Source organism: Symphodus melops (assembly GCF_947650265.1).
Source record: "Symphodus melops genome assembly, chromosome: 12".
In the NCBI taxonomy this organism is placed as follows: domain Eukaryota; kingdom Metazoa; phylum Chordata; class Actinopteri; order Labriformes; family Labridae; genus Symphodus; species Symphodus melops.
In genome coordinates this window covers 3895278-3958300 of record NC_136702.1, presented here as the reverse complement: position 1 = coordinate 3958300, position 63023 = coordinate 3895278, and the positions used below count along the sequence as shown (strand labels likewise).

At 41.4% G+C, this 63023-nt stretch overlaps 2 protein-coding genes across 2 annotated transcripts; both read right to left on the bottom strand.

Annotated features, from left to right (window-relative positions):
• Positions 1-22310: 22310 nt before the first annotated feature.
• Positions 22311-25923, bottom strand: olig1 (oligodendrocyte transcription factor 1). Its single transcript, XM_079357902.1, has one exon. The coding sequence runs from the start codon at positions 25723-25725 to the stop codon at positions 24961-24963; it is 765 nt and encodes a 254-aa protein (XP_079214028.1). The 5' UTR covers positions 25726-25923; the 3' UTR covers positions 22311-24960.
• A 14323-nt stretch (positions 25924-40246) lies between these two features.
• Positions 40247-42278, bottom strand: olig2 (oligodendrocyte lineage transcription factor 2). Its single transcript, XM_079357422.1, has 2 exons — positions 42159-42278; positions 40247-41781 (listed from the first exon to the last, which is right to left on the bottom strand). Exon 2 carries the CDS (start codon positions 41764-41766, stop codon positions 40921-40923), a length of 846 nt encoding a protein of 281 aa, XP_079213548.1. The 5' UTR covers positions 41767-41781; positions 42159-42278; the 3' UTR covers positions 40247-40920.
• Positions 42279-63023: the final 20745 nt, after the last annotated feature.

The window sequence follows — 63023 nt, the reverse complement described above, 5'->3', positions numbered from 1 at the left end:
AAGTCTCCGGTAAAACAGCACGCTTCATCGGATCACACAATCCCTGACTTCACCCCGCTGCCTGCTGGGATGACAAAAGAGGCAGAAACACTGAGGCCCTTCAGCAGAGCTGATATGATGCCACAGTCCCCTACAGAGGCTGCCAGCCCCACAACACACACATCAAAGCTGGGTAATGTTGCTAATGAGACCAACATGTCTCCAGACACAAAGTGTATCCGAAGAACTTTTATTTCTAATCCTTCAGTCTGCATCTGGATTATTTTTTCTAATCATAAACGGGTGCCACTTTAATTTTCATAAAAAACACCAGAGGAGGTAAAAATGTGCTTCACTGGGTCTAAAAGTTTGAACCATTGCAGCCGGGACCGAATTATAAAAAGATGTCTGAATGACATCAGAGATGAAAATACAAACAGCTGCCACGTTCTTCAGGTCCATAAAGCTAAAAGGAACGTGTGTTTGTTTATTCAAATACAGTTCAACAACATCATCCTCTAAACCAAGCTGTGGAATTTTTTGAAATGTCATGAATAACACACAATCCAGAATTTATCACACTGAATGAGAAAAACAAGCAAAACTTTATCACTCAGCATTGTGTACATGCGACCTTATTAAATGGACTCCTGAGTGTTAAAGTCATATTTTATTTTATCACATTAATCGGTGCCAATTCAGTGTAAAAAGAAAGGTTTTGGGGAATTTATTTAGATTGAGGAGTGACATGTGGCAAACACAGGTATAGTATTTTTTATTGTATTTTTTTTTCTTCTATTAGGCCTTTAAATAGAGTTGGTACAGTACCGATTTTTTAAAATCTTTTATGAAGGTAGAAATCACTGCACGACAGTTTTATTATATTTTATTTAATCTCAAGGTGGAAACTGATGAACAGGAAATTAAACAATATTTTAAGTATATTTCTATAACACATGATATCATGAACATTTACATCAATATTAGAATATATAATATTAATAAAAATCCTGTTCATTTCAAACGAATAGTGTTTCATATTTTTTACATTTCATTGATGTTTTTGATGGACCTATTTTATCCAGCTGTTATCTTTACATCTGTTTATTCCATATTTTGGAATAACCAGATGAACCGTAACGTTTGATAAAAGACAGACAGAAGCCAATTATAAAAATAAAGTAGTATAAAGTACAACCTTGTTGAAGTTTGAATGTTAGATCAGAACACTTCTGGGGTGCCGGTGGAGTAGTGCTTAGTGTGTCCGCGCCCCGTGAACGGACGCTGTAGTCCTCCAGGAGCAGATTTGAATCCGACCCGTCGTGGCTTCTTTCCCGCGTGTCATTGCCCGCTCTCTCCTTCCCTGGTTTCTGACTCTATCCACTCTCCTGTCTTTCTAATAAAGGTATAAAAATCCTCCAAATAAAAAACCTTACAAAACATAAGAAATGAACATGTCTGAATTAGAGCTGTCAGAGTATTCAGAGCAGCTGTCTGGTATAAAGCAACAACTTGATATAAGACAGGCCTCCAATAATAACATCAAGTTATACTCAGTTATATTCTTATTCAGTTTCAATTTAGGAAAAATGTGTACAGTACAGTTTGCTTACGAGTGTCAGCGAGTGTGTGTGTGTGTGTGTGTGTGTGTGTGTGTGTGTGTGTGTTGTCTCTGTGCTGTTTGTTATGCTGCTTAATTAACTGGACTGGGAGGGTTGACGGACATCTGCTCTCAGCCTGTCGTTTAGGGTAGCTTGACCCCCAGAAAGTATGTGTGTGTGTGTGTGTTGGTGTGTACTGTGTGTGCCTGTGTGGAACAAGCAGGTATGGACATTGGCCAAGACTGTGCCAGATAAACGTTGGATCTCATGACCAGATGGTGCCAGCGAGCGTCCCCTCTGTAGACTGGTGACCGCTAAAAACACTCCCTCAGATGTAACCCTGGTGCCCTGCATCAAACTGTCAGGGAGAGCAGAGACGCAGGCTGGTGAAGAAAGACACTCAGAGGACCAAAATACACACACACACACACACACACACACACACACACACACACACACACACTCACACAAACATGCCTGCACAACAAAATCATACAGATGACGCTCAGGGGAAAGACTTCAGGTTAGTGTTCTTAAGTTTGTTTGTGGTTCAGACGTGGCATGTTAATCAAAAACATGCGTTATTGAGATCTTTAGTTTGTAGAATAAAATAAAAAACAAGAAGAAAAGTGATCTAAGGTAATGTCTACTTTAACTGAGATTAAAGTTTTACGCAACAAGCATGATTCTGTTCAGACTTTAATTCAAACCTAAAGTCAGAAACTGTGGTGCAAAAGATACTTTATGTCCAGAAAGAGGCGGATGTTTTACCTGCTTTAGGGTTTATACACCAACAGTTTTTTAAAACAGCTCACAGTCATTCATGAGCCTGCATGCCATGCAAGCAATGTGCAACTACATTGTTCAATGAAATAACAAGTTGGAATAAATCAGCAAATTTTAAAGAGTGCATATGAGCTCCAACATGTTTTTTACACTTGAGTCATTCTCAATCGAAACTGAATTTTCTTTCTTTTTTGTAAACACTAAATTAGCACCACTGAATCTTGGCTAGCTGTTAGCATTAAACTTTAACTCCATCCATTGGGTTAAAATGTAAATAGAAAGCATGCTTACTTACATAAAAACAATTATATTTTAATCAAATGCCAAAAAAATGTGACTTCTACAATGTGTCTGTTGTGAATACTCAGCGATGATGTTGTTATTGACTGTGTATAGTCTAAGTTTCCACCTGTCTTCTAACATCAAGTAATGCTTTGTAAGAGAGCACTTTGATATGTTTAATACACACAGACAGAAGTATCAAGGAGCTCTGCATTAAAACATTAAAAATAAGTAACGGAGCAAAGTCACACTTTGTGCCAACATCCCTCAGACTCATCATAAATACCTGATTGATTTACTTATACTGTATATCTTGAACACCACATTTTCATGGCTTACAGTATTATTCCTTTAAGGTGTTTCACAAGTTTGCTTATGAATATTTTTTCATTTTTAACACATTTTTAGCACGATTTATTGTTTATGAGTTATGAATGATGTGATGTGTGTGGTTTGTTCTTGTGCTGTTCTTTGTCTCTTATATATGCATGAGGATGCTGTAGGAAAATCAAAGTTAGTTAAAGTTGAAGTAAACACCAGTTAGAATCAATTAGTTTACTCATTTACCTCTCATGACAAAAAGCCATTTTTCTCTTTTCTTATTGGTGTCTCCTCTCCTCTTCCCTCTCTCTCTCCATTGCTCGTGTTGTTGTCTCTAAATACCTCATTCACTCCCTTTTCCTCTTTACCTTCCTTTCACTCTCTTCTCACTCCTTCATCAGGCCAAGTTCAAACTTTTCTCTGCCTCTCTGTCTCTTAATCTGCTTCTCTCTGCAGTTGGCAGTGTGCCTGGACTTTTGCTCTGCTGCCGTTTAGCTGCCTTGCTGTGAGCAGTCTCTCTCCATCCCTCCCTCCTTAAAGTTGCTATCACCTCCACTTCCTCTCCCACCTCTTCCTCCTCCACCTCCTCTACCTCTCCCACCTCCTCCTCCTCCACCTCCACCTCCTCAGCAGCAGTGTCTTGTGGGTTGGGTTGTGTGGAGCTGTCATCCCCGGCTGGTCCTGCCAAGCTGCCCATCCTGGTCAGAGGGGAGACTGGGGCAAACGGTCGGGCCGTCGTTGAGGGTCCGGTCGACCTCCCACCACTGAGCGGTGGACCCCCTCAACAGATTGAGCCTCCAGCTGGCCGGCACGGGGCCCACCATGGCCCCATGCTGAGGGCACACATGCCACAAAGCATGAATTCCCACTTGCACACAAACACACGGACACACTTAACATGTTCATGTATGGATGCACACGACTGCCCGCGTATAGACAAAAACACCAACTACAGTGCGCTCACTCATTCACCGAACTTTAAGGAAACCTCAAATGTTCAACTGTCAACAAAACCAAAATAATATTTCAGCTCTATTAACATTTGAGTCAGCCTCTTCAAGGACCCACAAAAATGTTTTATGATCTTCGTACTTCAGTCAAAAGTGACTGAAATGGATCTTTTCTTTAAAAAGAAAAATTAGACTTGTGTTATCTTACTGATGATGCTGGTACTTTTTTTTAAATCCTGTGTTTGGTAAAGAAGACGTTTTTTAACTCTAATGTATCATATGGGTGCATGCTTACAGAGTTACCATACAAAGAGAAGTGTGAGGGTATTGACAGTAAGCGTGAACTGTATCTGACCATGCCGCAACTTCTTTCTTTTTCTTTGCGCTTAAATTGTTCAAAAGGATCTTACCACAAAGTCATGAGGTATTTTCAGCTCAGATTTTCCTACACTAAGTTTTGGAAATGATAATTATCCTGTCAATTTGTTCGAAGCACATCTTACAACTCAGTGATTTAATAAAACTCTTTATTACTCGAAAACAACCACGTTGGGCTTATCTACAACATGTAGTTATTGATTTTGCTGCTCTTAATCTGCATGATTTAAGTTCACAAATGTGCAGAGAAACAGTTGAAAATAAGAACGACTGAAAGACAATGATGTAGAGTCAACAGTCTGAGTGATGAAATCCTCTGCAGTGAGAGTTATTATGTGTATATTCACTCGTTACTGTGCCACTCTGTTGTTATACATTTAAGTGAGGAGCCTGTCGTACCAACCCCTCCACCCGTTCACGCTTGATTCCCAGTTTGCTTGTGTGGAGCCAGGTAAAATCTTCATTAGCTACAGTTGCACAGCGAGGTTTCCTGCCTGCCAAGGTCCCCGGGCCCCCAGGCACCGGAGCAGAGGCCTCCAGGGGCCACAGGAGCCAGGCTGCACACTGTCGGTCTGCAGTCTGTTCTCCAGTTGTGACAGCGAACGCATCCTTATGATGACAATTAGTGGCTGTTAGAGAGCACAGATGAGCAGGGGAGTCAGGAGAGAGAGAGGGAGAGGGTGAGAGAGAGAGAGGGGAGCAGGAAGCAAAGGAAAAGAAAACCTGGGGGGGGGGGGGGGGGGGGGGGGGAGCGGGGGGGGGGGGGGCAGATGGTACAAAAAGCAGGACACAATTAACAAACATGGGAAAAATACCCGCTAATGAGGACAGGCGAAGCTCAGGGGACAAGGTGAGACGGAGGGGAGGAGGGATTATGACTTTAACTCTACAACAGGGGAGCAGGAGGGAGGAAGAGGAGGAGGCAGAGCAGGAGATACTTTGTGACAACAAATGTGTGAGGCGTTCATTCTGCTCACTGTCAGGTAACTGAGACCTGATCCAGGACCTGAGCTGGGAGTAATGATTATTTGTTTGTGTTTTTGACCAGACTTTGTGAGTGTGACTTCATCACCAGAAAATAATATGTTGCCTTTTTGTCAAATTCATGAAGGACAGTTGAGATTGTCCTCCCCCCAAAAAATGTCCGTTGAGACTGAGAGCTGTAAGAAGAATAACAAAGAGCTTCAAATATGCGTGCTGTGTTTACTTTCTACTCGTCTGTTTTAGTTCAGGTCCAAAGTTTTGCATTTGAAGATTTGATTCCAAGACTTTTTTATCGGCTTTCACTTTCTTGCTTCTTATTGCAAAAATAAAATGAAGCCTCATTCACCTTCACCAGCCTTTAAAAACGATGATAACAGAGAGAGGGAGATAAGCATCATGTGCACAAGTGGTACAGAGGAGACAGATAAAACCCTCAGCTGATCGTCAGATCCACGTTATGAAACATCAGCTTCCTGACCGCTCTGCAGTAAAATAACTCAGATCATTGTGGATGTAATAGAGCAGCTGCACAGTCCTTTCTGCTCGCCACAATGTTTGCTTGATATTACTGTCAATACGTCCAATTACACAGGCCAAAAAACTGGCATTATAGTCGCCCCTGTCTGTCAATTTGACGTCAAGTTGTAGACGTCTGAACATTATAAGTTATTCTTATTTTTGAATGATAATGAGACATGACCTATTTAATATCATTTAATTCAAGAACATCTCCTATTACAAATCATATTTCATATGAAGAAAGATGTTCAAATAGATTATGTATTTGTAGAGACAGTGAGAAAAGTTGTTGTCACTTTCATGTCAATATCACATGAAAGACTTGATTTCTTTTCTTGTGGTGACAAAAGGAAACAAACACATATTAAAAATGCCTTTTTACAGAATTATTCCAATTATATATTAACAAACTTTTTACTCGACATTATTTCAATCAAACTGAATCCCCCGCTCTGCTGACACTTTTGTAATCAGGAAACTATTTTTGAGAGTAAAATGCTCATAAGTCAGCAAAACTCTGAAAGTGGGATCTCTGGACCCTGCAAGCACTGATTTCAGCGGGAGGAAATCCTGCAGCATGTCGTCCTGCTGCACCAGATGGGCGGCTTCAGCGTGCGACCAACCCATAGTGTTCACAGACGCGCCCCAAGACCTCCAGCCCACAGCTCATCAACGCACTGTCAGCACCTGGATAGCAAGAGGCAGTGAGTAACCTATGGTGTCGAAGTCAGTGATAAAGGCCACATGCTCAGAGGGGAATCTTTTCTTGATGGATTTAATCACCTCACTGTGTACTGTATGTGCCAAACGAAAAGAAGTTGGGTGCGTTTGTCTGAGAGAGTGTTATGAAACATAACTCCCCTCAGTTATCGCTCAAAATGACAGACGACCTTCAGGTGTTTTCGTCATTGTTACAAAAAAACTTTTGCCAGAGACAGAAATGTGGCTTAATATGCGACTCAGAAAAGTGTCTGGCAGGCTGTCCTGAAATTTCTAGAAATGTTCAGGAGTGTATGTGTGGAAACAGCTTTAGTTTCTCTTTACATTTGCTGACTTTACCTCCAATCACAGTGGGCGTCTGACCTGTAGGCTAAAGGACTTTTTACATCCTGGGGACTCATAATGTGAATTTCTGAGATCAACACTCTGGGTGAATTACAGAATGAGTGAAGATGCATCAACCTTGTCTCATGAAAGTGCAAGTAATGGAGCTGGTAGACCAGGTGTAATGGAGATGTTAGTCCCTACTGTGCGGAGTACTCAAGTCCAGCCAATTAAAGCCAGCACATAAGCTATCGTTGTAAACATCAAACTGTTCTGACACTGCGAGGAGGCAGCGCCCTGTGGTCAGAGTATAGACTCTGGAGCTGCTTAGAGCAGAACAAACACAAGACCAGGATTCAATCTAGGTTGTTTTATGTCTCAAATTACTCCACCTTTATTGACCCACTCTGTGGCTGGCAGGATCGGCAAATTCCCCTGACACTGCACCAAAAATAGCCGCATTTGGCTGGTCGCAGGTGGCTAATTTCTAACCCTCAACTGTCTACACAGAATGCAACATCCCTTATGCAAGTTAGCAATGTGTAACATTAGCCTATTATTGATTATGACAGCATAGCTAGAAAACAGACTGTTGTGTTGTAACTTGTAGTTTGCTATTAAGCAAAAAAAGAAAAAAACATGCAATAGCACTCAGTGCTCTAATGTCTTTCTAGTGTCCAGTAACACAGGGGTTCCTTATGCTAAGAAACCCCTGTGTTGCAATGAGCCCTCCACTTGGCCCCACCCCCGAAAAAATAACATAAAAGCTATCTAAATTTATAATTAAGTAAAATGTAGTTCTCAGTCTTTTCAAATGCTTACTGCTACCGGAATAGTCCCGAAAACTATATTGTGTTTGGAGACCAATTTCTGATTTTTCTTAAACTCCCTGAAGAGTTTAAATTCACTCTCCAGGGATCGTTTCCCTCAAGTTTTAATGACTCATTTAGGAGAAGAGACTGTAAACATTTTTGGCCTGAGGCGTCATTAAGAACCACTTGTTTATGTCGGAAAGAAGCTTGTTACTCAGCTTTTTAGAGGGACAATTAACACAACCCTCAATTACACAACAGGATAAAAGTGCAATTAACAATTGTATAAACCACAACCAATCACACATCCATGAAGAAGCACTTGCTGGTTGGGATGGGTATTGAGATTATTATGATTGTGTTGTTTCCTGTTTCAAAAGTTGTGTTGTCTTGCTGTAGGTCACTCTCACTCTGCTGACCTGGTTTGGCATACAAACCCTTAAACCTAGAAAGTGCAAATTCTCTTCAATCCCACGGCACCATCAAATCCTGTCTTCTTCCCATGACCCACATCCAGCCCGTATGAGCCGTGCACCATAACGCACCGCATCCATTGTCTCCTGAGCAACAATGCAAAGGGTTAATAACAGGCTAACCTAGCTAGACATGTAGCTAAAACAACACAACCAAAACAACAACTCACAAAGCCTCCCCTCCAAAAAAAAAGCGAAGAAAAAAAAACTGTGACAATGATGCCATCCAGGGAGCACAAGTCATCCATTGTTGGGGGCTGACACGCCGTATTGTGCCTGGCAGACTACATTGCCTCATAGCAGCTGGGATGTGCTGGCAGGGGAAACAGGCCTGACTGTCATCAGCTGGGGGAGATACAGTGTGATGCAAGCAGCATTACATCACATATGATCCTGCAGGCTGTAGCTTCTGCGCCGCTCAGAGTTGTTTGGAGGCCTTTGACGGGCTGTAAGAGACTCTATGGGTTCATCTGAGGACTGAAAATACAAACCACAGGCTATTTGAAATACTCAAAACTAAGACATTAAACTCACATTTTAGTAAAATAAACGTTTTTCAGATATACAGGAAGGTGAGGATGCATGGAAGAGTCACTTTGAGTAGAAAATACTTAAATTAGTATATTATCCTCAATTTACCTTCTAAAGATTTGATATTCACAGGACTTATATATATATGATATAATATATCCCTTTGTAGAACACTGAGGCCTTTCAATAGTTTTTTCCAAGCAATGTTTTTTATTTATTTATTTTTATGTTCACTGCAGTAACGTTTCAAGTTTATCCTACAGAAAGTTAACTGTAAGTCTTTACAGTGTGTTGTTGTCTGTTATTAAAGTGGAATCAGTCTATTGCAATGAAACATTCAAAATATTCTGCATCCCTGCACATATCTGATGGGTAACTATTCAGTAGCTGACATGTTGGTTTTAAAAAAACAAACAGAAACTTACAATTTAAAATCAGCATGTTGCATATTGTAATCCAAGTAATAAAACTCAAAAGGAAATAAAGACATAGCTTCCCCGTACACCTTTACAAACCCACTGTTTGACAAAGTGTTAAATCAGTGCATCTCTGTGTTAATTGAACTGGTAAAAGAAACTCGTAAAATATACAGATTTTAATGTCTACAAGTCACAGTGCAATTAAAATAATGTTTCCACATTATCTGTATGCAAACAAAATTAGCTGCAGGGCTGCTCTGTGAGATTTAAACAGATAGAAATGTTGACCTAATCACTTGGCCAACACACACACACACACACACACACACACATATGCGGACACAAACATGCACAGATGCACACAGACACACACTTTTCTCAGGCAGGTCCTAATTGCCTATAAATGTCAGTTTCAGTCAGTGTGCGATTGTCTAGTGCTAAATTAACTGGTGGGACTGGCACCTCCTCATTAGACGAGAGATACACGACACACAGTGGTCAACACTGCTGGCTCACACCCTGAACTCCCCCGAGATTTGATCAAAGACAATAAAAGGGATATGTGTGTGTGTGTGTGTGTGTGTGTGTGCGTATACATTCTGTATTCATGTGCCCGTGCTCGTGTGTGCATCTGAGTTCTCCTGAGGGAAATTAGTCGTCTCTACCCGGCTCTGTCTCCAGGTCCAACCCCGATGTTTCTGCCTCTGCCAGGACCCTCCCTCTCCCATTGGGACTCACTGTGGCTAATTGCTAAATACACTAGCTGTTGTTTCAGATGTTGGCAACAGTCTCGGTAGAAATGACTGCCGCTCTGCCTAATTGGGAAACAATATCAAGACATGGATTCTATAGTTTTTATGTGCTGTCTTTTACAGAACAAGAGCAGATCTGTCAGATACAATTTAAGATGATCATAGAAACTGATCCTTGTCTCCATTACAAAGCTCCAGGTCTCGGACAGTAGGTTATGTTTTCTCAGTCCCAGCTGTCAGACTGATGTCGTTTGGTATTTGATATAAAATATAACATAACATTTTTTCAAGATTATCTTGGTGGTATTTGGTAAGAAGTGAAGCCATGAAAAAGTGAGATGTTGTGTAACTAAGTTTGTTTTTAAAATGGACAATTTTGCAAAGTTAAAAAGTTCAGGCCACATCACAACTGAGACCACTAACACAGGGGCTGACAGTCGTCACAAAAGATAAACAGACCTAAAAAGACTGTCAAAATCCAGCACGGCTTTTAAACATGATATGTAATAAAGTTAGTCCTTCATTACGACTGTCGCATGAGTCTGAAAGTAAAGTTCTTTAGACCAATCAACGGACTGCAGTGTGTCTAGCTTCAACCTTTAGAGCCGTATTGGTACCCCAATAGAAGGGTGTAAAAATGTAGGACGCTAGGATCAGTTATTTTGGTACCCTTCTTAACTTTTGACAGTGGAAACGCAAATAAATGTGTGAATGATTAGCTAAAAAAAACTATTTTTGGAAGTAATGAAATGATTTAAAATCTTTAAAAATATATAGAATTTTTTTTCCCACCACTAATAATAAAAATACTTTCTTGTAGTTTTAAACAAGAACTGATTAGCTAACAAAAAATATTTTTGGAAGTAATGGAATTATTTAAAATGTTTAAAAATACAGGAATCTAAATATATACATTGAATGTTTTTTTTTTCTTTTCCCACCACTAATAATAAAAATAAGTTCTTGTAGTTTCAAACAACAATGTAATCTTTTATAAGGAAGCATTGTGTGTTCCAACATGAGGCCAGCAAAAATACAGTATGTCTTCTACATATTATCTGGAGCTGTTCACGGCTTCACGGCTGAAAATGTGTTTTCTGTCAGTGCTGTGTAAAAACAAACAGGCATTGAAACAGTTGCAGCTCCTCGAGGAGTCTGAGTGTGAGAATAGATGGTTTTCAGACTCCGCAGTGTGCACGAGCCATCTGTTAGACAGTGAATGTGCCTCTGCTTCCTTCACTGTGACAGCACTCTCTGTGAATTACACTGTGACCACCAACTGTCTCTCATACTGCAAACAGGGAGAGCTCTGTGTACAGTATGCTGATGGTACACAGATTATATAGAGGTCAGCCTGTCGCCCCTACACCAATAGAGAAAGAAGAAAAGAAAGAAAAGAAAGGGACAGAAAGAAAGCAGTGACACCATTCAGACGGTCACATGAGTGTCTCCTCTGTGAGTTTGGATGCAGGTGTGTGATTTGCTCTGCAGGCTGAGTTGTCTTTGACTTTGTATGACACGCTGAATAAAGACAAAACACATGCACACAGAAAGGGTTTGACTGTGTCACCAGCCTTTAGACAGTTTCTCAATCCTACCGAGAAAGACAAAATAATCTTATTTAAATACATTTAGAGGTTCAGTGAATGTCTGTCGGAGTCTCATGTTAACTTTAAATGTAAAGGATATTCTTGCAATATGCCTACAATATACTTTTAACTCTCTACACTATAGCAGGGGTCTCCAACCTTTGTTCACCTGAGAGCTATGTGACAAAAAGAAAGTGGCCAAGAGCTGCTTGAATCACATGACTTGCATTTATTTACATAGCACACAATAGCTGAATTAAGATACTGTTTGAACATGTGTGAAATTTGCAATAAGCCAGTGCTTATCAATAATCTGAAATTTACATCCAATTTACATTTAACGTCCAACAAAAAACGTGAATATTTTACACTTCTTATTGTGTCCAAGAAAGTATTCATTTTAACGTGTTTTTATAGGCCAAATATATGAATAGTGGGAAGAGGTGCATTTACTGTCATTGGTTTATATCTTTTTTTTTTAAGTTGGTCAACCTATAGGCGAGCTACTGAAAACCTGCCCGCGAGCTACCAGATTAGCCTTCATTTTGCATTAGATCCATTTCAACTCAAAGTCAAAGGGAGTCATTTTTACCTGAAGTCAAAGATGGCTTCAGATTTCTCTCTCGATGGTTGCTGCTCAGAAGATTTGAGATAAAGAGCTAATTTTACATTGTTTACATACAGATTATAGAAATGTGATATGAATGTGACACTTGCTGACACAGAAGTAAGAACATTGTGACATCAAGGAAAACAGCGTTCAGCAGACTTCACAAAAACATGAAGTAGTATGAAGCACACATGCACAATCTGACACACAAACACACACGGTCTCAGACAGAGAAGGAGGATGTGTCTGAAGCCTGCAGACTTTCTTTGTACATTTATCTGTTTGTATTTTCTCTTTCTCTCTCTCTCTCTACCCCTCCTCCAAACACACGCACACACAGGAATCTCTCTTCTGCAGGAGCCTTTCAATACTCATCTGTCACAGAGACTGTATGGTGACCCGATCCTATTCTGCTGAAACTCACGCGTCACAATACAAACACACACACACACCCCTTGTTCCTACTCTCTAAATAAAGTCTCTTTAGCCTTGAATCTGAATGTGTGTGTGTGTGTGTGTGTGTGTGTGTGTGTGTGTGTGTGTATGGGGGGGGGGTTAAATACGTGACGTCAAAAGAATGAAGCAACAGTGACCATACACCATGCTATAATAAAAATATTTGCCTCTACGTCAATGCCAAGTTCCATTCACAATGTCAAACGAGCGGAGAAGAACATGATGAGGAAGAGGAAACGTAACGCAGCAGTTCATTTTCCTGCATGAATATCATATCGGTCGCATGCATATAATCTATCGCTGTGGACCAATCACAGCTCGTGTTCACAAATCACACTCTCCGTCACTCGAGGTGAATGCTCCTAAATATATCCTGCTGCGTTTTCTCATCAGCTTATTCAGACTTCATGCAGTAAAAATATTTGGGCGCTGGCAGGAGAAACTCTGGATAAAGTCTGAGTGAAACAATCTGAGTTTGTGTTCACACATGACATGCAGCTCTCTCTGAAAACTTAGACCACAGACATGTTCACAGACATGCTTTTAGCTGATCCTCCATATGTCATTGCTGGCAGAGGAATCACTTTTACTTGGTCATCATCATATAATTGTAATGTGAGTTGAGTTGACCCAAAGTTACTTTATGTGCAGGCCCTATATACAACATGCAACATGTAAACACCAGCTTGTAAACAGTTCAAAGTGTTAAATCACTAAGTAGGATGATGTGAGTTTGCACATGTATGACAGTGGGGAGTGTGTGTGTTTTGGGGGGGGGCATCAGTGTGTGTGTGTGTAGCACAATGTTTGTACTGTGGGGGTATGCAGACAGATGGCCGGGACACTTGTACGTCTGTGGTTGAACAGTCCATCCATTGTCTGTGTCACAGAGAGAGAGGATTGTTGTGGCGGCCGTCTCACATTTTAGTGTCTGTAAATCTCACATGTTCAACACATTAAAACTCCCTCCGACTCCCACACTGATGCTGCAGAATCACCAACAATCATGTTGCCATATACGACGTAATATCCCGACAGAACTTATCTATCACGAAACATGTTTGTTGCAATTTATGTGCTCATTTTATGAAACCAAGCCTTTGTTTAACATTCGTTAATAACCCTCTTTTGACAAGTGAGAGAGCTGGTCAAGGCTCCATTCCACTGCATTAACACACTCCATCATAAATCATCCATATCATATTTACTTTATTCTCACAGCAGCCATTTTCTCTATTGACATGTTCAGTGTAGGAATCATAAAGACAATAGAGGGAAATCCCAAGGTACGCTACGCCATATTTAAATTCCAAACGACAACTAATTTGATACACGTGAGACCGGCCAATAAAAGTATCCAACCAAGTCTTATATGACTTTACTGTTAGCAGACTAATGTAACTGACAACTTAGCTAAACATATTGTTCTCTTATAAATCGTCCTTTCAAATTTTTACAGGCCATTTTTAGTGTCTTAGCGGACAACCAACAACCTGACAACCAACATTCGAGCTTCCCGGTCTGAGCATGACGTCATGACGCAGTGGAAATATGCAATTTTTTTATTTCATGTATGAAGTTAAAACGTACCAGAATACATGTATATGGTGCAGAGAAACAAGGAAATGTTAATATTTTGCCAAGCCATAAACATTGTACTAAAGCAGGTTTTTTTGTGCAATGTAAAGAAACAACTGACACCTCACTCTGAAAGCTACAGATGGGATCCAAAACAAAAAATAACTTTGAACCAATTATCATAATCTCTCTCTCCCTCACTTGTTCTTTCTCTCTCTTCGTCTCCCCTCATGATTAAACATGGGAGAGTTAAATCAGACGATTAGCATGCTGTCAGGGAGAAGTCTAACTGCTGTTGTGTTTCACAGTGTGAGAGACAAAGCGCCGGCCTGCACGCCGACAAGCCTCCCCGGCCAGCTACAGTAAACTAGTAAACACACGTCTGTTTGGCTCGGCGGGGGATGACAAACACCCGCCGAGGAGGCAGAGATGAGAGGGCAGGAGGAGCAGAAGTGAGAGAGACGGAGAGAGTCCGTTTTGACTCTTTGGCTTCTGTGTCTCTTGGCGCCCAGTGTCCGGAAATCTGGGGCCAAAAAAGTCATTGTGAACGCTCCCGGCATGACTGCCAAGAGCAGAATGGACGGAGGCAGAAGGAAGACGGGAGGTGGGGGGTAAAGGGCAGTTTATTTTAGAAAGAGAGATCAGGCTGTTCACTCACCTGTAATTTGATCTTTTATATTCTAAAGATTTCGGTGGGGAAGGGAGAGCAAAGGACGAAAAAGACCACGTTTTATGTCCCCTCCTCCAATACATGTCTAATTTTTTCAGTATTGTCTTGATATATAAGGAGGTAAAGATTTGATTAGATCCACATGCGAACAATACAACCAGGAACAATCTTGAGGAAAATTCTACGATCTAGCAAGCAAGAGGAGGTGATGATATTTATATCCTAAAAGGCTCAAGGAAAAAAGGGAAACGCAAAAAATAGTTTGCTTTTCATCTTTTCAATACAGTCACAAATCACACAGCTGTGGCAACAAATCTCTTTAAAATTTACAATAACTGAAAGATAAGGATACCCACCCACGATCCCACCCAAACCCACACACTTGATTGTGTTCATTTTTTAAGAGCGTATACTGCACACACACTGTAAGCACACCTATATGTTTTCTGTTTGTGTCCTTCTATACGCTCTTTTGTTGATAATGTGTCGAACTCCAAAGTAGGATGTAGGTCTGGGATGTATATAGAGGAAAAAGTGTCATCATAGCGACTGACTCTGTTCGCTTCATCCGTCACTTCTTCATTGAAGAAGATTTCGGGGGCAGTCTGTCTCAAATGGTCAAGGAAAATTAGTTCATGTCATCAGGTGAAAAATCAAATAGGGAAAGCTTTGTAGTTCTTGGTTAAGTTGTATTCAGGAGGAAGTGTATTAAGTGTATTTGCATGTGTGCCAACGTTCATGTACTCCTGTTTTCTGTTCCCTCACTTTGTGACATTTGGAGGTCATTGGTGTGAGTTGATATCTGTCCGCTGAAAGATGGCTCCCCAAAGCTCTGATGGTCCTGGCCGCGAGCCCGCAGCGCTGCGTTTCACCGTGCTGTGTAACCATGCCGACAGGATTGGGCCTGGGTCCAGGAAGACAGTCGGCTCTGGAAGCTGTCAGCAGCAGCTCCGTTTGACAGCATGCTAATGTATGCAAATGAAGAGGTCCAGCCATGACACCTGCACACAGGAGGACTGGACCATAACCTTCCCTGCAGAGGACTCGCGATGGTGTGTGCACTGCCCCACATACACGCACGCACACACACACAGCGGTTCTTCAGCACCAGTTCGTTGGGGTGTTCTTACTCCCCTTACTACACTTTAAAAAATCCTGCCATAACAGCTCAAATCTAACTTAAAACTTTCAGGAGTTAAACCTTTTTTTTTTTGTAACGGATGGAAACATGCTGTCAAAAGAATCCCATTATCCATGAACATACCTTCTTTTTTTTCAACTAGAAAAATAAGTTTAACAAGGCCCTACACTTTTAAAAGCATCCTGTTCAAAGTCTTCGAGCAATTGAGCTGAATTACTTTTCTGAGCTTCCACTCCACCTTTTTTTTCTCGCAGCATTACTTTAGACTGACGACCCAGTTAAAGGATTAAATCAGGGGCATCTGTTCCTTTACTTTGGGTAAATATCTACTCTGGTTATGCAGCCAAAACATTAAATTAACATGAAATGACCGCCTGTTTGGCCAAGATTTATTTGATCAGTATAATGAATGTGATCTGGCTCAGAAAAAGCGGTTTCTTTTTGCTATTTGAGTATTTGAATTTCCAAACAGAATTTCTAGAATAAATTGTCAAAGTGGTGACTGACTTGCATACAGGCTGACTGAAAACGCATCGATTAGAACTCACTCAGTTGTAATGTTTGCCAATGTGTAAGAGCGGCAGGGTGAGTTTACCCTCATCATCGACCTCTAAGGCAGCATAGCCAACACACGTTCTCCACCTTTAACTCACAGCGGAGCTTTTTTCAAGCCTTCAAAGTAAAAGTCATTCCAGTTTATTGTTCTTTGGGTCAGATTCTTGTACCTGTGTGATCAAAATGCACGACGCTGCTCGGCCTCGCCGCGTTCCTCTGAAGTGTTTTGACTCCCACACTGACCCTGCCGGCTGGTTTTGGCATTCCAGCAGGCTGGAGAAGAGGACTGTGGCCCCCAGCAACACAAACACACACACACACACTCTCTTAAACACACACACACACACACGCACACACACAGTCTGTCCTTGGGTTGAGGCGTTCAGGGTTTCTGCTGGTCAGCAGAAAGTGAACGGCTGTGTGATGGCACGAGTGTGTCTGTGTGTACGTGTTTAAGGGGATGTAGCTGTCAGAGATGCCCCGAGTGTGTGTTTGTGTGTATGTGTGTGTCTGTGTGTATGTATAATTTAAAGTAAAAAAAAAAAAGGTGGGGGCCACCTGAGGGAAGGGGGCTGAAGACTCGTGGCTTTGGTCCAGACCTTGTATCATGTAAACTGACTACACACCCTACCCATCAAAAAAACCTCATATTTATAGCACACGCACACACACACACACACACACACAAACAAAGACTCCCCTCTGCCCTTAGCTGTCTGTTTTGGCGTGTGTGTGAGCAGATGGACAGGTTCGTCGACCCTGAGGGGAGAGACAAGTTGGCTTCCGAAAAAGACGACAAAAAAATAACATATAAAACAAAACACACACCAAAAAAAACACGATAAAACAAGAGAGATAATCTTGTTACTTTGGCTCGGGGTGACACTTTTCAGAGAATCATTTCAGAGTCTTAGTCAAAGTCGTAATCTAAGACATGAATGAAATCTAGTTTACATCGTTGAGTTACATAAAAGTTGACAGCAATTTGTTGAAATAGAAATTTGTGTTATAGAAAAGAAAATGCAGCTTTATAGATGAGCAATCAACTGGATTTTATACTTCTCTTATTTAGAAATGAGTGTTGTTGCCAAGACCACACTAGACATACTCGAGACCAGAGTGATCCGAGGCAGAAGACCCAGACCTTTAGGGATCTAGACTGGGACAAGACCAGAAGTGTTGTTCTGCTCTCTGATGTGACTTCGTAACAGTGAAGTGTTTGCCATTGATCACAATCTATAATATTTTACAGAGAGGCACAGATTTACAGAAGTGATCCACAGTTGTTTAATTAATTTTGGAAACCCTTTCCTCTCAGAGAACATAAAAAAAAAGCTTCTTTTAACTCTCCATCTATGAGATGAAGTTCCATTTATTTGGGACAGGCGGTTTTTTGGGATATTGATCAACAAATTGAGTTAAACTTGTGTAAAACAGCTCATCTCTGCCAACCAGATGCACCATGGGAGAGAGAGAGAGAGAGAGAGAGAGAGAGAGAGAGCCGTGCTGGCCTGGAGCTTTGTAAATATATCAGAGTTGTTATTTAAATTTGATGTCTTAAAATGATTAAATATTTAGAAAGAAAAAAGAAAAAAGTTCCATAATTGTTCTTTGTGGATAAAATTTTGAAGGCTTTTGTTAATATTTGCCTCAAGCTAATACCGTTTTTTTTTAAATATACTAAAGACTTTTTGTTAGATCGAAGGTTACTACATTAAATTAATCACAGAAATAACACTTGTTTTCGCTGAAAACTTAAACAGTAACAGCTCAAAGAAAGGTATACAAAGTAAAATGTTTGATGTCATGAGGTGTTTAATACTTTGTTAAAAAATTAGCCTTAGCGCCTTTATGGGAAAAAACAGCTTAAAATTATTCGCTATTCCAAATTAACAATGCGCTAATTTCAGACCCTAATTAATTGTGATTATGTAGTTAATGTTGAACAAACTGACATATGTGTTTCTGAATTAAAAGCTGCAAGGATTGGTCACTTTGTCCCTCTTGTTTTTTTTTTACACATTTTCGGCATTTAAAACCTATGTTGGTCTTTTGGGCCCTCAGTAGGTTTATCACGACCAGTCAACTAAAATGATTGTCATCGTAAAGAGGAAAGAAAGAAAGAGGATCACTGCGTCTCTCTCTCTCTCTCATCTGTCCTGATGATTGATGAGTGCACACACAGTCACTGTTTGCCTTCTTCACACCACTTTACAAACTCCTACCGAGGAGATATTTATTGGTTTGCGCAGCACTTTAAACTGAGGAGACTCTCATGTCCAAACGTAATCATTTAGTCAGTCTTTTTATGTAGATCATTTTTAAATTAACGTCTTTTAAGCTCCAAATTAAATCAGATTATTAAGATTTTTTTTTTTACTAAGCATGACACTGGAAATCCTGTCCATAACAAGTTAGAGAATAGAATCATTTAAAATCTTCAGGGTCAAAAAGGTAACTTAAATTGTAACAAAATAGTTTTAACAATCCACAACAGAATGTGCAGCAACATGAGGTCAAACAGGATGTAGATATTCCTGCAAGTAATAAAATATGAGCAAAAAAAGCAGTTTGTGATATTACCTATATGTTACTGTGACTCCCCCCGTCTAAATCTGGGCCATGCCCACTCATGCAGCAGTAACGGTGAAAAACTAACCCGTCTCTCGGAGCACAATGGCATTGCCCCCCTGTCCCTCAGACTCCCCACATAGACGGGTCTGTCTGACAAGCCCGCCTGCCAAACAACTCAATTAAGCAGAAAAGGAGGCAAGAAAGAGGAGCCCAAACAGAGGAGCGAGAGAAAGGAAGAGAAGAAAGCGGACAGGAAAACAGAGGAGGGCGAGGGCTGGTGGCTGTCAGGCCGCGTCCACAGCCGGCACAAACGTTTGGTGAGAAGCGACAGAAGCACAAAACGAGAAGAAAAGAGGAGCGATCTGTGATGTGTTAACTGGAATTCCTGCGTCCAAGGCCACTGAGGGTTCAGAGGGCAAACTGAGGGCCAGGGGTTCATTACCACAGCGACACACACACACACACACACACACACACATTTAAAAGAAACAGCCTTGAGTTTGCAAATTTCAGTTTTAAAAGAGACGTTTGACTCTAGATAACTTTCACTTCACTCACAGAGAGCTAAGTTTCAGACTTGCACGTTGGTGTGGTGAAAGCTGACAAGTGATATGAAAACTGGTCAGATAACCTGTTCACTGTGTTTTAGGCTGTTTGGTCTGAAAAATGTCAAAAAAAAAAAAAAAAAAAAAACTAAGTTATTTGTTTCTTAATATTAAGCTAATATTTTGTCTCCAACAAAGGGACTTCAAGTGTGTGGCCAAAGAGAAGTAAAGAAACCAGAAACCAGAAACCATTCACGTTGGAAGCTCAATCTGTTAATAAATCTTTTTTCTCAAAAAATGAAATGGGAGCGTGGATAGCCGACCACTTGTGTCACACGCCACATGTACAGAGGCTATAGGTTGTGGGTTTGAGTCCCACTTCAGCCCTTTGCTGCGTGTCATGCCCCACTTGGTCCTCTAACCATATCCTCTCTCTCTTCAGCTGTCCTGTCTAATGAAAGCAAAAAGCCCCCCCAAAAAATTAACATAAAAAAAAAAACTCACACAGATAAATTTTTCATCAGTACAGTCGGCCATAATTTAATAACTGACAACAAATCAATCATTTCTGTCGCTTTACAAAAAAAAAGAGGAAACAAAACTCCCAAACTTTAAGTAAGGCACCTCGTTCTCTTCAGTGACACATATTGTAAATATTGTTAAATGGTTGTGTAAGTTCATCGTCCTCACTGGGCAAAGTTTTCTTTATCAGAAATTAAATCAGATTCAGTGTTTCATTCTCACCCCTGACACTCAGCATGGTATGTGTCCCTCTCCATGTGTACTATCACATTGTTGGATATATTTTGTTACGTGAGAAGCATCTGATTCATGTCGCAAAAATAGTCAAGCACTACCATGTGAACTGATCGTGATATGAACTGCATTATTGCCAAATCCTGGTTTAGAGAAAGTCTGGTGTGTATAGTACAGGAAAAGTTTCACAGTGGAAGCCTGGGTCAAAAAGGGGTGCATCTCATCGAGGCTTCTTTTTATTGGATCTCTTTCTTTATATTATTTGTTTAAACATGCGTGTTGGATCAAAAGTCTCTCCTGTAAATGATGCAGGAAATGTCTTTAATCCCTTGAACACAACTTTGATGGTGATGTAGTGCAAAGACTCTTGAGGGATCAAATGGACACCTTGAATTAGGAGAGACGATACCGCTGATGGTTCATGATAACCATGTCCCATGTCCCAACCTCAGACTTCTTTCGTTTTTTGAAGCATACTCTGTAGTGGTGAGGTTTATTTTGGATTTATTCTCCTGTCATCTGGTTGATCAATAACGCTCGATGCTGTAATGAAGGCCTTGTTGATATGATTGTTTAAACCATAGTGTCTAAGTGTTATTGCAATATCAGCACATTAAAAGTAGCCATTTAATCTAAAATCGACTTGATATCATCCCTAATCCAAATAAAGATGAAATCTTCAGGCATACCTTCAGGTTTTGTAAAGACAACACTTCTTCTTTGACCACACACCCTCTCGGCTGTCTTTTAGCCGGCACATTCGGGGTAATGAGGTTTGATGGTGGCCTGTAAACTTGTAATGAGGGCGGCGGCGTGAATAGGGCGGAGGGCTGGGATGGGTGGGAGAGAACACGATGCTTAATGAGCGGGCCGGCGGGCTCAGCGGTAACCCCGTTGTATTGGCTCGGTCTAAGAAAGCCGGGGTGACGGAGGGGATCGGGAGTTTCAGGGTGGGACAGCACAGGAGGGCACGATGTTATTTAGGGAGGGGAGGAATAAAAGCTGGGTTAGAAAGTAAATGGGGGTCCTGACCAGCCCCTGTGCTCGGCTCTTTGTGGAGATGAAATTTATGGCTCAGGACTTCCTCAGCCAAGGACTCCCCACGTTGACTGGTTAAGTGCCGTGAAACAGTCGACAAAGAACGGAGGCAAACAACACTCTGAGATGAGAGGCTGCAGAACAGTGGAAGACAATGTGGACAGTCAACATTGGAGACACATGAAGTACAAGCATGCTTCACTGATATCCAAATGGATAAAGATTATAGTGTTGGTCAGATTGAGTCAGTCCTTCTCATATGTTATTATAAAATGTCAGAATCCATAGCAACACCATTTTGGATGGCCACAGCAGGGAGACATATAGCTGAAAAAAACAAATTGAAAAATGATTCAGGAGTTATGCATGTCATTTCATAAATAACAAAGAGAGTAAAGAAGTTACCATTTCAGCCTTTAAACATATTTCAGAGGCACCAGGGGCCTATGGGTTAGTTTGTTCAGAGGCTACAGTCCTCAAAGCGGGCAGCGTGGGTTCAAATCCAACCTGTGTCATTTTTGCCACATAGAAATAAAAATAGAAAGCCTTTATTGTCATTATACAATTTTACAACGAAATTCGGAAACCTTCACTTTAAAGTGCACAAACATACAGGCATCCACTAACAACTCGCATTGAAGCAAAGGTACAATGTAAATGTTTTACAGCAGATATTGCACAGTTAAAAAATGAGCTTGCCACAAGGAAATAATTTTTAAAAAAAAGTCCTGATTTTTAAAAGAGAAAAATATATGTGTGTTCAGATAGAAGTGCATAATTAGTACAAGTAAGAAGAAGAAGGGAAATATATTTACATATTGCACATGGAGGTAAGGGACTGATTGTTATGTCATTCCCCACTCTCTCTCTCTCTCTCTCTCTCTCTCTCTCTCTCTCTCTCATTTACACTGCTGTCTCTTTAATAAAGGCTTTAAACCTGTTTTAAATCCATTCTTTACTCCGTCAATCGAACCTCTTTGTACTCCCCAGTCCCCTGTATAAAGATTCAGAAAGGTAATTTTTTAACATAAGTCCATCTGATTAGTACTTTAAGATAACTTGTGAAAAAAAATGTCCAATAATATTCAATTTAAGGATCTGGAGAGGAGTGTTCTTGTCCATTGTTCCTGTAATTACACTTTAAATCAACCATCAGCTAACACTCATAGCGTTTGCAATCCTTAAGTTGGTATCAACTGCTGTACACTTGTTTCTGCCCATTTTTGCAAGCTTGGATGTTTTGGTTGTAACAATAATCTTGTTCTGCACTGTTTGCCAACTCTCAAAGGTTTTATCTGGTAAAAGAGGAAACATTCCTGCAAGACAATGACACAGATTTTGTATATGCTGTCTTTAACGAGGAGCATTCAGAGTTAAGTCTTTGCGTGTGTGTGTGTGTGTGTGTGTGTGTGTGTGTGTGTGTGTCAGCGTGCGTGAGCATTGTCTTATGAGCTCTCCTCGGCCCATTGAACAACAGTGATGAAATGGAGATGAGTTAAAGTGCTAACACAAAGCCTGAGCAGACCCCTGCGTCGACACAACAATGAAACCACCAAACAGGAGAAAGTGAGAGCCTCTTGGAGGGGCCGAGAGAAAGAGCGGCGAACGAGAGGGGGGAGAAATTAAGGAGGGAGAAAAGAAAAGAAGAAGGGCTTCACCATCCTGAGAGCAGGAGGAAAAGGACAGTGGGCAAAAGGTGGCGGAATAGAGAGCAACCCTGGAGAAAATAGCAAGGTAGCTAATCCCTGCGAAGATAAAGCAGCTATATGTAAATGAAAGACGTGAAGTTTGGCCGTCTTACTTTGATCTGTGAATCAGGCCTCCCTCCTTTTCCTCCCCTACCTCCTTCACTCTCACCCTCTTCTCCTTCCCCCTTTTCCTTGTAAGAAAATCAAGCCTTATCTCGCTTAATCTCACTTAATGGCATCGAGCTCCTCTTTTGTGCTCCCTGATGCTAATAGATTCTCGGCCTTTCTTTTGCCACTATTCACATATCTGCCTACATAATCCTCTTATTCCAGGGTGGCAATTATTTGGAGTATTTTATCAGCATTATGATTATGACTATTTGCATTATTTTTATTCACGCAGACCGTGCTAAAGGTCCAGGTTTGCAGCGAAGAATAACCTCGCCCCCCCCCCCCCCCGCCAGCACCCTCTTATTCCTGCGGCCTGCTTTCTTCCAGCGGGGTGGCGAGTTTGCAGGAGTGAAGCTCCTTTCAGAGTGACACATTTTCAGGGCGTTTGAACATATTGTGGAAGAGTGTAATGAGTAGCACCAAATCACCCGTCCTGGCTCCTTAACACGGAAACATCAAGAATTGAGAGAGGGGGCTAATAATCAAAAGGCCTCCTTTCTGTGGGGATGTAATTACATGGGTGGGTTTTGATCTTTTGCTTGTTGGGGGGATGAATGGGGGAGGACTGTTTCAGTGTTTTGGGGTGGTGTGGCAGGCAGAGGAAACGTTTCAGCTCCGTGTCTCATCAGAGTCATCAGTAAAGACCTGATAAATGTAGAACAGCTCACTTCTCAATGTCATGAGAACTGACAAGTGACGTAAGAGGAACCAATAGTTCATGTTTTTAACTCTCTGCAACCTCCAAATAATCAAGTTATTTATTCCTTGCATGTTGGGAAACAGTATTTTCGGACTCTTTCTCCTTGAAATGACTTCTTTTATGCAACTAAAATCTAACCGCGGATACATTTCAGGGCTGTGCAATGTAGCCTGGTTCACCACTTTTATCAACAGAAATGTTTGTGACCAGCTGAAAGTGTTTTCATTATATATAAAAGAAAACCTTTTTACCTTGTCGCTGTTTTCTTCGTTTCTCCAACAAAGATTTATTTCACTGCAACAAAAACCTTTGAGCTACCTGTCTGCTCATCTAAACTCTAGACCCTCTTCAGTATCGACTTTTCTCCTGCACACACACGCACAGACACACACACACACACACACACACACACGCACTCACACGCGAACACGCCACTCATCATAAATACAGGTGCAGTGCCTTTAACATTCAAGCAAAGGTGTGGGTAAAAACGCTGCATTTCTAGATAATGGAAAAACTTCAATAAGCAAAAACCGAAGTGAAGAGAAAAGAAAACAAGCAAACAAATTGTCAGTGTTTGAAGTATATTGCTGAGTTGATTATAGTGCATGAAAATAACTTTTTTAGAGCATAAAAACAGAGAATAAAGCACAGGCAAAAGGACACCAAGAGAAACGACCAAGATTATATCGACAGCTTATATTAAGTTTCACAATCATAGAAAAAAAAACTGTAAATATGTTTTCAGAGCATCTAAATATTCAAATGTCTCTGAAGTTCTTGGCTTGGGCACTTTATAAATAATTCACTTACAGTATACTGTCACCATGATTCATTGAACTAAAAAAAAGTTGTTACTGAATTTACAACATTAAGAAACTGGCTAGCCAATACAGAAAAGATCCATCGGATTTAGAAAGAAAAAACAAAACAAAAAAAAGAGCTAATCAAAGTGGGTAATTGCAGTTATCGTGTAAAAATGTTATATGTTGTAGAAAATTGCATACATGTAACAGTCCTTAAGTCTTCAGAAATCCTCTTCATGCCCCTCTTTTATGTTACTTTGGGAATCTTGGAGCAGGGGTGGAGTGGCTGAATCTGGGCAGTCTGCACACTCCACAGGGGCACAGAGGCCCTCCTGAGGCCCCTGCAGAACTCCACTGCACGGGGGCCAGCGAGGCCTCCATATGGCCCGGAGACAGCAGGGAACATTTAGCAGCAGAAGTCGATGAAGCGGAGGAAGAGGAGGAGGAAGAGGCTGCGGAGGTGAGGAGCGACTCCTGGGTGAGGAGGAGCTGACTGGGGCCGGAGATGAGGGGCCAACCTCCAGTGAGGAGCAGGCGAGGTACAGGACCCGAGTTTACCCCCATTCCAACGCTGACCTCCCCTAGGAGCCTCCTCATCTCCTGCAGAGACGAGCCCAAGAGGAGGATGTAGTTCCGGGCGAGGACCAGGGTGGAGATCTTGGAGAGCCTTCGTCCTGGAGGAGCTCCAGGCTGATGGGACTGAGAGGAGGAGGAGGCAGACGGTGAGGAGGCATAAGGCACCATGACCTCCCTAAGAGCATCCATAGCAATGTTCAAGTCCTGCATCCTCTTCCTCTCCCTGCTATTGATCTTCCTCCGCAGCTCCTGCTGCTCCTCGGGGCTCAGCTCCCTCTGAGGTTTGGTGGATCTCTGGATGCTCTGGAGGCCGTGGATGGGAGAAGGATTCAAGCGGGAGCTCAGGTTGAACCCAGGAGGACAGTGGGGTAAATCCTGGATCAAGCCTGGGCCACAAAGAGGGTGAGGCTGCTCCTGGGCCCTCATCAACGGTACATTCATAGTGACCTATAGAGTTTTTTTTTTTTTTCTAAAGATAAAGTTGAAGAAAAAAAAAGCAGTCAAAGCAAAAGACCTTCTCTTCTGCTTTTAAAAAATCCACCAACTGCAGGAGTCAGATCTTCATTCCCTCCACCTGTTGATTTCCTCTGTGCCTGCAGAGAGCTTATCTCAGTTTCCACAACTGCGTGCAGTGAGAATGATAGCTCACACAGAGGATAAGTGAGCTAAATGCTCCCCTCAGATACCCCCACCTCAGCTCAACTCCTCCCAGACACATGATGCGCTCCTTAGAAACACATACACATGTCCCACTGCTGAATTCTAACAGTTAAATCACAAATGGGCAATTTAAAGAGGGGGGAAAAGTAACACTGGATTATTTTCTTAATCCTGTAAATTCTCTGCTTAAATTGTTGCATAAGAAGACTGTACAGGCTTGTAATAGAATATACAGAGAGATAATTACAGAGCCAATTGACAGTTGAAATGATTCATTGTTGAACTAAACTCTGATGAAATAAAAGGATCAGCAAAAAAGAACATCTGAGCATCCTACCTGTTGGTTTGTTTGTTGTTTGAGGGTTTGAGGGAGTAAAAGTGAGTTTTTGATGCAGGAAAAGTGGAAATGACAAATTCTCTCCTCGTTGAAAAAGTTTGATAAATGAAGGAGGGGTGTCAGAAGCAGCAGGTGGGATATGATTTGAAGAGTTAATAGAATAGTTTAAACAAGGACAGTATCACTTACTAATTGCTTGTGTGCATGATATTTTTCTACGGGGCCACACAGGGGCAACTAGTTGTGCACTAATTGGTAGGTCTGTGGTTTAAACCCTGACTCCTCTCTTGCAGAGGGTTTAGCATGTACTTATCAATGTGAATGAAGGAGTTAAGATTAGACCCTTACGGGAAGGTTGGCAACTTGCATTGCATCAAATTATCAATGTGTATAGGTTGAATGTGACACGTTAAGAGCAATTTGTGACTTTGTAAGCCTATAAGGCTAAATTAACATTCGGCCATTTAACGACTTTTTCTTTGATTGTTTTGGTCTAAAAAGTTTTGGTTTTGGTCAGAAAACTGTCTCCCAAAGTTTGCATGCTGAAACACAAACATCAAACGGCTATGTCGCTCAATCAGAAGGTTGAGGGTTCGCTCCCCAGCTCCTGCAGCAACACGTCCGATGTGTCCTTGGGCAAGACACTCAACCCCTAACTGCTCCCGCTGCGTAACATGTGGTGTAAAAGGACTTTGAGTAGTCAGAGGACTAGAAAAGCACAAGTCTATTTACCGTTCAACAATGTGATTAACGCTAGCTGCTTGACATTATAATTAGCAGTGTTGTTGTGGGTATGTTTGCAGGAAGGTGCTAGCGTTAGCTTAAAGCTCCAGGACCAGATGATTTGTGGGACTGTTTTTATTTACTTTTAAGATGCCTGAAGTGAATTAAAAATCACAAAAACACGTCAGCAGAGGCAATATAGTCACGATTAAACAAATCCCTATGAAAGTCATCAGTAGTTTTGTACTGTGACAGAGAGCAGGTATTAGCAGTATTAGTGCGGGAATTAATCGTGTCAGAGAACAGTTTTGGCACACAGTGAATGGATGCATCATTGTGTGGCAGGAGTTAATTGGTGGTTTTGAGGTGGATGTTATTGTTGCTCAGCTCTTAGTGGCTAAGCTAACCAAATTAGCTGGCAAAGAGCTGGGCACGCTTCCAGACAGGCACACAACAGACCAATTGACTCGGACCACAGGTGAAGCTGGCCAGGGGCACCCTGCAAGGCTGGAAACCTCAAATGTGCCATTCATGAGCCACAAAAAGAACCTCAGCATCACTCCATTGCACCGGGAGTCTGGCCGTCCTTTTTTGCACTCCTTCCCCTCCTCCTCCTCCTTTTTCTTGTAAAGCCCATCTGAACATCTGAAAAGGAAGGCAGGGGGAAGAGGGGAAGGACAGCACCGTCACACACAGAAAGCAAGTTGTTTACGATGAAAGCAGAAGGAGATGCAGAGGAGGAAGACCCTTTCTTTCTCCCCCAGCCGCTCCTCTCTTGTTGTTCAACAAGTGAAAGATGTGTGTGGAGGCGCTTCCCTTCCCCGCCAGCGGTCCGGTGGCGTCCGGCTGCTGCTGTGATTGAAGCTGAAAGGACGGCTGCAGACGGACAGGAAAGGGAGGGCTTCGTGAAAAGGGCCGCGAGGATGGCCCTCGCACCTGCAGGAGAACAGAGTGCAGGCAGCCAGGATGAATGTGGGCGTGTGTGTGTGTGTTTGTGTGTGTGTGTGTGTGTGTGTGTGCGTGCCTCTGTGCTCAGTTTGATTCTAGTGCCTGCTCAACAATGAGAGGTAATAAACGGAGCAGTGAAAGAAAACAAGCCGAGATGTTTTTGACTTTATTTATGGATCTAATTTCAGTGTCAGGAGAAAAAAAGGACACCTGCAAGGGGCCACGCATACAGAAGTCAGTTAATAGAAAGAAAGAAGCTGGTGTCTACTAGAAAACTGCACCTCCCCCACTTTCCTTTTTTTAATCCACACTTACAAGGGATAAAAAAGTGAGCTGTATTTGAGGCTGCAGGCCAGCATATCCGCCTCCTTTTGATGAGGCTGGAACAGGGCAGGAGCACCGGTGGCTTTAGGGCAGGGGGAAGACTAGTGTCTTTATGGTAGAAGGGGGACTATCCATCTGGGCAAGGCCGTCGAATGGTGGCTCTGCACCTGGGAACTAAATGACTCGTCTGTGTGGAGCTGTTTCCTGCGGCTGACAGACAGGAAGACACCTCAGCCAACCTCCTGGGTCAATTTGTCTCTCAATACAGGGTGAAAAACACACCAGGAGTGATACTGTTGAAAAAAATGGTAGCTATTTTAGTGTCCTTGAAAGCTCTGAAATACTCATTAATTTTGACGTTATGCTTCGAATTTTGTTGGGTTTGTTTCACAATTTTATACCCCAACAAAAATTCTCATTAAAAAGACCTTTTTGAAATTAGTATTTTTTACAGATAGATACATTTTGAAAGATTTCAAGCTTTCAGATATATGATGCCAGGATTACGTTAAATAAAGATTTAAGTGAGGAGATTAAGATGGCAAATATGTGATTCTGGTGATGGGACAAGAAGCAACAGATGGAGAAAATGAAAACGGGCTTTTAATATTCCACCAAATGCACTTCAAATAATCACGACAAAGATGAAGAAATACATTTTTCATCTACTTTTTGTTTTTCATTTGGCAATTTAAAAATCCTTAAAATACTATCCCTGATTTTGTGTGTGCTTGATTGGTTTATTGATGTTCTTCTGAAATGTATAAATAATCACGAAAACATTAAAATGTTGTTTGAGGTTGAAAAAAAAAGAAAAAAAAAGATTTCAGTGCTTAACTTGGACCACCATGGTAATGTATAGAGTGAATTGTTCTTTGTTGAAAAGCACACTTAATGAGTACAAATTGGTGTAATTATGAATCTATCTTTCTGCATACAGAGGCAGCTTCTCAGGCGCAGGGCTGCAGGCCTCGACTGAATCTTGACTTAATGCAGTCAATTTGCGTCAGGTGTCTGATTGAGCTCTTTTGTGTCACTTAATGATTGTGTCGCTGTGTTTTGCTGCGGTGAGAGAAGTTATCATGTTTGAAGTGTCTGAAGAAGCCTCTCTTAACTGGTGTGATTACATCGCTATTGTCTGTTCTCTTCTTATCTGGTCCTCTTTGACTGTCCTGCCTGTTTCTCAGAAACTCCTGAGTGAAAGAAAGTCTTTGATTGGTCCCTCACATGGCCATGTCGTCGTATTTACTCCTGTTCGGTAGAGGCGTTTCTGGTTTAGATGTTCAATGTTGAAATCATAAGACAGACTAGATTATTTTAGGATTTGTTTGTTCGAGGTTGAACAACATTTCAAAACACGAATGGCTGACAAACTTTTCATGTCAACAGTCTTGATTATATGATAGAAGGTACAGCCTAAATGTTCCATTTGGGTACACTTTTAAAGAATATGTTACCTTGACTAGTAAATATCAGAGATTTACATTTCTTCAATTTCCTTTTCAGCTGACAGCTTACACTCCAAAAGCTCCTCTCCAAATATATAGACACATATATACTGTAATAGTAATAAGAGCAAAAGAAGAGTTACCTTATGGTTGACTTTCCTATAGAAAGATATTTTGACAGATTATTGTCTTGCTATTGTGAAACATTGCAAAGAAGCTGGGCATCATAAAAAGTGTAAGAGAGACCTCAGGTTAACTCCAAACAGCCAATGGAAACAACATTGTAGTTATCTTTCTATATGCTATTGACTCAGTTTTTTGATACTGAGATTTTTTATTATTTCTAAAAAATTGACAAGCCAGATCTTCAGCCAGTGATGGCGTTCCTAAAGGACAAAACATCTTTGAAAAGCAGTACATTGACATTTCAGAATTAGCTGAAATTCTACAATTTTCTGGCATATTTGCACGCTATTGACAAGAGAAAATTATCAATTGGTAGTTACCAATTGCTCCATTTTTTTCATTTCAGAACAGTTCTCCACGCCCATTGTTATGTGGCCGAGTCCAACCATAAAATACAATCTAAATGTTTGCAATTTGCACAAAAAAGAAAGAAAAAAAACAGCCCCATTAGTTTTTGCTATTATCACCAAAACTGCAAAATCTTGTTTGGCTGCAGGATAAACAGGATTTCTGGCAGCATTTTGTCAGAGCTGCTAACAGGCGCACTACATGACGAGATGCACCTGCCAGAGTCTTTACGTGTCAAACTGTCGCCTGTTTACAATGTGCAGAGAGGGTCTAATGAGAAATTAACAGTTGCCAGTGACTGATTTCCACAATGTGTCCCTGCAGGCCAACAGGTGCAGCAACAGACACAATAGAAACATAACAGAACAGCACTTTTCAGAAGGAAAAGGCTGCTCTGCATCAAAGCGCTGACTCTTCTATGCGCACTAACTCTTGCTCTGTGAGCCACGGCCAAAGACATGAGAAGATTACAAGCTGTTAATAAGGTGGAACCAATCGGCTGAAGGTCTGCTTTTGTCCTTCTCAGCATGCTTTGTGGGCGCTTTCCTGGGATAGTCGGCATTTGGTGCTGATCATAGCGCGGCAGGGATAATGAAGGTGGGAGGGGTGTAAGGTTTCAGCCCTCCGGCCCTTTGTGAAAGAGAGCCTAAATGCTTGGCTTTCAATAGCTGCACACGCTCACTTGGTCACGGTTGTTTAAATACAGATGGGCATTTGCCACATTCATATTTCAGTGTGATAAGTGCTTCATTGACACCCACCGTCAATGAGTTTTTGCTTGTTTTGTTGTGTTTGATAGCTGTATTCTTTCCAGATCTAAACGTGACGTTTCCTTTAAATTAAAAGCCTGCAAAATGTTAAAAGTTTCTTAAATGTTTCCTCTTGTTTTATGCAGATTTTTTTTTAAACAAAATACTCCATTTATGTCATTTCTTTTTCCTCAAATTTACCCACACTCTGTGATTGTCTATTGTTAAAGCAGATGTTCTTTTGTGGAAAAACACCAGATCGGATATTTAGGATTTCTGCTAATAGGCAAGTGTCAGTTACCCCATGAAGTATCCCTAAACCCCCCCAATCCTATTTAAGAGTGACAATGATGGATTCACAGACACTAAACTTCCACAGGAATCCTCTTCCAATGGCAAACACAGAGCTCCTTCTTCTTCTCTCTAAATGACTGTGACCAGGAGTTAAAGTCGTGGGGGTGGGCTGAGATGTTTCTTCTGTGGGTTTTATTGGCAGTGCAAGGCCAATGGTGGGTTTTCAGAGGTTATTCCCAGCTGTATGGAGGGCGGTGCACCGGGGCTAAAGTCACTGTTAGAGTGAAAGCTGGTAGCAGTATGATGGATGAGGATACACATTTAAGACACGAGACTTCTAAAGGTGATGCTGTTCAGTGAGGCAAAAAGACATTGAATGTGTGCTCAGATAAAGAGATGACCAAAAAAACCTTCTGGGAGGAAATGTGGGATTGGTTTTCTAGAAATTGTCAGGAATGACTGGGAAAGTTACCCACGGATTGCATTGATGGTCATTTTGATTAACCTTCCTTTCTGAATGTTTAGGTTAACATAGTCCATTGTGTTTATTTGGATGGAGAAATAGGCTAAAAGAAGTGACACTGTTCAGAACAAACATGGCAGAAACCCAAGTAACAGAAAACATACAGGTTGTAAACATTCAGGACACCAAAACTTATTTAAGTACACAGAATTAGGTGTAGTTATATCTTGGAATATGTTATCAAGGAAAGCAAATATGATGCAGTTGGTGGTCCAGCAAAACTGCCTGAACTGATCTGTTATTTGGGTATGAAGAGAAATGAATCTTAACCAAGCTGCTGAATTTGGTCCTCCTAAGGAAACAGAATGAGTTAATACAATCCTCTTGTACTTTAGGCTTTTACTGCAGTGCAACAGGATTCAGTGAAGTATGAATTTTATTCCTCTAAACTGGACTGAAAAGTTCTCTAAAAACCCATCACATAACTTTATTTTTCAGCGTAATGATTTTTGCGGGGACACAGTCTGTTTGGCTTTGTCTGTGTTTGCAATTGGACACATTTCACGCACTGCCAACTATGTGGACACGCCAAGGCAGAAGCAGGATGCGCTGCAGGGATCACATCTCCCAGCTGACAGGGTGCAATGAGGGATCCACCAGGAAGAGATGAAAGGAACTGCTGGAGGAAAAGTGTTTGGAACTATAATTGCTTCTGTTTGCTACACCATGCATGAATAGAAGGTAGTTGAATGAGTGCATATGATCTTTGCTAGACTTGGTCCAGTTTTGGGGCTGTCCGAGGTTGTGTGAGGGGATTCTCGAGAGCCTCTGAAAATGCACTCTGCGGGATGTCCCATAATACAAAGCGAACTGACTGAAGAAGGAGGAACAACGACAGCGGCAAATACACTTTTACTAACCTCACTGTACTGTCGCATGCACAGCCTATCTTCACGGCATCTCAATGTCTTAATCCTTGTATCCTGAACTTTTTTCTTTGGGAATTTTCAGTTAAAGGTAGTCCAGAAAGTGTTGCAAATTCTTCCTACCCCTCTAAGGTAGTATCTGACCGAAAGAGATTTGGCAAGACTTCAAGTGTTTAAAATCAGGAATCTGGTTGGTGAAAGGAGTCTGTACGTGGGCGGTGCCCTCCACAAATTACAGGAACAAAAGTGTTAGATCTATGATTATTTATTGTAAGTATGGAGTCTTACACACTTTTAAAATCTACTAAGAATTTACAAATCTTTTAGTGTTGGTTTAATTTTGAAACTATGGCCTTATATTCTGTCTCATATTGTGATATTTTAATGCATCGTTTGAAACTTGCTATGTGATAATTATGAATGTAAGTATAATGCATTTCAAGGGAAATAATTTGGTGTGTTAAAACTCATGATGTCACATTTTCTTTTTGGGTCTTACTTAAAATTATACTTCTTTTCTATTATACTTGTGCTCACTTTCCCAACAAGACTGTGCACCAACTCTTGGAGCTGGGCGAGTTCAAAAGACAACATTTACATTGTTTTGTGAATAAAAAGTGTTAATATGCATTTGAAGACATTGTTCCTATTTTACAAAATCTTGCCACGGCAGGCTGGCAGATGGATGCAGTGGATGTAAGATGATTCTTTCAGGCGTTGATCGACACATCTGCCAGTCTAGGCTCTCTATCGCACACAAACCAACCCCCCTTTGAGAAGGACCAAAGTCTCTGCGCTCTTCCTTACAGCCACCTCCTCCTCCTGCGGCTCATTCACCTCCCACTGTGCTCCTGCTCCTCACAGCCTCTCAGCACATTAAAATCCTCTCTAAGTCCTAAGAGATCCGACTGAAGCAGACTCTACTCTCCCTTTCTATTCAGCCTCCACTCTGATTAAACTACAGCAGGTTTATCACAGATGTTGACAGAACTCACGATGGGCCTCCCACTGAGGGCCGTTAACTACCGAGAATGACGTGAGCAGCTGCTGACTCATTGTTTTCGTACGTTATTTTGATATAATGGTTGAACACTGATCTGAATATGTCATGTAGAACACATACTGTTGGCTCATTTCTGTCCAGCTTGCTTGTAAATTTAGATGACAGCCATTTTGAGTTTGGTGCTAATTTGATTTATGAAACAGGGACCCTGGGGAAGCAACAACTCAGAGCAGACATATGTTGCAGCGCAACATGATAGCAGGCCTCAGTAACTTGACAAATTGGGGTTCCAGTTATTAAAACATCTCAAGTTGGAATGATGCGGTGCAGGCAGAAATAGTAGCACAAGATAGGCATAACATTAAAGTTAGTGTATGATTAGACCGTTTTATACCAACGAAAGACCATTTAGGAATTACCTTTTTGGAAGGATTGTACTTTAGTAAAGTTTAGAAAAAACAAGTTCCTAATCCAGTAAAGGTATGTCTGAAAGTTACAAATAAACTAGGGTTGTCAAACAATTCACATTTGAATCCAGATTAATCACTATATTTCAATAATTTGTAATTCATTTAAAAACGGAATGAAAACAGCTCCAAGGAATATTTCAAAAGTATGACATTTTTTACTTGTCAACTGAGCTGTCAGCGTCAGATGAGACATTCAAAGACGAAGCAGTGTTGATCTTTTTTGTCATTGTTACTACAGGGAGACACTGCCAAGGATTTGTGTTTCCATCATGACATTTATTGGTATTTTTCTCAGACTTTAAGCTAACACCACTGACACCACTTTTTCATCTTTGAAGATTCCACCAATTTTAGGACCTGGCTACAAGAATTTGTGTTGAATCCAAAGAGCATTACGCCGCTGAGACACTTCACAGACTGTCAGCCATAAGGCAGAGCTGCGGTTTGTTCTCCATCATGAGTGATCGACTCGCAGCACTTCTTTATCCCAACAACTCTTGTCAGCAGCTCAACAGACTTTAGGATGACAGTAATGAGAACTCAGTATTGTTGATAAATGTGATGCTTATGTTTCTCAGATTGGGGGGCAGGTGTACACCACACCATATCACCCTCATGAATGGTCTCTCGGAGGCCCTCATCAAAGTCTTGTCCACCCACCAGACAACCGGCCCCCCATTGGACCCAAGCACACCCCCCTGAGACCTCTGTGTTCCTGCATTGGTTGATTCTTGTCCCAGTTCTTCCCTCCTCAGATTCACTTTGATGTTTAATCCCATCCTGACTGTGTCCTCCTTCAGTCCGTGGAGCCGCTCGGCCAGTCATGAATATCCAAAGGTCTACTTACTTGACAGGATTATCCTTCTTTTCAAAGCCACTGAGGACGATTCTTCAGCCACAAAAAAAACACACAATGGATCTTCTGCTCACTCGCTTTGCTTCTCTCACTTTTCTTTTACTCTCACTCTCTCTCATTCCCTTCTGTCTTTGTCCCACTGGGCTTTTTACTGAACACATTGATCCATCCGATCGGGGAGTTCATCTGCTGCTGTTTATAGATTATTGAACTGACACACAAACACACGCACACGTATTGTTGAATTGTTTAAAGCTAGCGTTAAAAGAAATCCTGATGAATTTATAAATGGTATGGAGTCCTTGAAGCTTGAATTTCCCTCGGGATCAATAAAGTATCTATCTATCTATCTATCTATCTATCTATCTATCTATCTATCTATCTATCTATCTATCTATCTATCTATCTATCTATCTATCTATCTATCTATCTATCTATCTATCTATCTATCTATCTATCTATCTATCTATCTATCTATCTATTTCTTGCCCTTAAGAGTATCTCCACTCCTGTAAACATTACATCACATATATATTCTGAACACTCACGTCTTTATGAATCCATCTCATAAAGCCATAACCAACCAACTACAACAAGATCACTACTGTACCTACTAGACTATAAGACATCTGCTGCTTACCCAGACCTATGATCAGTCACGGTCAGATCTGGATGATGTATTGAGAATGTGCTGCACACTTCAAGAGTACAAACGGGGTTTCAATAAATCATGTTTAATTTCATATTTTAACAATTCTGCACAAAGCATCTTTGCATCATTGCTTTTGTGAGTCCACTAATCTTTGTCGGAGAATCAAAGAAACATGGTCAAATATTTATCACGTTAGTTCCCGTACCAGAGGACTGGGACATGAAACAGCCTGCAGACACTCAGAGGTTCAACCTACCAAAGACACTTAGATCTCACGTCTGCATGTCACAATCTCACTTATACCAAATAGAAGCTCAAACTAACCTCGCCTGATTGATTTTAGTTTGAAGTGCAGGGCACAGATATGATGCCTACTTTACCTCCAAATCTCTGACCGTGGCTGCTGATATTTCTGATCAAATGGACACGCCGACCGTATCTTTGAAACAGTGTTCACATGTTTGTGAACCATTAAAACTACTGAACAAAGAGTAACTTTGTTGTTAAAAGTTACGTAGAGAAAAACCCACACAAATGTTAAACCTTCCTAATTAATCTGCACCACCAGCCGACAGTGTATTGACAAAAGTACTGGATAGAGATGGAAACAGCTACTGTCAGTCTGCCTTGTAGGCAACACCTCAATAATTAGCGCGTTATATCTTGTTTGTTGAGGTTTTACAATAACTGAGGAGTTGTACAGAGGTTTACATTCGGGACTTACAATACCAGAAAATAACACTTCTTCTGCTGCTTGAAGCTTAAAATCAAAGAAATTGAATCATCTCATCAGACTTTTCGTAATGAAGAGAAAAAAGTTACAGAGAATGAGGAACTCCTTTGGGTTAAAGTAAATGAGTATCACACTCGGCTTAGCCACCACTTGTTGCTTGCCTAACCCATACAGTCAATGTTTCTTTGTGTGGAGTCCATCACAGGTCTTAATGGTGGTTAAAGATGAGCAGTTGAGCCCGAGTCCAAGTAAACATCAGTCCCATGGGAAAGAGCGACCTCTGAGGTCCCATGTTCACCTTAAAGCTCCCTCTATTCCCTTGTAAGTGTTAAATCCTGTCTTTGTCCATGACAGCATCTCTGTTTGTTTATCTTCTCTCTCTTATTCCTCCTTTTTCTCCATCATAGACTGTTTCTCTTTCTGTTATTCCGCCAACCTTTGATGCATCCCAACAATCTTTAATCCCTTCAGCTAACACAACACGATGCGTGGGGCTGAAAGAGCGTACATCTGTGCAGTGTTTTCACAAAGGTTTAAATCCAGTTACAACAGTGTAAGACCGATGCTCCCCTTCTGTCCAATGCTATGAATATTTAAACTGTCACAGAATCAACCCCACACTCAGCATCAGTGGATAAGTCAGCCTGCCACCAACAGTGGAGAAGGAGCTGTTTATTCAAATCCAGTCACAGGCATGTGAAGCCCAGCTGCTATTGGCCGGAGGGCTCAGGCAGAGCTGAAAAGATGCTACCCAGTCTGTTTCTCTTAAAAACTTTGTCTGTGGAAGAAAGAAATCTCAGATGTTATTGCTTCAACTCATTTTTTAAAAATGACTTAATTTATTTGACTTAAACTTATTTTAAGTCAAATAAATGATCCTTCAACAGAAGAGCTTTTTTTTTGAAGGCTGCTGTTTATGTTGAGTTTACTAAAGAGCTGGAACAAAACAAATGGTAACTGCTTCCAGTGGCATACAGATTTCAAAGTATGATCGTTAGATCATAGAATACATAACAGATCTCAACACTTAGGCCTGTTGGAAATTAAATATATACCGTAAATTCCGTACTATTGAGCGCACCTGGATATAAGCCGCACCGGCTAAAAATAAGTAAATAAATGTATTTGTACATATATAAGCCGCACTTGATTATAAACCGCAGGTGTCCACGCTATAACAAGAGCTATTTACACAGACGTAGGCTACCGGTAACATCCGCAAATACTGTAGCGTCCGTACGGACGTTAAAGGACGACGAGAGCGTTCAAATAATAACTTTTACTTAACCCGATCACTGTCGGCCGTGACCACGCCGTTTACAGCAGAGAGCAACACACGTAACTTGCCGTAACAATCCAACTCTCTCCCCCAGCGTTCTCTCATACAGCCACTCAACACGTTCTCGCTGGTGCATTCACTGACTCTCCACATAATCGGAATTATGAACACATTATCAACTACTGACTTTACAACATGAACCGTTACAATACGAAGCCTAGCCGACGGTGTCTGTAACACGGCTGATGAAAAAGATGACCGTAATATATTTCACAAGAAAAAGTCCATCCATTCACTGCCTCAGAATGACTTCATTACTCACTTCCTCAGTCTCTGTTGTCGCTGTCAGTGTCATCTTAACGTGCAGCAGCTCTGTTAGCTTCTTTGACAGCCAGGTCGATCGCCTTTAACTTGAAAGCTGCATCATATGTATTTCTCCGTGTGTTTTCCATCATGAGGGTGCGTGCATGAAGCGCAAAATGACTGATATTAAGATCCGACGTGACGAAGTCAAATGTTTTTGCGGCAGAAGCTCATTGTCCCCCATAAAAAATCCATGCATTAGCCGCACCGGAGTAGAAGCCGCAGTGCTCGAAGTGTGAGAAAAAAGTAGCGGCTTATAGTCCGGAATTTACGGTAGTTGTGAATGATTTTTTTCCACGCCTGTTTTGGAGGAAATATAACGTTGACAGGATTATGTCCACTGAGTCCAGAGTTTGATACCATATTGTCAAAGTGAGACTGGACAGGACTTTGATAGCACAGATTGGGCTTCACGTCTTTTGTTCAGTCATTTAAGTCAGTCATTAAGGGTTAATTATCTTATTTTTAACACTTTGGTTTAAATTTGTTCGATCACGGTTGTGTTGATGTTTTCATAATAAATAAGAAAATAACGCTTTTCTAATGTTGTTAACAACTCAGCGCTGACTTTTGGCTCTCCGCACACATGAACATCAGACTGGGGGTTACAAAGTCCTGCCTCACCCATCCATCCTCAGAACCTCCATACTTGCACTTTGCTCTTGATCCACTTTTTCTTTTTTAAATTCTTGCACTGTATTTCTCTAAATACATCAGCAGACTTCCTCCTTCATTTTACATGTAATAGTTACTATCCACCAGGACTGGGGGCGGGGGCGGGGACAGGGCCCTTATAGGTGGTTGTGGGTTTGGGGTGTGGTGGCACTGTGGGTGAGTTGGCAACCTCAAGAAAATGGATTCATTTCAATCTGCAGGAGAGGAAGTTGGAGAGAACACTGTGTGAGTGCTTGTAAATGAATCCTGCAATGAAGGCATTCATCAATAACAGTCAAGTCTCATTTAAAATATGAAATACAATGTTAAGAGCGAATGAATTCCAAGGAGTTTTGTTGTTCTTTTACCTGCTGAGACTCTTTGAAGACTGATTGTCTCACATCTTAAACAGACTGTATTTGTGAGTTGTTGCACCAAATGACCTCTTCCTCTCTGAAATGTCCTACAAAACACTGAAGGACTCTGAATAATTCAATTCCAGTAATGAGAAGAATAAACAAATGCATGCATGAATATTCAGGGATTCAGTTCATATCGTTCCAGCCTCAAAAGCCTTTGGAAAACATTGCAACAGCATGCGCAATCTGCTATGCAGCTGCTACCTTCTTCCTAAAGTGTACAGGCCTGAACTCGTCACTTTTCTTTTAGTGCGGCTGCTCTAAAGCATTTTTGTTGCCATTTGTAACTCACTGCAACAGATTTTCTGTGCAGAAAAAGTCGGGGAGGTAGCACAGGTTAGCATTCAAGTCTTTACTGTTTAAAGAGATTGATTTACGTCAGGGATGAAAAAACCTTGTGCACAGCTGTGAAGGATCATAAACACACACTCTGTGATCTGAATATCATCCAGCAGCTCTGTACATAATTGTTTCTTGAGAGCTTGATTAGTTAAAACGTGCTTATTTTAGATACTTATCCAATAAAATGTCCACATCTCTCACTGAATTCTTGTTTTGTTGTTTTTTTTTTATTTCAGATATTCCTGTTTGATGTTTAAGAACTGGAATAGGATCAATCAATGAGTTATCTTGTTTTAAGATTTTTGAAAGGAAACACCTGTAGGCTGATTTTGAATTGTAACATTGCTCTGTGTAGATCATGTATTACAATCATGTTTATAACGTCTAGATAATTTAACCTTAAGTAACAAAATGTCTCATTTAGCCGAGAATAAAAGTCAGTTCAGTGTCATGATGTGAGATGATCCCTTGTGTTAAAAGACATTATTCTCTCTCTACATCCTTTTGCTACAATGACATTTTTACAGCCTTCAAATACAATATATACAATAAGTTACACAATAAGTTTAAGTGGAATTACGAATTTCGTAAATTAATAAAATGTATAAAGAAAACAGCAGTCTGATTTTGAAAATGTCATTTGACATGCTGCTGAAGTTTGTTAGTTCAGAGTTATTTTCTCTGCACTGAATCTGCTGTCTTTGTGCTGCTATAAAGCTCAGTTTTTGTTCCTTTATCAATAGACACCACACCCACCCCCCAGAAATCACCAAAGACCTTTTCCATTTTCCATTAATCATCTTTATTTTACATGTCAAATTCCAACATAATCAGAGATTCATCGGAAATCCCCCTCCAAATAAGTAAATAAATATTTTCTTTTTTTTTTTTTTCATTAAAAAAATAAAGAAGTAGTCATTGTTTGCAGAGATCGACAACCCATTGAGAAGGAAACAAGAAAAAAACAGACAGACAGAATAAAGCAGGTGCAACATGTGAGGGGTGGGGTGGGGGGTTTCTCACAGATTAACAAGACTCTAATATATAATATCTCCAACTATTTAAACTGAAGAAACCATCTATATATTTACAATCTACATTTGGGGTTTGAGTGTGGAACTTTTTCAGCCGCAAGCCCACATGAGAACTAATCACTGACTATTCAATTTAATCTTTAAATAACAGACAGGTGCACCTGGGCCATCAAAGATTTGAAAATGGTGAAAATTGAGTTTGTTTTTGCTTGAAGAGATCTGTGAAGAAACACTTGTTACAGTTAATGTTAATAACCATAAAAACACTAAGTTAGTTGCAAAACCCTCAAAAGTCCCAGAGAGGAGAATCAATGCATCAGTCTTCACCGGCTCAGCATGGACGCATCAATGATAAATTAAAGTTGTAATAATGTGGGCAGAAAGTTTGTAACAACCCCAAAAGTTCGTCTCCGTTTACTTTGGACTCACTTGGAGTCGCTGGTCAGCCTCGGCATGGTGACGGCGCTCATGCTGGACACATGCGGAGGCGGGACTTGGCACATGCTGCACGGGCACGGCATCCCTGTGCTGACGCCCCAGTGCTGGAAGCTGCTTCCGAGCGGCCCTGCACTGGCACCTGGAGCTTTGAGGAGTCCGTGATGGGGTCTGACCGAAGTGACGGCAGCGATGCCGGGCGCTGACAAAGAGGCGGTGGAGACAGCCGGCGGGAGGAGCGGGTGGTGCACGGCCGGGTGTGAGGCGTGAGAGGCGGCAGGGTGTCCTGGCACGGGTCCCGCGTGCGTCATAGTCCCACAAGCTGATGGGTGGAAGCCACCGTGGTGTCCGCTGCTGCCGTAGATCTCGCTGACGAGTCGCTTCATCTCCTCCAGTGAGTTGCTCAGCATCAGGATGTAGTTTCTAGCCAGCAGCAGGGTGGCAATTTTGGAGAGTTTACGCACAGACGGTCCGTGCGCGTATGGCATGACCTCACGAAGCCCGTCCATGGCCACGTTCAGGTCATGCATCCTTTTCCTCTCTCGGCTGTTGATCTTGAGGCGGATCGTCTGCAGCTCGCCGTCGGACATGAGTTTACGGTCCTTCTTTAAGGCCAGTCGGAGGGCGAGAGTCTCCTCGTCTGAGCCGGAGAGGCCGGAGAGGCCGGAGAGGCTGGAGAGGCCGCGCATGCCGGCAAGATCTGAAGGGGAGTCGCTCTGTGTGGACGACACTGCGCCGGAGAAACCGTGCACGGACTTTTTAAGAGATGACAGGAAGATGTCGTCCACCTCGGGGGAGGAAGGTCTACTCGACACGCGGCTCGTATCTGAGTCCATGATCCAGGTTCAATGCTGTTAGAAGAAAAACTACAGTTAATTTACTGAGACCAAAAGCCAAAATATCACGCGAACACAAGAAACTTTGACCGCATATCCTTCTTTCGATGCTTAAAATTAATTGCTTATCCCATCATCTTAATAAACATAAAGTAAAAAAAGTTGCACCTGACGTTTGCATTTAAGCAACAAAAACCCTGAGTGCATATGTATAAATTCGTTATCTTATTGAATCCTTGTTGTTATTCCAACATCAGTTCTTTACACTGTATCGCCTCTTGACATAAATAAAGCTGCAGGAAAACAGTCGTTAAATATGCTAAAATAACACTAAAAGTCGACTAGAATATCTTAACACAAATACATAGAAATATAAATTTTAAAAAACATACCAAGTGAGTTTTAAGTGCGATGGTGAGAAAAGCTAAACGTCAAATCCACTTGTTACTCCAGATAGTGTCTGACAGTCCATTTGGCACGCCTGCGTGAGGCTGCAGGGTTTTATATCAGGCTCGAGCGCACAGAGGCCGGGTCACCAGGACAACGCCGACTCTGTCCACACTGCCTCCCTGCAACCAATCAGTTCCATGCAGCGAGGTAGGAGGAGGGAGAGAGTGGGGGGGGGGGGGGGGGGTCCTCCAGCCTGATGCAATTACCAACACACTGCATTAAGTGAAATCGGACACACTCCCTCCTACATATGGCCCCTTCTTGTGGAAATATTGTCCCGCGCATGGATGGGTGTTATTATTATAACAATCAAATGTAAACTGCATTTTTTCTCGAATAGAAGTGACAAGTAATTTGCTGTATTTCAGATCCGGATAAAAAGAACATGAATTTGTTCGTGTTGAAACCGTGACCAAATTATTTCTTTAAAAGACAATTGTACGCAAAGGCTACTCTTTAGAAGTTCTAATTTCTTTGCCTAATGAATGCGGTGGTTTATTTTGACATATTCTGATTGACGTTAAATTTCTGCTCCCTCTTTTTTATCTTCCTAATTAAAACTCCATGTTGTGGTCTATCGGACCATAAAATGAGCCTCAAATGAACAGTAATAACGGGTCGAAAACTAATAAGCAGCACAATATGTTTCCCGCTTGCAGGTTTGGTGTTAATATGGTGTTTTCCGTTTTTACCCGCTGTCGACCAGCAGCTGCTGTTAAAGTGCATCTTTAACGTTAATTAATGAAGTGTGCAAAATTGTTTTTAACGGTTATGATCCGTAACATTTCAATTAGTGTCTCGTGAGCGATAGCAGTGCGGCCTGCTGCTCGCGCGCAGACGGCCTCTGGCTGACAGAAGGGCTCGAGCCGGTGATTTGCTCGCGGACCTAACTGAAGCTGACAGATGCATTGTTCAGAAACACGACAAGTTGGATTGTGCAGTCAGACGCAATCAGCGATAATTGCCTCAAGTTTGCAAAAGATTGGTCCGGGAATATCATACATTTACACTTGTTATTGCTTCAATGAAATGAGCAAGATAACTGTATTATCGTTACGTTGATCCAACTCAGCTTCTGCAGACTCAAAGTTACATTGACGAAGATTAACTTCGAAGTTTGTAAGGCTATTTCATTTTATAATAGGGCAACCTGCTGAGGATTGCAGATTTTTTTTTTTTTTAAGTATCCATTAAATCTGGCAGATTTAGTCTCCATGGATCTTAGAGCTCTTGATGTCCTAAATGTATTTGCTTTCTCTCTCTAAATAAATTAAATAGGCCTGGACATAAACATCTGAAATCACAGATTGAAGCTATACTGTTAATTTGTTATTTTAAGAAACATAAGCGACATAACAAAACATATAGCCTTTTGTTTACTTAATTAATTAATTATAAGTGTGTAAAATTATTCATTAAAAAATAACCAAAATATCATATAGGCCTTGATGTTGAAAATTTAGCCTTTGGATACTCTTTTTTTCATTATTCATTTCATAGCCTATTATAGTGTTAAGAATAAAGACTTGTGCTGTTGACACATATTACGCAGATATGAAACAGTGACCGGAACTGATGTCCGAATCCAAACGGTCCCTGCCAGCCAATCAGAAACTTTTCCTCAACTGTAACTGTCAGTCAGTTGTCACATCGGTCCGATGTAAAAAAAAAAAAAAAAGGTCGTTCCCGGACACACACACACACACACACACACACACTGCCCCCACCCTCAGCTATTTGCTTGTATTCTCCCGCCTGCGTCGGTTGCTTGTGTGTTTACTCCCGTTAAATAAGAGCGTGGTAATGAAGGCGGGCGAAGTGGCATTTTAAATCAGGAGGTTTGTATCTGTGCCACAGTTTGCTTCATTACACATTCCCACTGTCTCACTGGATTCACAACTAAGTCACACAGACGACTGGCATCTCTCTATGCGTGTCTTCCTCATCATTAATTTTTAGGGCAATTACGACTATTTGTCTACTTCGTAAATTACTGACATTTATGAGAAAGTACGGAGGCTCTAAAACTCGACAGGGTGTTTCAGAATAATTACCTAATGAAACTGATTTTCTTTTCTTAACTCCAAATGGATCAAAGTTATTGCATTTCCCACCTTTAATGTTCACCTACAAAATAAAATGATGTGGTTTTTTTAAGTTAAGGAAATGCTTTAGTCCAAACCTAGACTAAAAAAAAAAAATCTAATTAAATCAATCTAAAAATCCATACAGCTTATGCGGCATATAAAGATTTACACTTTTCCTCTCCTTGTGTGCTAATGTGGCTCTTCAAAAACACAATCGTATCTGTGTGATTTTTGGATAGCAGTCATTCTTAAAGAGCAGAGAGAGCCATGCAGTTGGATGTCCTTCAAAGGGGCCTTTAACCAAAAAAAAAGTATTTTCATATAATATTACTTTCTCCCCTCAAAAAAAGAAAAACACATTGCACCTCTCTGATTTCGACACCATAGACATTATGCTGCTCTACTTCACGCTTCTGCTCTCAGACTTTCAAGCAGATTTGGAACCTGGCTGCATGTGATTTGCTCCTATTCAACCACAAGAGGTCCAACCCTGATGCTGTTGGTAGAGTCTGGCTCACAGTCGGCTTTCACAAGCCACCTTGAAGGAGTGAGTCAGATGGGTTAAGGTCAGGATGCATTGAACAAAAAGTCAAGTCAACTTTTTCCAGAGCAAATTTGGAAACCCACATTCATCTCTCAACGGGCAATGCAATTGAAACGGTACATCACCTTCCCTAAATGTCAAGGCAATAGAGCCAAAAATATTTTTGGAAGCTGATGAGCTGAAACTTGATCTTCAGTTGATTTAAACGGGGGCCCTAAACCCATGATACACAAAGTTATGGAGACAACTGTGTCAAAAACATTTCCTACTCTCCTCACTGCCATCACCTCCTTCTTTCTGCCTCTTTCTGTCCATCATTCTGGGTGGCGGTGGGCCTGGTGCCGTAGTGAATACAAATAGTGAGGAGGAGCATATGTGAGCCATACTTAATCCTGCTAATCTGCCTCCAAAATAAAAAAGAAAGGGAACAAAAAAAAGCAGAAAAGAGAGTAGGGTGGAAAAACACGAGAGAAGGTTTCTCTTTCTGTCGGGGAGCTGACCGGCTGAGGCCAAATGAACTGAAAGACATGAATAATGTCCTGGCTCTCCCTCTCCATCCCATTCTCTGGAAATCTTGGAACGAAATGAAGTAAAATTCTCGCTTTTGTTGAAATGTGTAGTGAGGAACGTGAGATGCCGCCTGCCGTCTCCAGCTCTGCTGTTACTGTGAATATGTTTGTAACATTTACTTCTAGTTAGATTCACATGAAGATCTCCTGCACAAGTGATTTACTGTACTTTAGAAGACAGAGATAAGTGCCCAGACTGGAAGCAAAGTCAAATGAAAAAATAAGTACTTCCTTCCTGTCTCACTAAAATCTTCATGACAGTATTTTGAGCTGCTCTGAATGTGTTATGATCCTTTGGAAAATGTCACAATTTGTTAAGACATACATTTCCAAAGACACAGAGTTAAACCAGTGTCATTTGTTCTAAGTCACAATACCACAAGTAGAATAGCTCTGGCACAGGTTCAAAAGCAGGACACAAAGGAAAGAAGATGACCGCACTATGAGGGAGAAAACTAGAGACATAGAACACTTTTGCAAACGTGCACAGTCACTAACAGTGCATTTATCGGAATAAAGAAAATAAGAAAATATCACATTTGAAGATAAGCAGTCACAAAGAACATTCAAAGTATTTCTGTTTTATCATACAAACTGTATTTCACAATAGAAGAAGAAGAAAAAAAAAAAACGAATGAAAAGCAAGAGTGGGAAAAAAAGTCAAGTCTGAGCGAAGACGCTCATCTTTTTTATGGTTATTTGACCTCACTTCCTTCTCGACTCAAAGAAATCTTGTAATATATATAGGGATAAATACCTTATAATCTTGGAGTGAAAGGACCACAGAAATAAGGTTATAAACCCTATTTATGCTCCATCGGGGTCATACAGTGCAAGCAACCTCACCTTATGGTTGTTTGAGGGTCTGCGTTTCATCAGTCTTGAAACTGCAACGTCATAAACTATTGACATTTCAAACACAGAAATGTGAAACACAAAGTGACAGAGTAAAAAAAAAAGTAGAGTACTCTTAGATAGGGACACTCCTAACACGTGCAGCTCATCGAAGATCTTCCCTTTCTTAAAGGCTTGTGTCTGCAAAAGCCCAATTAACCAGCCTTACGCTAGTAGCTAATCTGGCTAACGCGTACTTCACAGGTACATGTGGGGTGAAAAGGTCACAAACGTAGACGGCCTGCGGACCATCTCACGCATGATGAATCCTGTGGACCCAGTCTACAGAGGGAGCCTCCAGTCCTCTGTGTCTCAGGGGCTGGACAGCGTTAGGTGATGCTGGCCGGGGGCTTTATCTCTACAACAGCTATTAGGTGGTAATTAAGTCCTAACACTGCAGAGCCTCCCATGGTTACTATAACATAACTGCAAATGGGAAGCTTACAAGCTCCTTTAGACGGCATGACAAATTGAATGGAACTCATTGGGCTTCAGCTATTATTCCAGCGGCCCCATCTGGCTGGGAAAAGATAAAGGGGATTTGCTGGAGGTTGTGAGGGGTTGAGCCTCCGTGCTCGGTGTGTGTGAGCGTGTGTGTGTGTGAGGGATAAGGAACGAGAGGGGGGTCCTGGCCCAGTGTAAGGAGTGTTTTGAGGGTTCCAGGGGGATTTTTTTTTCTCCCCTCTTTGGTCTGAGCTTCAATTCAACAGCCAGCCTGAGATTTGCTTTGGCCAAATGTTACAAATGTTTCGACAACCTGGTCTCTGATCCTCGGGGGTCACCCAGGAGGGCACGGGGGTACAACGGCTTAAAGCCCAGAGATTTAACAAAGCAGCATGGGGATGAATATATTCACACTTGTATTCACTCCCCGGGCCTCCAGATGCTTGTTTTAGGGAGATGAGGACTAGACTGAGACGCACTCTGCCCAAAGCAGGCCAGCTGGCGGTTTGTGTCCATAGGGCGTCCGTGACCAAACTTGTGTGGACAAAAAAGTGTCACGTTCACTTGAGTGATGCTGTCAATAGGGGAAATATGGTGAAATTATTTTAAGACCATTGAAAGGTTTTCAAATATGTTTAGAAGGGAATGAATGTATCAACACATCATATATCAATTTGGATTTTAATCTCACTCCAATTTTCATTTTAATTTGAAGGTGTCCACTGAGTGGGAAACTTGAACCACCTATAAAATCTATGGACTTTTTCCTCCAACTGAAACACTTAATGCTACGCAAATCATAATTGTACTCTATTGTGCACTCACTTCGAGCAAACTTATAAAAGTCTAAAAGGAATAATTATGTGAATGTGTCTCAAAGCAAGCAGCTTAGATTTAAGAGATAACCAATTTGTCAGAAAAAAAAGAACAATTAAGGAACAATCTGAATCAAGTGTTTTGTTAAATATTGATGGGTTTACTGACTGTCACATTTAAGGTAATTATTGTAGACTATAACCAGAACATGTCTCTGAAAGTTCACCATCTTTCCAGTAATCCTTAGCTGTTCACATCACTGCCCGACTACCTCATTGTTTGTCTATTGTATTTGCTGCTGTCATTATGGCTCTCTTATTCGCGCCCTTCTTACGTGCAACATATAACCTCCCCAACACTGGAAAATCTTTGCCGTTTCATCACCTTCTTTATCCCATCAGCCATCATCTGGTCAACCCCAGACTTCGCAGTTTGTCCAGCCTCTTCGTCCCATCAGCCTCAGACAACATCCTACGCCAACGCCAACTGCCAGCATCTGGACACCACTTGGGGATAGATCTGGGTGCTGTTCAGGGCAGACATCTTCAACCACCATAACTCCCTGTATAGAGTTAACGCGCCACAGATTCTCTGACATTAACTCAATATCACAGATGTAAAATAAATATTCATCTTAGTCTCTGAGCTTCTTCTTGAATTCTTTAAAATGCTCTGAAAAACTTCATGAAGGTCGGATGTGTAACTGGACTTCTGTATTAGACGGTATTATTTTGGACCGTGGAGAACAAAAAAAGATCAACCAAACGCCACCTTTCTGCAGGGGAATTTGCATAAATGCTGATAACATGACTCTAGTATTTTCAGGTTCTTCTACAAGCTCACTGTCCACACTCAACTTGTACAATAAAATGAAACTGATGAAATCTGTCCTCTTCGCTTTCTCATTGTTTTTGATCAATGAAACTGCTGGAGCACCATCATCTGGTTTGCAGTGGGATTTGATGAATACATTGTTCTAATTGGATTTGTCCATTGTTTAACCTCATTCTCTCTTTGAGACCTGGCCTTTTATCTTCTATAAACTCACAATACAGGTTTTGTCATCGATCTGTTTTTGTTGTGGGGTAAGTGAAGCTCTTAAAGATTTTAATTTGATCCCAGGTTATTATTATAATTCTTGTGTGGGAATTTCTTGGATTTGGGATTTCTTGCAATCTTATAGGAATTACCTTAAAATGTGCCAAAGCTAATCTACATAATTTATTCCTCAACATTTCCTGACTTGCCTAAAAACATATCTTTTTATCAATAGATGTCTGAAAACTGCTTTAAAGCAAAGTAATCACTCTATTTGGAATGATTTACTTCTAATCTATTAACTGGTCCATTTGACCTTGATCTTTCTTCAACAACAGAAGAACATTACTTTAACAACAAAAGAATCAAACGCCAAATTCATTCTGTTTTATTCATTAACTTGCAATTTCACCAGCAGTCCAACTCTCCATTGCGTAGCAGTGTCTTGTACAGAGAACAACTTGAGATCAAAGATAAATAAAAGACCTCTCAGCATCGACACTAAAAGAAGAGTCTGGGGTCTACAAGAGGCATTTTAACATATGTCCACCCTCGAAAGTTTTACAAGAAACCTTTCAATGGTGGAACATGGCTTTGTGTGAATGGACAGCCAAGACAAAAAGAAAATGCATCTATGTTATTGTTGATGTCGCCTCGGCCCTACTGAAAGTCACTGAGAGCCCTACAGTATCCTCAATGCTGCATTACAATGGGTGTAAAGGGCTCTAATGATGGGGATCTGCCAGGGTTAACAGGCTCTCATTCAGATGGCGATTGTCAGAAGGCCGGAGACAATAGGCTGAGGAATAACAATGGTGTACACATGCAGCCCAGGTCATCCCCGTTCTGCTGCAATTAGCGTCATATGGAGGGAGTGAGAGGCTGGGTTGCATTCCTTTACTCTCACTACCAGCCTCCTGATCCCATCACATACAAGCATCATCCCTAACAAAAGGGGTGGACTACTTTATTACCACCCTACTGCTAACCAGCTGTCACCCCCTCCTTAACTCCCAGCCCAGACACGCAGTTATATACATACACAGAAATGCAGTCAGCAAAACATGAAGAAATGTGGCCACACCTTTGGTTTGATTCTGGGAGCACTTGCAAGATGTCTTTTGTCTGGAGTGTTAAGAGGTCAACCGGGATTTCTTACAATTCTTACAGTCTCCTGAGTTAAACCAATTTAAAGGAGTACACAAAGAGGTCTTTTTTTAACACTTTGGTGACCAACACTTTGTTCCTTTCCTACTTCCTAGTGTGTCTTTACTTATGTGACTCCCTTGAGCGATGCAAAAAAATCACATCACACATGCAGCAACAAAACTCCCTGGAGCTGGACTTGATGAATGTGGATGTGAATGTGGCAGTAGGTGACGGGCTGGGTGGCAGGACTCAATCGCAGAAATGGGCAAGGAGCTCAGACAGTCAGCTATACCTTCCTTATGTGGTTTTCAAAATGCCTATCTGGTAAGAATCCCCAGGGAATCCCCAGAGAAATGTCCTATCTTATTGGCATCAAGAGAAGCAAAGAGGAGCCATACATCACAGCAGTAAACCAGCCTAATGCCAACACAACACCACTCAAGATAGGAGGAGGAAAAATGATAAAGGCCACAGGGCCAATGGAGATGTGTGTGTGGCGTTGGAGGGGGGGGGGGCACTTGTTAGTTCAACACACTAGCTCTCCTTCAATTCTTCACCAATTATGCTGTCATCAAGTCGTGTTGCCTTTTTGAGAATGAAGAGAGGGACAAAAATGAGGGCCACGCTGGTTTAATTAAACTAATACCAATTCATGTTTCACCAAGATGCTCGAGGCGTCATTATGGGTCCGAGGACAGAAAGGGTCTGTTCCTGTGTGTCAGTGCACGTGAGTGGATGCATGTATACCCATTATGTATGTGAGAAATTTTGAGTGTGTGTTTGTGTGTGTGTGTGTGTGTGTGTGGGAGTGTACCCTTACTTCCAGTCCACTGAGCTATGGTGCTGTTGCATACCCTCTGCTGCCCTGGTTTTGGTCCAACAGAACAGACTGTGTGGAGGGAAGGAGGGAGGTGATGGGAGAAAGTAGAAAAGAGGAGGAGGAGGTGGGGGCAGGTTTGGAGGGGGCTGTTTGTCACTGTGAATCGGCTCAGGGTGGTTCACATCATCTGGCCATTGATGGCCGCCCCTCCCCTGTTGTAAAACAAGCTCCTGTGGGCCTGCCCTAACACTGGAGGCATTGTGTCCCACCCTCGCAGAAAACTTACCACCCAAAGTGCTACTACCCCCACCAACATCCACCCACAGCATCCCCTGTCCATCTCCAACTTTTTTGTCATGTGACGATTGGCAAAATATGTCGTTGAATCAACAGAAACCTGGAGGAGATGATGGAGGATGAGGAAGGGTAGACCGATGAGAAAAGCAACAGGTCGCACAAATGAGGCTGGGCTGAAGGATGGAGGGAAAGGAAGCATCAGCAGCAAGTAGAGGAGGCTGAGGGAGGTTCACAGTGGAAGACTGATTTGAAGGGCTGGTGTAAAGGGGGCGTCCCCCTTGGTTTCCGTAATATGGAGGGCTAATGGGAAGATTGATGGATTGAGACAGCAAAACAAAACAAGGGGTGGTGATAAAATGTAGAGTGGGGGATATAGCAAGTAGGGATTGGGCTGAATAGTGTCTTGAAGCCTCAATTCTGAGGATGTGTGAGTGTGTGTGTCACAAGGCCAGGAGAAGGAGGAAAATTTACTGCCTTTGGGGGCAGGGAGTGGGTGTGACTCGTTCCCTAATTACCAGGGAGGTCTCGGGAGCTTTGGGTACAAGACAAGTGTGAAGGGTGGGAGAATGAGACAGGATACAAGGGGTTAGTGCAGGTCAATGCTGACCACCTAGGATGCCCCTTGCAAAAGACGCTCACCCCCATTCCATTTCGATCCTCCCCGGGTGCCCTGACTGAATGCTATAAATAAATACGGTGTCTTCGCCTCTAAATGCTGATAATTTACTGCCCATCCATTCCGTTCTGCCCATCTCTTCTCCATTTCTCAGCACCGTTGCCAGGCGGTGAATGGAGCACGTCCTTTGAGTTTGAAGGACCAGGCCTGTGTTTTCTGGAGGGGCTGTCCTCAAAGTCTGGAGCACCCTGGAGTGGAAGCACATACACATATGCTTGTATGTTGAATGCCACACATGCTCCTTTATCAGCCAGCTTTAAAACAGCAACACATGATGAGAGTCTGAGGTGATCTTCTGGGAGAAACCTGTGGTAGACACTCACCTAATAAATCAGAGATTAACATGAGCTTCAGGTTGATGATTCTTAACTCTGAGTCAAAGTTGGATTTTCTGACACCCACTGCGTTCAACCATAATGCTGGTCTGAGTAAAGTATCTGTTGGCTGAGCAGCATCCCCAGTTGTCTGGGTCCAGATAGGACGTCACCTGGGTCCGGATTTGGACCAGAGTCGATGTATGCCTAAAACATTTCTTTTAAACATCCATCACAGATGACAGATGTATTACTTGGTTAAACACCACTTTTTCTCTTTTGCCAGATATGATTTGACATTTCAGGGAGTCCATGTTAACCAAAAAAATAAAATGGGACAAGATCATGTGTAAAACGTATTTTCTAAATGCTTGGTTCTTGACCTAGTGGACTTAAAATGTTGGACCTGAGCACTGTCCTTTTGGGAACAACGTTTTCAAATCGGATAGAAACAATGGCCAAAGCTGCAGATAGAAAAAGCAAAAAAAGTTTTTCTAAGTTGCCATGATCTGTTTGAAAATAATGATTTCATTTAACTTCAACCACAAAAGTTACACATTTCAGTTTTTGATGTCTGTATGACCACTTTAGGTAGTTTAGATATAAGGATTTGTTGCTGCCTCCCGAGTTGTGTTCAGAAATCTCATCGGTCACCTCCTCCACATGCTTGCTGTATTTTGCTTTCTTTCAGTTTTCTTTAAGCCATCTGCTTCCCTGGCACCCACGCCTGCCTAACATTCACCTGGAGGGACAGAGAAAAAAGGGACGAAAACTAAAGAAAACATTGAGAGAGCGTGCAACTGAGACGGATCCTAATGTTCAACTGCCAGTGCTGCCATGGTGCCAATCACTCAACTACTGTAACTCGACAAGAGAACTGAGAGTGAAAGTCTCGACAGAAACAAAAAAACAAGAATTAGAGAGAAGGAGAGTGTGTTGGCAGCACTTACATCTTGGCAGAGTCAAACAGATTCCGCTGAGAAATTGTTACCCTAACAGGGGGCACAAGGACGGCAGAGGAGGATGGGAGGAATGGAAGGCAGAGGGAAGAAAATAGTGTCTGTTTTTTCCTCAGTAAATCAGTGTTGTTGAGAAGGCCTTGCCAGTAAAGAGAAGAAACGGCCATGGCAGCTGCACCCAGCTCAGTGCCTGCTGACAGAGAAGAGGCTTTTGTTTGCTCCACAGGCAGCACACTGAACAGCATAGGGTGGCATGGTCTGGAATGTGAGATTATTGTTTTATTTAATAGAGGCTGGGTCAAAATGGGGCACAGTGAGAGGGCAATTAAGAGGGACATTTTGTTGTGTGTGTACGTAAGATACGTGACAGCGCTTACCTACAGCCAATAAACTTAAAATCACTGTGAATTGTGAAGTGAACAATAACTTCTTGTTTGTAACTGTTCTCAGATCTCTATTATGTTACACTAACTACACCTACGGGCACATAGTGCATGCATAACTTGAATGACTTGGATCATGTATTAAATCTGTCTCTCGCTCTCTGTCAATTCAAATCAAATAACTTTGTTCAGGAACTTCTGTGAAAAAACGTGCACACAGCTCACGTGAATGGCAAGACAGCAATAAAACAAACCACACATGTCACATTCAGCATCAAAGTGCACCACAGAAAAAAGGAATTGTGGTGCAATTTGTCCCAAGCAAAGAGCATCATGTGTGACAAAAGACGTGTAAAAAAAGACCACAACCTTAATCATTAGTCTTGGCAACTGTCTTAAAATGCTGCTAAACACTTTGTAGTAATTGAATGCAAGGATGCAACAAACGTGCTGATCCTCTCCCTCTCTCACACACACACACACACACACACACACACACACAGTTTCCATTATCCAACAGTTAACAAGTCAACACCTGACTTCAGTCTGGCAGCACCTGCAGCGTGCTTCTGTTTGTCACAAGTGCATGTGTACATGTTTACTTGTGTTTTTTGTTTGTCACTGTGTGTGTGTGTGTGTGTGTGTGTGTGTGTGTGTGTGTGTGTGTGTGTGTGTGTGTGTGTGTGTGTATGTGTGTCTGCATGGGTGCATGTGTGTGTGAGTTTAACAGGCAGGTGGTAATGAGGCAGACTGTGCTAGGCTGGCTTCTATAATGAGGTGGCAGGCAGAGTGAGGGGTAGGGCCAGTGCCACTAATGGGCCCCTATAGCCTCTAATAAGCAGTAATTATAGTGTGTGTTTACCAAGTGGCTCCAACACGGTTGAAAAGGTTACCTTCACACATAACTACTCCATGGCTGGCCCTCCCACACAGGGACACTAAGTGACAACACAGGAAAGCACTTTGTGTGTTGGTTACTGTACGCGTGCTGGAATTAGCATGGATGCTGATTTTGGTGTTGGAGAAACTACTATTTGATCTTTTGGGGTATTTTACAACAATTTATAAAATCAGTTATTACACTAATGTCTTTGATTCTACCCTACAAGTTTCAGTCAATTCATATACTTTCTCTAGAACTTTTCTTTTTTCACTTTCAGATAAGCTAAACTGTGAAGCTGCAATTCTCATCCATATTTTGAAAAGAAAGGATTCAAAATAACTTAAGATATACAATTTCTGACACTAATTTAAATACGATTCATCAATTTGTGTATTGTATGAGTTTTCATTTTAACACTATGGATGAAGGTGATGCAGATGAATATGAACACGGGCACAGGGAAAGAGGAGTTGGCATATTTTATTGGTAAATAAATAAAAAATGAAACTGGCGGCAACAAACTATTGATACTATTTTTGCATTAATTCAAAATGAGAGTGCAATGGAGCCTTTTGCAACCTCAAAGAACCGCGCCCGGTTTTAGCTGACTTGAACGTCACATTGAACTGAAAGATGCATCAATTCAGCAGCCATGACTTGCAACAAAAGTTTTGTACATACGTACACTAGAATTTATGACGAGAACCATGACAGGCAATCAGAAGCTTTTTAATGCAAACATTCTCGTTGGCTCCATGATGGTCAGATATGCTCAGTAAGAAAACAGCCAAAAAGTGGCTATCAGAGAGAAGAAGACATTTCCCAACCAAATTTGAATGATATTTATTGTGGTACTGTCATACTCTGCGTCTCCCCTTTATTTGCACTCTGACCCCTACCCAACCTCTCACTGACCCTGTGAAGACACTCTGCATTTTAGGGAAGCCCTCTCAGTGACCTCATCCATCACAACACCAGCGGCCAGGCAGCAGGTTCGTCCTCTTTCTCCGGCTGCCAAAGCATTGTTTTCTTTCTGTCTCCTTCTCTGCATCGATACGTCGCAGTCATTCTCTTGCACAACTCTCCTTGTTTTTTTCTCTCACCTCATCCCACCCAACATGCTCAGCAAATTAATATCACTGATGGTGAGTTTGACCCCTCACCTTCGAACAGCTCCTTCCACATTGTCTTCTTCTCGTCATGACTTTTCTCAATTCTTGGACTCGCAGGGAGTGGTAGTGTCAAAAATACATTTCGATCAGAGCGCCTACATACTGATATTGACCGTCTACTCAAACTAAAAAATATATATAAACCAAATATTTGTGGATTGAAAACAGCTGATTGGACCATACAGGCAGTACAGTGACAAATATACCCTCATGAAGAACTCTGTTTGAAACTGGAATTTAATGGAGGATTTCAACACATTATTGCAGCGATGTTTACGCTTACTTTTTTTTTTTTAATTTGTATATTACTTTGTTTAGCGATAAAACAGCTTATTTTGATATGTTTGTCTTTTCTGTTTCACCATCAGGTCCATAGAGAAGTCGTTTTCCCAGTTTAATTTGAGGCTGTTCTCATTCACTGTTTGTGCTTTACAAGAAGACTCTAAAACTGAATTAGACTTACTAAAATACAAGGCAACTACTCCTCCCATACAGCATGTGGGAAGTCAGGTGACTAAATTCCCTCCAGGAGCGAACGCCAAAACATTGGTACCTTAAAAAGATCCTAGTATGAGGTCGATAAGAATGACTGTGTATACTGTAACTCCCAAAAGTGTCATTGAAAATCACGCTAAATGTAGCTAAGTTAATAGAATCATACACGTGTTTTTTTTGTTCACAATAAAAGTCTCCTGTTAAAACTTTGTTGCAAATATTAGGAAATGCAGTGTCTTCAGCAGCAGCTTAAAAAAAAAGTCTGCAGAAGAGAAAAAACTTAAACCCACACAGAGTCAGGCCTTTGCTTCAATGAGAACTGAGAAAAAAACATCTTCCGCTGTCTTGTGCACAAAATGTGTTTTCAGTATCCCATCACAGGCTCAATTGAGGGGCAGAATGTGGTCGAGTATGCATAATCCCCTGAATCGTCACTATAATGCTGTAACCTGAAAAATACTGTGATGTGACTCTCAGGTCACATCGCCCACCACTCCTGCACAGACAGCCTCGACCTTTACCCCATCTAACGCCTCTTGTTGAACTGGAACACCAACTGTGGGCAGACCTTATTATCCAACATCACTGTTGGATCTCACCACTGCTCTTGTGGCTGAATGCGAGTAAATCCCATCCAAATCCTAGTTCAAAGTCTAATGCAGAGCGTGAACCCAGACGCATACGGGGCAAGCTGGAGAGGAAAAGTTATGGTTTTACCGTATTTAATTAGTCTGAATATAAATGAGCGGTGTCGTCGTCAGCTACTCTGACACAAAGTATTTGATTACTAAAGGCTAAAGTGGTTTAATGAGAATAAAGAGATATGTGTTGTTATCCTCACATGCTTGTTTCTATTTGTTTAACACAGCAACGTTCAAATGCTTCACAAAGACAGGCGGAGGGAGACAGACCGCAAGCCAGCTAAACAAAGTCTTGTTTTTTGAGCACGATGCCTCTAAAAGGAAAGACAACTTAGCCTGATCAAATATCAACTGTCACTCATAAACACGGCACAAGCTTCTCTCTGCTTTTGGATCACTAATCCAACATGAGCAGCGGGGTTTCTGCTCTCTTTCATGGTGGTATTCCTCCGGCTGTTGGGCCCATCTTTGATGTGGAGATGAATGTTGGTCTTCTATCTCTCAGGCTTTTCTTATGTCATGAGAATAGCAAACCAACACAAAAAAAAAAAATAAAGTCTCTAATCTGGTGCCCATGCTGGGAAAGGGCCACAAGTTCACACACAGCACGGGGGGTCATGTGGGTGTCTCACGTGTGTCTGCTGTCTGCGTGTGGTTTTTGTCAGGAGTACAAGAAATATTGAAATCCTTAACTTAAAGTATGAAGTACAACATCAGCGTGTTAAATTAGTCACTTATCTGGTAAAATGTTTGCTTGCAGAATGTATCTTATCAAAGGTAAGATGATTCAGAAATGGGAAAACAAAATGATGTCCTGTTGAGAAGAGTATCACACCATAAAACATTTCCATGGGACTTCCCGAAGCTATGAACATACTAAGAATATGTTTCTTGAACGTATAGGGGTCTAAAAGTTTAGAGATCCATTCAACAATAAGCTTAATAGTGAAATGTATGTCACTTCATATAGTCTGTCAGCTCTCTTCATGTAAGCTCCATCTTCTCCTTCAAGCGGAGGCTACATGCGAATGTTGGCGTTATCACTTGGCCCATCGCTGTTTTTCCATGACAATGAAAACAAATCCAGCTTACACTCATTTCTGTTTTCTCTCAGACTCTGTATGTGTGAGAGAAAGCCTCCCTCTGTCCTCACTCTATAAAGGCTTGATCTCTGCCTCTGTTGAATATGTTAATCCATCTGCTGGTTCCCCCCCTTGCTCTTTCTCTCTGCCCACAAGACCCCCACTGCCCCACTCTCCCTTATCCAAGTAAGGAAAAGGGGATCTGGGATACTTCAGCAGAGGCTTGATGGGCCAGGACTTCATCCCCGGATTGATTATGTGAGGAGGAGAGAAGAGGGAGAAGGAGAGGTGCACGACGTAATCCTATTGCCCATCCCTGTCCCATATGGTGAGCGCACCGGCCTCTCCAGTGGTACAGTCAGTGAAGTGGCAGGGCCAGCTTGCCTCTCCAATCAGGGCACATTTTCTCTAAAGCTGCCCATCTCACTCTATAATGTGGGAGCACTGGTGCAGAAAAGACCGGGATTGGTGCATGTGTTTGTCACAAAGAGTCAACTGCCAACTGATTGCAATGTAATTACATACATCCAACCCAGTCACAAACGAGACTTTACACGACGGCTAGCCGACATTTAACAAGTCTGTGATATGAGCATGAAGACTCAGGTTTGCATTTGGAGTGATGCTTTATATTTATGTGTAAGGATAGGTAACTAAGCAGCTGATAAAGAACATCATCACTCATTACATTACAATGTTCTATAATGCTATTATTATTTATTTATTCTTTTTAGCTCGTCTTCACTTGTTATTTGGGTTTTTCTGTCTTGGTAAAAAAACGGACACTTCATTTTATCAAGAAAGAAAGACTTGAAAAAATTAAGTCATATATAATTACATATAGTGGAAATCAATGAAAATAATCAGGTGTCAAAAACAAATCAATAAACAGACCATAACCATTAACTTTTTCTTTGCGATGATTCTTGACTTTATTTTTGGTGTTTCTTCTTTTTCTCCTCTTGTCTGCAGTTAATACATTTTAAAAAGTAAAATTGTGGTGGCATGTTTACATTACCTTTTTTTTTTTTTTAAACTATTTTGTAGATAAAATAACTTCAAATTGGGAATATGTCTTCAAGCAGTAAGAGCAAACGGTCCTCACAAAGTGACAGGACTGTCATTTTCTAAATTTCTTTATGATAAAGTTTGAAGAACTGATCAGTTACATTCATCTGCACTGCAAGTTTACAGAACATAAGTCTGACTTTGAGCAATATCAATTGTGAATAAACAAAAGCAACTTTTAAACACATGTTCTGTCTCTGACAGTAGCCGGGTACATTAATAGAAACATAAAGAGTTTTAAGTGCATTATGTTACAAAATGCAACTTTTCAAAGTGTCTTCTTATTTCCCCAACGTCATATGAAAAACATAAACATCAGAGGTTGGTGGGGGGCCAGTGTGTGTGCGTGTGCGTGTGTGTGTGTGTGTCATTGAGGGTGGGGGGGCCTGGCCTTGTGTCAGCAGCAGTCTGAAACGTCTGTTCAGTTCTGGTAGAGGTGTGGGAGCCCGCAGGGAGCTTTTTGTCCCAGCACCACTGTTACAATCCACGTTGGCCATTCAGACGCAGCCATGTCAATTGGCATATGGTTGATTCACCCCCAATGGGTTCATATAACCAGAAAATGCTGCTTTTCAGAGACCTGCATTCTCCATCAAGCGGGTGAGATTAAGATGTAATGTTGCTCTCTCCCTCCACAACAGGGGGTCAGTGGAAGTGATGTGAGAGGGGGACGATTAGGACACATGAGCCGGCACAAGATGCCCCGGGGCAAAAGAGAGCGAGGCCAGAGAGGATGTTGGGCCTGCTTGTGTCTCGTTGTTATAACATAAAGCCAAGCCGTGAGACTTTTCTCAAGTCTAAATATGATTTTACAGAGAGTGCAGGGTATTATACTTATAATATTGTGCCAGCCAGACCGGGGGGGGGGGGGGGGGGGGGGAATGGCACCACAATATGCAGCAAAGGGCTGAAAGGCTTACGAAAGCACCTGTAAAAAGCAAAAAAAAAAAAAAAAGATTTCAGCAGGTGAAAAAGTCTTGATAGTGCATTTTGTCTTCAAGAAAGGAAACTTATACTGGTAGGCTTAATATATAGTGAGTCTATCTCAGTGCCCATTTCTTCCCCTCTTGTTTTGATTTGTGAAATGATCCCAACAAACTGCCTGAAGTGAAATACTTATCATTACTATTTGATCGAATCGACAGGTAAGACTGTTGAGAAATCCCTTCTGAATCAAGCACATCTGTTTGTCTGGTTTTCCCACATTTGTCAGCAAGTATCTGCAGCCCCTTGTGACCTTCTTTATTTCAATCCCTCTCTCACCTTATCCTTGCTTTTTCTTTCTCAGTTCCCACAGTTACGTTTTCTGTTTCCCACCAAAAGAGCGAACATTATAAGAGCAGCTTATCAGGGAGCGTTATACCCTCACCTGGTAATTCCATTGTCCATCTCGTGCACAACACTTCTTACTAGAACCCCCTCGGACTGACATGCCCACACACACATACTCAAACATACACAGCAAACAAAACTTGTCACTCCCCGTCAAACTAATTTGCTTCTAACGTGGAAAATCGACACGCCCTCCTCTAATGAGAACAAATCTCTCCCTTTCTCCCTCTGACTTCCAGCTTCCTCCCTTCATTCCCTCCACCATCCACCCCTCACCCCCAAGCTCCAGTCCCTCCTAAGTTTGCTTCCTGCCTTTTGATATTGCAGCCATCGAACTCATGCCACCAATTAGTGACATAATAGAGCAGCAGGCTGCTGCTTGCTGACTGCTTAGACCTCAACGATCCACTGCTGCTGACGGGACATTGGACAGAGAGAGGTGTTACCAAGTAGCCAGTACAGTACCACATGAAGAAAAGGCATGTGGTCAAATAGCCCCAATAATGTCCCTATATTCTGTCCTTAACACAGAAAGACGAACTCAAAAATTTTATGAAGAACCATGATGTCAAACTTGGAAAAGAAAACCATCGTGTGAGAAGAGCTGTCAGCCAGATACTGTCGAACAAGACAATGAATAATACACAGACGTGCACTGCTTTACTGAGCCAGCAAATGGACCCAAGGTTTGTTTAACTTTGACATCTATTTGGTTTTAGCTGAAAACAAATCGTTCTAAGATTGAACATTTGTATAATTTTGCTGCCTTATTCATTGCTGTGTAACACACCTGTTGTTCCACAGGAATCTTGACAAAATCCCTCACAAGGCCGCACCGTGCCAGCAAAGTCTTAAAGAGCAGCTTAATGACGGGCCTTCTTTGCAGCTTTGTTTCAAGTCTCTGTATTGAATTCGCTTCTCTTACGACAGGTGCAACACGTGCAGTCGAGCAGCGAAATACAAAAACCTGCCAGTACCTTCTCAGAGCTCTGGAGGCAGCATATTTTGACCTGCAGTAGGGCCCTCTGAGCCGTTTATGTTTTGTGTTTGTTTTGACGTTAAGTTGTAAATAGCCTGAATATGTCAACTTTGGTTCACATTATCGCTGAGCTGCGGAGATCCGTGTTATTTAGGTTAATACCCAATGCAGTGAAACAGCTTTTCTAGAAAAAAAAAAACACACATCCCTGACTGTCTGCAAGCTTGTTGCTGATGGCCTGTCAATCACTGTTCGTCACTATGACAACTTAGATTATGTTTATTTAATTGGTTAACCGTTAAATCTCTAATATTTAAGGTAATCTGCTTTGAAAAACAAAAGTTTGTACGTTTGGTTCATTCGTTTGTTTACTTTTCTATAATAATCAAATACATTACTTTTTTTTTCACATGAACGTTTTCATTAAAGTTAGTAAAAGTTATATCTTTCTCCATAAATCCAGATATAGCTAAATAGTGTTCTCTCACGCACACATACATTAGTCTCGTTCTCCAACGGCAGCTATTGTGTCATTAAAGGAGGCCATTGTTTCTGATTAATTAATGAGCATTTTTTTTGTTCACAGTAAACTGGGATTAGCATATTCATAAGGGCAGACATCTTTCAGACAGCTTTAAGCGAATCTGGCGGGTCTGTTTTCTCACTGTGTTGTTGTTTGTGCCCATACATAACCCCGTTTGTTGACCGGAGTCCTACCCCATTAACTCCCATGATCGTCCATGTCACAGAAACGAGAGGGAAAGAGAGAGAGGAGCAAGACACATATGGCCCCATTTTCACACTTGAGCAAGCACGCCCCCCGGATTACAGACTAAATTGGTCCGGGTTACAAACTGATTACCATGTCTTGTTTCATCTTTATTCTTATACTTAATAAACAATAAGCGACTATTAAAAACATGTTGCACTCAATGCCCCCTACATCCATCTCAAGCAGATTAATCACATTCAAATAAGAACTGAATCAAAACTGTATTTGCATACATTAATCTGTAAGGACACTATTTATCCATTAGAAATGATTTATTATGAGAAAAAAAAGAAAAAATATATTATTTTATTTCTCTCTGTTTTCAGCTGTACACTATAGGTTCCAGTCCAACTTGCATCTAAATGTACAAAGTACAACAAAAAAAATAAACTTCCAGGTCAATGCCGGTTGACTATAATACAGAGCTGAAACTTTTTGAGTTCAGATCAGATAAAGATTTCTGACCTGATAGAGTCTGAGATGTCATGACGGTGTGTGTTAGAGATGGTACATAATAAGAGGGAGGATCCTACCATAATGAAGAAAACAGAGTTCGCCGTTCTCGGAGATCCTTGCAGAGGCTTTGTGTTGGAATCACTGGATCTTCTTTATTGACTCCATTAAAGATCTGACCTTCATTTACAAACACATGAATAGTCTTTGTTCTGCATTCATTTATTTTCCATCATTATGCTTCAGCATTTGCATGTAGAAATATGTTTGTTCTGTGGTCCAACTTCAATTTTTACATTCTCAAATTAAGTCTGAATAAATCTGAGGCAACAACTTTTTCAGCATTTCTCACTAATTAAAAATACTGAATAAAAATATTGTATTGACATATTTAAAATGAAGCTTTATCAGTCACACATAAGGATAAACATGCAGTCCTACTCTCTCAGTGAAAGCTAAACTGCATCTGTACTGGAACAGACAGTTTAGTAGTGAGACAATAGGGCAGCAAAAGTTCATGTTGAAATGCAACTCCCTGCTTAAAATGTGTAGCCTACAGTGAATGCATAACAACATGAAGAGAGCATGTGAAACTCCCCACAGAAGAAATCCACGTTGAAAAGCCTACTTAGCCTGTGACTAAGCTCACATTTTCAGCTCCAAATATGTTTCCATAGAAACTGCATGTTACTTAACAACGCTAGAAAAGCTTCATGATATAAAAATACTGCTCTAAAACATAATTTAAAAAAAAAAACTGTCCAATAATACTGCACGCATGCTTACCGGTAAAGGTGAGGAACTGTGATCAATCCGTCACTTCCGCTCAGCTCCAAGTTACAGCAGAAATCTTCAAAAACCGCGTTGACATTTCGCCAGCTGATTCTCAGCTATTGTGATGAGCACCTTAAATTGCGGCAACTATTTTCCCTTGTTCAAT

Excerpts from the sequence above, each read along its gene's own strand:
- olig1 (XM_079357902.1), bottom strand. The coding sequence starts at position 25,725 with ATGAATGTACCGTTGATGAGGGCCCAGGAGCAGCCTCACCCTCTTTGT.
- olig2 (XM_079357422.1), bottom strand. The coding sequence starts at position 41,766 with ATGGACTCAGATACGAGCCGCGTGTCGAGTAGACCTTCCTCCCCCGAG.